General features: G+C 40.5%; 2 protein-coding genes across 4 annotated transcripts in view; both read right to left on the bottom strand.

Moving 5' to 3' along the window:
- Window positions 1-3137: 3137 nt before the first annotated feature.
- Window positions 3138-36450, bottom strand: LOC144454048 (uncharacterized). 3 transcript variants are annotated; one of them, XM_078150112.1, is made up of 5 exons: window positions 36345-36450; window positions 33999-34087; window positions 11017-11143; window positions 10581-10676; window positions 3138-6617 (listed from the first exon to the last, which is right to left on the bottom strand). In XM_078150112.1, the coding sequence occupies exons 1-5, from the start codon at window positions 36433-36435 to the stop codon at window positions 5395-5397; spliced, it is 1626 nt and encodes a 541-aa protein (XP_078006238.1). In that variant the 5' UTR covers window positions 36436-36450; the 3' UTR covers window positions 3138-5394. The 3 variants fall into 3 exon arrangements, with proteins under 3 accessions (XP_078006238.1, XP_020840632.1, XP_020840637.1); XM_020984973.2 differs by lacking the exons at window positions 33999-34087; window positions 36345-36450 and adding an exon at window positions 19706-19805; XM_020984978.2 differs by lacking the exons at window positions 33999-34087; window positions 36345-36450 and adding an exon at window positions 11627-14260.
- Window positions 36451-60017: 23567 nt separating this feature from the next.
- The window catches only part of LOC110207327 (cathepsin L2-like), a 7352-nt gene continuing 4480 nt past the window's right edge, over window positions 60018-62889 (bottom strand). The window contains exons 3-7 of the mRNA XM_020984929.2: window positions 62523-62678; window positions 61824-62108; window positions 61063-61228; window positions 60568-60700; window positions 60018-60117 (exon numbers count right to left, since the gene is read on the bottom strand). Coding sequence (XP_020840588.2) covers window positions 60018-60117; window positions 60568-60700; window positions 61063-61228; window positions 61824-62108; window positions 62523-62678 — 840 coding nt within the window. The remainder of the gene's footprint in view (window positions 60118-60567; window positions 60701-61062; window positions 61229-61823; window positions 62109-62522; window positions 62679-62889) is intronic.

Below are 62889 nucleotides of genomic sequence, written 5' to 3'. Positions count from 1 at the left end.
TATGAAGGTTCAGGTAAAACAGTATCACAAAATCTAACCTAAAAGTTGTAAAGTCCTTTCAGTCCTACTCAAGTGTAAGGCATTCCTTAAAGCTTCATGCTCTTTTGTATATAAGAGGCTCCTGGACACTGGTAGCCAGGCTGTTACCATAACAGGTAACCCCCCCCCCCTCCTTCCATGGGCCTAGCAGGGCCCCCTTGTCCATGGGAGACTTTTCAGGCAGGACTCCAAGGGAAAGGACATCAGGCTCTTGGGAGCTGATACCTATATGGGCCCTTTCAGCAACCTCTATGGTAGTTACTGTGGATAGGGTGTAATGGAAAGCTTTTGAACTGCCCAAGCCATCCCAAGTACTTAAATATCAAACGATACCTAAACCCACGTGGAGGTGGAATCATTTCCTCTCAAGTTATGAAAATGTAGACTAGAGTATTTTACTAAACCAGCCTCCTTTATGACAAACCTGAGTGTCCAGTAAGAAAGGGCAATCTAGGTGCAATCCACCTAGAAGCTTACAGTGAAGTACAGGGATCTGCTTAAGTTGTCATGCTCATTGCCATATCTGTCCTTTCCATGGTTCCAGTGGGTTTTTGATCTCACTAAGGCCTTTTTTCTCTATTCCTGTGTCTGAGACTATTCAGTAACTCTTTGCTTTTATCTTCACTATCCTTAAGTGCTATCTGAATTTTCCTCACTGCCAGATTCTGATGTGCAGAGTCCTGAAAGCCCCTACTTGCCAAGGATACTCACATACCCACTATATTGGTGTGATATTGACTGGGTCAGACAAACCCACAGTAGCAAGAGACCCTAGACAGGTGGCTTATATATGGGATTCCTCCCCTCCAGTGTTGCCTATAGTAGTGGAAGATCAAACCTAGGAAAAGCCATAGTTCAGCCTGCCCAGTCAAGTGTTTGGGAGTATAGTAGATAAGAACCTAGATGATTCTGGACACAATCTAGAGCACCATCCAGGGGGAGAATGTTTTTGAAAATTCATTTGGTTCTTCACCTGTCCTAAACTGGCAAATTGGCCCTCTTCTCCCATATCAAGGCAAGATATTTGCAACTATTAATAAACAGCTTGGTCATCATGCTCCTGACTACCAAGAGTCAAGTGTCCCGTTTTCAGGAAGCCAGTCATGATGATCAATGCCACTATAGAGAGAAAGGTTTTTTTAGTTCAACAGTTTCTTAGATCCAGATTCCAGGACTTGCCTGATAAGAATGCTTTTGGACATAGTTCTAGTTGACCCTCTCTGACCCTTCCTTACTCTGTCCCCCGTAGTTGTCTAAGCCTTGAGGCCTTTGCCCTCTCAGGCGACTCCATAAATCTTGAGAAATGGCTTAGGTTCCTCTCAAATGATAGGGCTTCCTGTCCCCATGGATGGTTCACACAACTCCTTCCCAGAAGGAGTATTGTTGGGAAATGCTAGGATTCCCAACAGAATGGGGGAGGTGAAATTGTCTCAATTGACTCATAATGATGATGAATTTCTATTTATTTGGAAGAAAGGGGGTCCCTTGACCAACTTAATGGTAATCCTTAATTCTTCAATGAAGGTGAAGGAAATTATTCAGCTCCCTCCAAAGAGGGAGGCCTCTAAAGGGTGAAAGTTTTGTTATTACCATCCCAATGGAGCTTTCTAGAAAGGAGAGGTCCTGAAAGGTAGGAGTCTTTGATGATCCAGTCCTGTTCCTTAAGGCTGTAGTACAGAAAAAGTCTTAGAATCACTGCTTGCATCTGTTCAGACTACATATAAGAGAGTAATGACCTCATAGCTACTTTATTACAGATGACTCTGATGTGTGATAATTGGTGACTGGGCTAGAAGTGTCACCATCTGTACCGTGGCCCTGATATCTCTGAAGCTGTTGCTGCTATTCATCATTAAATTTGGGACTTGTTTCTCTTAAAGGGGGAAAAGCAATGTCTGGGATTTCTACTCTTCAGTTTCTTCCATATTGGATCATTCCTGCAGGGGGTTCTTGGTATTTTTTCCTCTATCTTTCTGGTTTAGTCCCCTCCCCTCCCTATGCTGCCTATACTAGGCTTTTCCCATTCCAGAGATTAAGGTTGTCCAGTTAACAGTCCTGTATCCTTTTAAGAGATGAGGTCCCATAGAAGGCCTTTAGTTCCTTGTCATAAGAGGCATGGTAGAAGCAATATCTATCAGAGTGACTGCCACATAGGATAAACTGACCTTGAGAGGTGTTTGACCCAGGGGGCAAAGGCTGATGGGGCTTTCTGGTCACCTGTAGACTTGATGGATGTTGCAACCAAGTCACCACACCACGTCCTACTGACCAGATACATTTCTGTGTGGAGACAAGGGGGATTACATCTACCTGAGACAAATACTACTTCCCTGTTGGGTATCCTTTTCATGCTGTGGCTGTTGACCTACTTCATGTTCTCTGAGTACCTCATTTCATTCCAACCTTGAACCTGAAATATCAGACTCCACTGTCGATCCTGACAAGCTACATGGTATAAGAGATGTGCTTTCACAGCCTCTACCCACTTCTCCATGTTGTCCCTACATGGTTGTTCCCAACTAAGAGGATGTTTGGCGTCAGAAATGAGAGCACTTTAGGGCCTGCCCAATCCTACTTTCCTCACTTGGTAAGTGGGGGTGGGGGTGGGGAAAGTGCTAAGGTCAGTATCTCCTTGTGTTACTACACTTTGATTAGTTATAGGAAATTTCAACCTAGAGTTGATATCAGTGGTCTATAGCCATGGAAGAGTTTTGCTTCTTTGATTTCTGATGAAGATTTGCTTACCAAAACCACAAATCATCTTCTCCATTCACATTTTACATTTTCTGCCTAGAACACCCTTTAGCTAATGACCAAAATACTTAGATCCCCCTGAAAGTTTACGTTGTCATCTCATCCCCTAGTCTCTGCTTTTGTTCAATTTAAATGAAATAATCTATTTAGCTGAATCTTCCTAGTTGCAGTATCTTTAGGGTCCAGAACACTATGCATCTCTGGGCCTGGATTCTAATGTTGCTCAAAGCATAAAATCAGCTCTTGGGCTCTGTAGAGTAGACCATCCAGGCTTGTGGTTCTGCAAACCTCTCATTATTACACAGCATTACAGAAATAGCAAAAAATTTTCACTTTTCCAATAATCAGGAAAAATAAAATTAATTTTACACAATTACAGATTCAAATATAAATACAAACACAAATACATGGAATATATAGCAATTATACCAACACATACTTCTCTCCTCAAGTAACTGAGTAGTGTCTTACAAGCTACCATACTTCATGTGAAATCCTAAAAAATTCCTGGAAGCAAGGAAAAACAGAGGTTCTAATTGCAATCCACTATTCCAAGACAACATGCACGATTATGGAAACTGAGGAAGATATATTCATGTGGGGGAGGTAAAAGGATCATAGATTAGAGCTGAAAGGGGCCTCAGAGATCATTTAGTCTAACTCCTTTAAGGATGAGGAAGACAAGGCTCAGACACATGACTTGTTCAAGATCACCCAGGTAGTAAGCAGCAGATGAAGGATTTGAACTCCAAATCTACTGCTTTGCCCAATGCCCTACACTTTTTAAAATTTTCATTTTGTGGATTCAGAATCATGATGGTGGCCTCTGTATTTCAATACAATGTCAAAGTTTTGATGGTTTTGTTTTTTTTAAATGAATCTACAACATGCTAAGAGACCAAAGAATGAAAAATTCAGTTCCAGCAAGGGCTGGTTCATTGATTTGAAGGGCAGGTGTGTTCCACCTGGCATTAAAGTGCAAGGTGAAGCTGTTAGTGATGATGAAATGGTAGATCCAAAACAGCAGAGACACTGCATTATCAAACAGCAGAAAGCTCAACACAGTGATGTTTTAATTCCTGTGGTTTCCTCTATGGGGTAATTCACAGTAAGAAAATAAAAGTAACAAACAGATATCTCAATCAGTCTCTCAGAAAGCCATTTAGTGGCCCTACATCTCTCAAAAACTTTTTTTTTTTACCACAAGTGCCTATGAAAATCTTGTCAAAGGAAATCTGAATTTTGTGAATGGAGGTTTTCCTTCGTCTTCTTATTTGCTACAATTCAAAGTAAGTCAGGAGGCCAGATATGAATTTGATAAAATATATTCTCATCTATCATTAAATATAATTTTAGCTATGTTATTGAATTGCCCTGTCAAATCAAATTATATACTTTATAAAACTTGATATCATTTACTTATACTAATAAAATTTAATGACATATAGTTTTTGTTCTTATTTCTTTAAAAAGTTGATCACCAGGATGTTGACAGGAATGTGACACCTATTGTTCCTACATGAAAAACTGATGTGGCTTATGTTAAACTTAAAACATTTCCTTCCAGTAACATAACCTGTCATAACTATGAGTGCTACCTTTATGTATTCATTTCTTTTGCTCTCAAAGACTTTTTTTGGGGGGTGGGGGAGAGGGAGGAGGAATAAAGCAGTTAGGGTTAAGTGACTTGCCCAGGGTCACACAGCTAGTAAGTGTCTGAGGCCAAATTTGAACTCGGGTCCTCCTAACTCCAGGGCCAGTACTCTATCCATTGTGCCAGCTAGCTGCCCCCAAAGGCTATTTTCTGAAAAGCACTGATGCTAGTCAGGAGGTCTGTGTTCAAATCTAATCTAATGCTCCTTAGCTGTGTTACCTTGGGAAGTCACTTACCCTTCCTGGGCCTGTTCCCTCATCTGTAAAACAAAAGGGTTAGAAGACGTGATCTTTGAAGTCACTTCCAGCTCTGTAATTTTACCACAGTGGGTAATACTCCTTTTACTAACATACATAACCAACTTTCCATGCTTCAACAGACTGCTTCATGAAGTGCACTTGTCTAAAGATGATTTTGTTTTTAAAATAAATTGATTTCTGTAATCTTTAAGGAAAACTTGGAAATAAGTCCACTCCTTACTCACACCAATATAATTCTAGTGCTAAGGAGAGCAAGCCAATTCACTTAGTATATCTAATGAACAACTTCCTTAACCCTACTAAGACTTGCACATTACTTCTGGTGTTTTATCACCAAAAAACAATGCAAAAATGTGTAGGAGTCCCAAACCAAAAAATTAGGTAAAAAAATAAAAATAAAACTACCTAGCAATGTAAAATGCTTATAAACTTAGTCAGATTACTGTTAAATGAATCATTAAGCAAACTGGTTTTAAGAGGAACTGCTATTGGATGAGAACCCCTTGTAAAAACTGGGGAATATATTATGGGAGAAAAAGACACAGTGGGAAAAGAGATGGGGAAGAAGCAGCATATTTTTCATTTCAGTACACCAAACAAAATCATAGCTGGTGCTATTATGACCATAGGGTATTTGAATATGGGTTAAGTCCAAAAGAAACATTTTTATTTACTAAATTCCTAGGATTATTCTCCACTATGAAGTCTCAGATGTCTGACCAGGGCTGAACTGTGCCTGAAAGCATTCCCACATTGAACACATTTGTAAGGTTTCTCTCCTGTATGGATTCTCTGATGTCGAGTAAGATGTACATGCAGGCTGAAGACTTTTCCACATTCATTACATTCATAAGGTTTTTCACCAGTATGAGTTCTGTAATGTTGGGTAAGGTCTGAACTTCGAATGAAGGCTTTCCCACATTCACTACATTCATAGGGCTTCTCTCCAGTATGAATCCTCTGGTGTTTATTAAGAGATGACCTATCACAAAATGCTTTTCTGCATTCACTACATTCGTAGGGTTTCTCTCCAGTATGAATTCTCTGATGCTGAGTTAGATGTGTACTACATCTAAAGGCTTTCCCACATTCAATACATTTATAGGGTTTCTCTCCAGTATGAATTCTTTCATGTTGAGTACGGTCTGTACTCTGACTAAAAGTTTTCTCACATTCACTACATTTATAGGGTTTCTCTCCAGTATGAATTCTCTGATGTTGAGTAAGGTGTCCACGCAGTCTAAAGGCTCTCCCACATTCATTGCATTCATACGGTTTTTCCCCAGTGTGAATTCTTTTATGTCGAGTAAGACATATGCTTTGGCTGAAAGCTTTTCCACATTCGTTACATTTATAAGGTTTCTCTCCAGTATGAATTCTCTGATGTTGTATAAGGAGAGTAGCCTTACTGAAAGCTTTTTCACAGTCATTACATTTATAGGGTTTCTCCCCAGTATGGACTCTCCAATGTTGTGTAAGGAGTGCACTTTTACTGAAAATTTTCCTACATTCAGTACATTCATAAGACTTCGGTACACAGACTTGCTGATGGCTAATTAGGTCTGAATCACATTCAAAAGTTCTTCCATATATATCATATTCATGATATCTCTCTCTAGTGGGAACACTCTGTTCCATAATAAGAACTGAGTCCAGATTAAACTGATTACATTCAGGGGCTTTCTTCTCAGGTAGGATTTTATTCTGGATAACTCTTGTTTGTTTTAGATATCTCTCATGTATTTCTTGTGGGGCCCCAAGCTGATCTTCAGATCTTCTGGTTTCATTTGGCTTAGAGGGCCACATACTATGCTTTGGGAATCTTTCCACTGTTACCTTCTGGGATAATTTCTCTTCAGAAATGTCTTGCTTTGCAGTTGACTTCTTGGTTTCTGGTCTGATCTCCCAGTCTGAAAGAAAGAAAGAAAAATCTAACTGTGTACTGTTGCTTAGGCTATAAGAAAGGAAAGACTAAAGTGAGAAAAGGAGAACAAATATAGGAATAATGAATACAATGCTCTGACAAGTTTCAAATATGGCCCTGGTGTCTGGGGAAAGGATGGAAAAAGGGAGAAAGGGACAGTGATAAGGGGATAACCTTTCCTCCTCTGAGGATCATTCAATCTATATTTATTACCCAATGAAGATTCTGGTAACTATCATCTACCAACCCCCAGGACACTCTCCTTCCTTCTTCAATCAGTTCAGTGTCTGGCTCACAGTCTCTCCTCCATAACTCCTACCCAGATACTAGGGGACTTCAACATATATACTGATACTTCTTCAGGCATTGTAACTTCCAGTTCTTAAACTTACTGAATTTTCACCATCTTATCCATCACTTCAACTCAACTACACAGAGATGGTCATACCCTTGACTTTGCCATTACCCACAAGTGTTCTCCTTCCATGTACTCTGAAACTCCTTTATCTGATTATAATCTTTTATTATTACATCTTTCCTTCTGCCTCATGACTCCTAATCCTGTCTTTCATCCTCGCTCTGACTTCTAATCCATTTAAGCCTCATGTTCTTTCCCAGGTCATCACCTCTGCACAAGTTATACTCTCCTCCCTTCCCCATCTTGATCCAATGTGAACCAGTCCAACTGTATACTATCCTCTTCTTCTTAAGTTCCTTGCCCTCTTATCAGTCTTTTCCTGCCACACCCTAGCCTTGGATTACTCCCATTATTCTTCCCTTTGTTCTTATTCATGTGCTGTTGAATAAAAATTGAGAAAATCATGAAATTGTGCTTGACTGGGTCCAATACAAATTTATGTTTTATAATTTGACCTGGGTCCTTACCCTTCACTGCAGCAAGGCAAGCTTTTAACTATGTCCTTAAATCAATTCACTTCCACTCACTAGAGCAGCTTTTCCAAACCTTTTCATCTTTCCTCAAACCTGATATAGCTTCCCTTGAACTCACCCTATCAGCTGAGGAACTTGCCATGTTTCACTGAAAAAATAGGCCATTTGTCAAAAATCTCTCTTCTTGGGGTTGCTAGGTGGCGCAGTGGATAGAGCACTGACCCTGGAGTACAGAGGACCTGAGTTCAAATCTGACCTCAGACACTTGACATTTCTTAGCTGTGTGATCCTGGGCAAGTCACTTAACCCCGACTAACTCACCAAAACCCCCCCAAAATGCACATATCAAAACTTTACAATTTAAATACAATCCTCTTTTCTGTTCTTTGTGTATTAAAATGTTTGGAAAAAAAACCCCTCTCTTATCCTCTTTCATATCATATCACCAAGTTACCTTCCACCACTATCTCCTCCTTCACCCCCATTATACATGAAGAAGTAGTCCTTCCTTTGCCAAGGCAAACCTCTCTTCATTCACTAGTGATCCTATTCCTTCCCTTCGCTAGCAGATTGTCTTCTCTATCATCCTCCATCTCTTACTAATCCTCAATCTTTCTTTGATTACTAGCTGTTTTCTTGGTGCCTACAAATATCTGTCTCCATCCTTAAAAAACTCTGTTGATTTGTACATCCCTGATAGCTATTGTGTTCTATATTTCTTCACTCATTCATGGTCAAACATCCTTGAAAAGATTTCTATAATAGGTGTCTTTACTTCTTTTCCTCTCACTCTCTTCTTAATTCTGCAGTCTGGCTTCTGACCACACCATACAGCTGAAATTGCTCTTTCCAATGATCTCTTAATTGCCAAAACTAATGGACTTTTCTCAGCCCTCAGCCTTATTGATCTATCTGCTTGGTTTTTAAATCCCTTTATAACCTGGGCCTCTCCTACCTTTCCAGCTTTTTTACATCTTACTCCTTTCCACACACTCTGTGATCTTGACAGCAACCTTCTTGCTGTTCCTTGCACAAGATACCCTATATCCCAACTGTGTGCATTTTCACTATCCCCCATGCCTGGCATTTTTCCTCCTCTCTCTGTCTCCTGGTTTTCCTTGGCTTCCTTCAAGTCTCAACTAAAATCTCTTTCTTGAAGAAACTTTTCCCAGTCCCCTTTAAGCAAGTACCTTCCTCTGGGATTATCTCCAATTTATCCTGTATATATATCTTATTCCTATGTAGTTGTTTGCATATTTTCTCCCCATTTGGATTTTGAGCTCCTTGAACAGACTGTTTTTGCCCTTCTTTGTGTCCCCAGCACTTAGCACAGCACCTGGCACAATGAAAGTATTTTAAAAATGCTTATTGATTATGAATATAGGGATAATCAAAATACATTTTTTGGGGGAAGTGTCTGACCTGTGCCACTGGCTTTGTCCCATGGGAGCCTATGAAGCTATTTTTTTTCTGATTTTTTTTTATTAATTTATTTTGAATTATCAACAATCACTTCCATAAGCTTTTGGGTTTTTAATTTTTCTCCCCCTCCCTCCCCACCTTTCTCCCCTAAGGGGCATGCAATCTGATATAGGCCATACATATACATTCCTATTACACATATTTTCACATTAGTGATGTTGTAAATACAAATTAGAACCAAAGGGGGGAATCACCAGAAAGAGGAAACAAAACACAACAGGAAAAAAAAATAGCAAATAGTATGCTTCGATCTGCATTAAACTCCTATGAAGCTATTTTAACCAAGACATTTCTTGCCTGATATATGGCAATGCCTATCTTATAAATGGTCACCTATAAACTGTTATTCTAAGGTGTATTTTAGTATCATATGGACCACTATCTTCAATGGGATCTTGGGAAAGCTGGGAGTACTGGACATCTTTTCTGAAGCATTTTGCCTCCTTCTTCCTGAAGCACAAAATGCTAGAGCACAGACTGCTAGAGCAGTCTTGCTTAATCAATCAAGGAACCTCTGTGCACCTTAAAAAGAGACCTCATGGGGCAGCTAGGTGGCGCAGTGGATAGAGCACTGGCCCTGAAGTCAGGAGGACCTGAGTTCAAATCCAGCCTCAGACCAAACACTTGACACTTACTAGCTGTGTGACCCTGGGCAAGTCACTTAACCCCAATTGCCTAAAAAAATTAAAAAAAGTAAAAGAAAATAAAGAGAAACCTCATGGAGGCACAAACCCCCAAATGTCCAAGCTTTAAATTCTACCCTGAATGCTGGGGAGGCTTAACCCTGCAAATCATTTACCTGCCTAGCTCTGACTTTTAAAGTCTTCTTTCTCCTTGATCTCTCTTCAGCTTTTGACATTACTGACCTCCACTTTCTAATGGATTCTTTTTCCTCAGGTTCAGGGGTACCACATAATCCTGTTTTTTCTTCTACATCTGTAATCATCTCTCCTCTTTCTCATCTTCTCTATCTTGTTGGTGTGGGCATTCCACTCTTTGGCTCTCTTCTCTCCCTAAAATCTTTCCCTTGGCAATCTAATTATGATCTCACATCTCTATCTCTAATTCTGATCACCCTTTTTAGCTCAAGATCCACACTTCCACATGCCCAAAGGACATTCCCATCAGAACCAAAAAATGAACATATCCAAAAACTGAACTCATGTCATGCCCCTAAACTGCTCTTCCTAACTCGATTATTTCTGATTTCTCAACTGCTAATACTCTTATCCATTACCACTATGTATTAATTTTGTGTTTATTCTGCATAAATATATTCAGACATACCATCTTTCCCAATAGAATGTAAATGCCTTAAGGGTAAAAATAGTATAATTTTGTTTTCTTTGTATTCTCAGAGTTTGAACTCGATGTATTCTAAGATCTCTTTCAACTCTAAGATTACTTCAACATATTAGAGAATCAAATAAGCTCAAGGTATTTGAGGGAATTTATGCCAAAATGACCTCATTCTTATCCACATGCCTAGATGGCTTCAAAGAAAAATTACAAAAGCTAGACTACAATCCCTTTTATTCCTTAAAGTGATTCTTCTGCTTGGGTCTTTCTCACTTACCTGGGAAGGCACCTCTTGGGATTTCCCTGTCTATAATCCAAGGCTCTTCTCCTTGCTCCAACTGGGATATCAGATTTGGCTTATAAACTTGATGTCCTGCTCGGAGGGAAAAACAAAGAACTTAGATGTTTGTGCTAGGGGTAAAAATTATTCCTGCATTAGGTTCTATCTCCTTGTTCCTTGGAACTTCTGAAGGATGAGATAATACAGCAATATGAACAACAAACCTATCTATTTTATACTCTTAAGAAGTAAACTTTCACATAGAAAGAGGGAACAGGAACACCCTGTTTTTGTGCCTAAAGTGAATTGAGAATTTCTAATCACTCAGTTCCAAGTCTCTAAACAGATAAATGTTTTAGAGTGAGAAGTTTTCTACCATTTAATGAGTGGGGAAACAAAATAACCTTAAGTCACATAGGAATACCACACTTACCAACTGAGACCAGGTTTCTATAGTTCTCCAGCATTACATCCTTGTACAGATATCTCTGATCAGGGTCCAGTCGCCCCCATTCTTCCTGGGTGAAGTCCACAGCCACATCTTTGAAGGACAATGATTCCTGAAATGCCAAACACACTCCTGTTCAACCTGGCACCATTTATTGACATGGCCTTGGAGACAGTTGCTAGTGTCAGAAAAAGTGAACAGGACTATATGTTCTGATAATTTTCAAAGGTGCCTATATTCCAAGTAAATTATTTACTGATTTCATACTACGTGGACAGCACCATTCCTGACTAAATAGGAGGTTCAAAAGAGGAAAGATACATAGTCAATGTCATTGATGAGGAAACAGTTTTGTCAGAGAGGAAAGAAGACATGGCAAAATTGGAGTACGGTAAAGTGTTAAGTTATGAAAGTATAGAAAGTAAGTGCACATGATCCAGAATAAAAGGGGACCCGATTAGGTAAAGGAAACAAGTGAAGACTTCATGGAATTAATAGAACCCTAAAGTCTTAAAGGATCATGAAGGCTATCTGACAAACCTCCCATCCAATGGATGAATACTTATGCTCTATACAACCTCTCTGATCTACTGACCTTGTGAAATTATTTAATCTCAGTTTGAAGACATTAAAGAATAACTCCTTCATAAAGCTGCCCAATTCATTTTCATGCACAAGTGTTCAGGTTTTCTTGCTTCTATTGAGGTGCAACTTGCCTCTTTTAAATTCCTACCTGTTTCTAATTCTTCCATCTGAAACAAAAAGAATCAATCACATTCATAGTTTATGTTATAGTCCTTCCAACTGTTTAAAGATAGCTGCTATGTCTTTTCTAAATCTTTTTTTCCAGTCTAAACACTCCTAGCTCAGACACTCATTTCTCATATGACATTTCTTTGCTTTCCTTTAAATGTCATATATATGTGTCAATGGCCTCATCAAAATGTGGCATATAAAATATAGTACCCCACTGTAAATATAGTTTGGTCAAGCCATAAAAAAGCAGATCTCCCTTGTTCTGTATACTGTAGTTCTATTAATGAAGCCTGATGCTACAACTGCTATTTGGAGGAGAAGGGTAGCAATATCCTATTATGTCAAAAAAACTTAATACAGTCAGTTAGGATAGCCACTTAGGCAATAAGATATTGGAGATAATCAATGTACCCACTAAGTGGGGCAGGTATGTACTTTCAGACTGCAGAAGCTATAGTGCCACAAAGTCTTGGTTTGGACCATTACATTATGTATGTATCTTCCAAGATCAAGTCTTCAAGGCCTTCCAAGAATCTATATTGGCAGTAGTTGCCTTGCTCAAACAATCCCCAGGGGAGAGCCCATAGAATACTAGCAAGCAAAACTGCCCTACCAATCTTTTGCCATCTAAATATTAAATGCACAGAAGTGGTAGGGGTTATGTAACAGAAATATTCTTATTCATGGAAGTACTTTATCTGAGACACATACATACCATCTGGGATCCTTTTTTCTTCATGCTTAAGAAGGGCATTTGTATCCTTTTATTTATTGAGAATTATTGTCTACAGCTGTTATTCATTCCATATTTTAGGAAGGATCCAAGGCTAAAGTTTATACAAAGTTGGACTTCTGTGGGGAAGGTAGGGCATATAACCTTAATTGGATTAGGGCTTCATACAAGTAGAAGACAGTCATACACACGTGTGTGTGTGTGTGTGTGTGTATACACATACATATATATAAATATATGTGTGTATGTATATGCATGTATGTGTATATATACACATATGAATTATGGTCATTTTTGCAAGCCAAGTAATGCCATCTAGGTTCACCAACGCAACAATGATTTTCTAGCATTTAAGAATGACATGCTGGCAAACCTCTTAGCCTTACTCACAGCAACTATATTAGGTAGATAAGACTGTGGGTCTACAATATAGACAATATTTATCTTAAATATGCTATTGCTTTGGTGTTTATAACATTCAGATATTCAATTTGGCCAATGGGGGAGTTAAACCCAGGTATCCTCTCTTGCCTTTGGGATTAAAGAATCATAAATTTAGAGCTTCAAGGAACCACAAAGGCTATCTAATCTCCACATTTTATAAATGAAGAAACTGAGGCCTGTAAAAGTTAAGTGACATGCCTAAGGTCACCAAAGTAATAAGCATTAGAGAGGGTATTTGAACCCTGGTCCTCTAACTCTGATGTCAGTGCTTTTTCCACTGTACCACTTCGATTGCCTAGGGCATATCACTGGAGTTCACTCAGTTGACACTGGGGTTCTCCTAATAACAATATTTTATGATGGCAGGTTAAACTGTTCCAATAAATCAGTAAACCACAATGTTTCAAAAGATCATTCACTGAGTCCTGCTATGGCTCCAGGTGAACTTAAACCTCTCAATGTCTGGTGGATCAAAGCTGAATGCATTTCGAGAGACAAGTGAAATGGCATGTATCCTGCCTGCACAGAAATTATTCAGTGAAGGACTATCTGAGGAGAGACCATCAACCTTGTTCAAGAGCACCAACCCTGCAATGCCATCTGGGTGGCAGACTGCTTGTTCCACTGAAGCCCATCCTTGTAGCAGATACAGTAATACATTGTAGGGGATATACTTGTTTTACATAAGGGGGTATAAATTTTGGGGTCCCTCATAAATACTATTATCTGTGCCTACAGTATGTGGAGAAAAGCACAAGAAGCTCCATCTTTATTTTTTTTTTATCATGACACTGCAATGCTGCCCATGGGGGCCTCAGGGCACAGCATGATGCCTTATCAGCAGGTCACCTGATGGTCTAAAATTTTGCTGTATCAGCATTCATGGTGGCTGGAATAGGATCAGGTTGTTATAATGGTAGATAATCAGTGGCAGAAGACCAAAAGGTCCTTGTGAAGACCCTGCATGCTCTTGGCAGACTCAGGATTTTTCCTCATGACTCTAGTATCACAAGGGGCTAGACTTCAAATGGATTTACTACTACTTTAGCCAAATCTGTGGTCACACCGAGTTTGTGGTGGTTAATTAATTTCTCTCCATTGTGTCACAAGAAACTGTCTGAATCTTCCATCCACTCTACAGAAAGCCTGTAGTTTTTGAAGGATGTGGTTCAGGATACCAGTGCATATAATATAAAACTAAGAATCATGATACATTGATAAATTTGCAGATGCTTACAGAAGAAGGCAAGGCTATAGTTCTTATGATAATATATTGTCCATAAGGTAATGGATAGATGGAAAGAGCCTATCAGGACATCCAGAAATTTCTGCAATGTTATATTCTATACAACTGCAACATATCTGTGAACATTCTTTACTTTAGGCAGGGTATAACAAGAAAATGTGCTATACTCAGACTCTATTCTTCACCTCTCTTTGGTCAATGTGTCAAAGAATCATCAAAGAAATACTCAGGCTAGCTAAGAAAAGCGTCAACAACCTAGTGCTCAAGCAATACATCACTACAGTTAAAGGAATGAAGCAGGTGACTAGTGCAGAACCAAGTTTTAGTCTGGCTGTAACACATTCACTCTGATTCATTCTCTTCAATGCTTACATAGGTCCTCCGTGCTTAGCATATCGGGCAGATGTTCTCTTTTGAAGCTCATGACATCTGTCTGCCACTTTCTCTCCCAACCATTTCAAATTCATTTATTGACCTCTAGGCTAGTCTCTAACTTTCTTTGATGACTTCATGCCTGACTCAATCTTCTCCATCCATCCTCTGCCATCATAATCATCAATGACCTCAACAGCCTTTATTGATGACCTTCCCATGACTAAGAACACTCAATTCCTGGGACTACTCCACTCTTGAATTCTATCTCTCAACTTAATTTTAGCCACCCACCAAACTTGGTTATACTGTAAGTCTTATTCCCACTCAGTTGTGAACTGGTCTCACTGTTTTGGAAAACAATTCTAAAATGTGTAAGACAATTTACAAAATTTCATTCTTTTTGACTGAATGAACACACCACTGGGTTCATAACCCCAGGGAAGTTACTGACAGCAAGAAAAGGCATATCTTTAAAAAAAAATACTTATAAAGCAATATTTGAAATAGCAAAAGGTTGAAAACAAATTATGAGCCTAATGACTGGGGGATAGCTAAACAAATTGGGGTACAGGAATATAATTATTATGTTATAAGGAACAATAAATGTGAAGAACTCAAAGAGAATGTGTAAGAAAATGTGTATATGTGTGTGTGTGTGTGTGTATGTATCAGAGGCAAAAGGTTTGGCAATGACTACAACTAGGTAAACAAAGACAACAATAAACGACAAAAAACTTTAGGTCAAATAAAAGTGACAATATTTGTTTTAATCATAAAAGTATAAAGTTATATGTAGTATTGGCAACTTTGTCTGACTGTTTTCACGAATGTACTTTGTGGCTAGATCATATGTTTTTCTGGGTTTGCTTTCTCTGTTAAAAAAAAAAACACCAAACTACCCCACTTCCAGGATCTTGAAATCTACAATTTCCTTCCACACCTGTAAACTTTCTCTCACTGAATCTACTCTGTCTTCAAAATGGCTTCTGGTTTAGCTCCTTCTCCCTATTTTCTCAGTTTATTACCATGTCACATATAATACCTTTCACTAAGCATAGGAAATTGGGAGTAGGCTCATCTAATAAAATTCAAGTGGCTGTGCAGAACTAGCTTGTATACAACAACTTCCATCATTATTTACTTCCTCAATTCTAGTGCATGCTATGTGTGTGTGGGCTGTGGAGTACTACAAGCTATGGCTCAAGGGCTGGCAAAATATGGCTCATGGGCCAAATCTGGCCTGTTGACTGTTTTTGTATGGCTTTTGGGTTAAGAATGAACTTTCATTTTATCTAAAAATATTTTTACTCTTTAAAAATAAATTTAAAAAATCTACATTCCGAGTTCACAGGCCATACAAAAATAAGTGGTCCAGATCTGGCTGGTGGATCATAATTTGCTGACCCTTGAGGACCAAAACAAGTACTCTGTGAACCATTCCCTAATTACAAAAATGGCACTGGGGTGGAGGGGCGTGAGGCTACACCACCTTTCTACCTCAATCAGCCACAACCAGTCTTACTATCTCCAATGACTCTTACTATGTGATCTTTTACCACCATATACTGACTGGGTTGATCCAAGATACATCATCTCCCTTCCCCTTATTTGGTTTCTTTAAAAACCTTAAAAGTAAGGGGCAGCTAGATGGCGCAGTGGATAGAGCACTGGCCCTGGATTCAGGAGTACCTGAGTTCAAATCTGGCCTTAGACACATAACACTTACTAGCTGTGTGACTCTGGGCAAGTCACTTAACCCCATTACCTAACCAACCAACCAAACCTTAAAAGTAGTGATGACTCAATTAGTGGCTACCTCAATTCATCCATCTGTTTGTCAAAGGCTAAACACTGGTGGGAGCGCCACCTGGTCTGTCTTGTATCTCTGTACTCTTCGATGTCCTTTCCCTGCTATATTGACAATATTTATACTCTTAAGATCTATTCTCCTTCCTTCTGGGAGAAATGGAGCAACCACATTTCTGGTATGCTGGAGGTGGAAGTGGGAAATGATAAGTAGCTACAAAGACTCCCCCTTGCTTAGCACACTAGCCAGTTTCTGGTCTGTTATTCTTGAGAAACCCAAGCAGTGGGTCTGCATAAGAAAAGCCATTCATGACTTGTTTCAGTGCTTTCCTGTCTAACACCCTTTCAACATTCTTCCCTGGTCTCTTGGAGGGTTGAGATGTGCTAAAGTCTACTCCAATTACTCTATCTTCTTTGCATTAACCAATTAACAAACAATTAATGTGCCAGGCTTTGGGATATAAAGACAAAAACAAAACAGTTCCTGCCTTAAGGAGCTTACATTCTACAGAGGGAAACATAGGTACCCACATAAGAAGATGCAAGATAGATACAAAATATACAATTCTTGCAGGGAGGGAAGGAAATCATGCTCAGAGTTTTGCCAAAAAAGGTGTCTTTTGGCTCCTGCATTTTCTTCTCTCTGATCACTTTGCTTTTGGCCAGCACAATGCGGATCAGTTTTATCCCATCTTGGAATCTACTATAGGTCTTTGTACCTTACATCTCCTGTTCTCAGATAAGTGAATTGGATTTATTCTGGCCTTCTCCCCCAATCAGACCTCAGACTCCTACCCCTGGGACTCTGATTGATAAGCTCTCATCTTATCTAGCCCAGTTCCTAGCCCACTACTTCCCAATCATCTCCAAGCCATGCCACTAGTATTTACCCTCTTCTCTCTCATCTGCCTTTTCACATCTACCTCCCCTTTATGTGATATCTTCCATTATGAGAATAGAAGTTCCTTGAAGGCAGGGACTCTCTAGCTTCTTTGTTTGTGTATACCTAGCATTTAACACAGTACCTGGCACATGGAAGATACTTTTTCATTAATTCATTTACTCATGCTGCTATGGTAGAATCATGGGAGTGGTCACAGATTCACTTTATTCAGTCCAATCTAGGTTTTTAATCTCTAAATAAAGTGAAGGCAAAACTGACACACCGAAAACAGGGACCCAAACGTATCCAGCACAATTGTACACAGGGAGCTGAGGTCTTGGGTTTACCTTTAATAACCCAGTCCCCATTCTTTCCTGATTTTTCAAGTCCTTCTTTTTCTTATCTGGAACCCAGAATTGGCCATACAGCTAGACCAGATGATCAGGGCTCAACATCAGAATCACAGCTAATTCAATTCAAACAACAAATGTTAATCATCTTTTGTGTATAAGAACTGTACTAGATGCTAGGGTTACAAAGATGAAAAATGGGGATTACAATGGGGAGCTTACAAGCTAAGGAGGGTATATGACACATACACAAAATAAGTGGAAGGTGAGCAAGTCATTCAACCTCCCTGGACCTCAGTTTCCTCATCTGTGAAATTAGGGAGTTGATTTTATGATTTCTGAGGTCTCTTCCAGCTCTAGATCTACCATCCTGTAAGACAGAACATGACAGAGCATCAAAAAAACATCAGACAAAGGTCTCTAAGAAAATTTTAGGACAGAAAGATCACTTTGTACTATGGAGATCAAGGAAGGCTTTACAGAAGAGATGGCATCTGAGGTGCATCTTGAAGAAAAGGAAGAGATTAGGTGGGGAGTCTATTTAAAGTTTGCAGAATGGTCTACATGGATGCAAAGAGGTGAGAGAGCACAGAATGAGATCAGAAAAATACCTTGTCAGAGAAGAAAAATTACACAGTGAGATCTAGGATTAGTAAGATTATGTCTGCATGCGTGAAGGATGGACTGTCTACAGAATAATCAGAGGCCATTTAATTCAGCCTGCACCTGAACAAGAATCTCTCCTACCACACTGCTGCCAAGTATTTATCTAGGCTTTACTTGAGGAATTCAAGTGAGAAGGAACACAATGCCTTTCAAGGAAGTTAATTCCACTTCTGGAGAGCTCTAATCATCATCAGCAAACACAGGACAGGAACTTGGCTGAGCCTGCACACTGGAGATGAGCATCAGGGACTTGACCTAGACCTAGCAGGTATCCAAATCTACCTGTCACTGTTAGTATAAAGCCCAATACATGTGAGGGTTTGTATTGGCCACACAGCTAGACCAGGAGATGTATAAGAGTAAGGAAGAAGACAGTAGGCAAGGTTTGAAAAATCTTTGAGTGACTCAGCTATGGTAGTCTATGGTTTTCCCTTTTTTCTTTGTCAAATTTTGCGTGTAACCCTGACTGCTGTATATCTAGGAGGGCAGTCAGGAGCTCATGTGTTGCATCTTGATTTTACCTGGGGCCTTGAGAAAATAGGAGGGGTTTCTAGAACTAAAGCAACTGGGAGCATAAAGGACACTTAGGCAACAAATGCATGAGACAAAAAAATTACTATTGTTTTAAACATGGGGAACTAAATCACCTGCTTCAGTACCGTAGGCAGTGCCTAAGGATTAATTTATGTAACAAACATTCGTGAAGCACCACTATGTACCAGGGGCTTCTAGAACTTGGGCATACAAGGGACAAGAAGACAAAAACAAAACAGACTCAAACCTCAAGAAATTTATATTCTATTGAGGGGTGGGGGAACACACACACACACACACACACATTATGTAGAAATTATAGACAGAGTTTAGCTGAGACAAAGAATGGCATTTGGTTGTTTTGGTAGCACAGGAATAGGACTCTTGCTGTCACTGTAATAAAAAAAAGACTGTGATCAGAAAGAAACTCTAGCTCAGAGTTCTTGCCACCACTGTGATAAGAAGAGGACACTGCCTCCACCACACCAACTGCATAATTCGAGCTTGGGACATAAAATTCAAGCTCTGGAAGTTCACTGTCCTTCCTGATGCAGTTGGCAGCAGTACCTAATCAATGAACCCCTTGGATAAGTTTTATCTCAGCACCTAGAAGTAAGACTGTTTGTTAACACCACGAGCCTTGGTCCAATCACGATAGCAGATCTGAGCAGTTGGAAACCAGCATACAGTAGGTGCTCCTGTACTAGAAAATCAAATTAGGTTTGGTTAGACTACATTTACTTATCAATACAAAGGCCTTGCTGGGTCCTTGATGAGAATTAGTCAGGGCCCTTTATGATTATGGATGGCTGAATCAAGTAACATATGAGAAAGGATTACTATAGTCTTGGAAAAGTCACTCTGTGTTCCACATCTCTTACCTTAAACCTGCACATCCTCTAGAATTGCCACAATAGCAGAAGCGACCAGCCTCCATTCATGTTGGGTCACAGGAGGAATCTGAGTTAAGGGAGATCCTAGACTAAAAATGACAGAGAGGATACTGGTATTATCTGACAGTGTGGAAAGGTTATAGTCTCAAGGACCAGATATGGCAGTAGCTTGAGGACTTACATGTTTTGGTACTAGTCAAGCACTTTCACTAAGAGTCCCCAGAAAGGCCACAACCTCCTTTGTCTATGAGTGGAGAAGAGGTTGTTAGAGTAGTGAATAAGTTAACAAGAAGCCTGAAGTAGCAGAGCTCAGCTGGGGCTGTGCCCCAGAGAGAAGCATCATTCGGAAAGTACCGAGCACAGGGCAGCAGAGCTTAATCAGCATCATGGATACCACCCATATCCGATAGGTCTTTCAGCCAGTTTTACATTGTTGTCAGAGTTATAATCCAGAGAGAATGTGAATGGTGAAGATGTCTTACACACTTGTCTTTACAGTCATGGATCTTTCATAACTGAGATCAAACTTCCAACACTTGGGGAAGGCTTCAGAGCAGCATATATTTTCATGACAGACCAAACATAAAACCTGACTTTAGTTATGGTCAAGGTTGAGCCCTCTAGTTTTTTTCTTGGCTTGACCACCACAACCCTGACATGGGACAAGGGGAAAGAAGAGAGAATATGTGCCTTTGGGAGTCTTGGGTCTGGCTTACCTTCTCCCCCCAAATCCTGGCAGAGCTACTTCATGGATCAGTCTATCTGCCACAATGGGTAATTCACTTCAATTATGTGCCAAATGCCTAGCACTGAGGATATGAAGACAAACATAGTACCTGCCCTTAAAGAGCTTAGATCTTTTGTGGGGGTATATAGCATCTATGCAGAGAAGTAAAATAAAAGATAATCTGAAGAGACAGCAAGCACTAAAAATCAGTGGGGTTTAGGGAAGGCTTCACAGAGGAGCTGGAAGCTGAGCTCAGTCCTGAAGAAAAATAAGAGATGGAGAAGAGGAAGGGAGAAGTTCTTTCTAGGCATGGATGGTAGCGGTGGCTTCTACTGAGTTAGGCTATGTAATGTTGAGCTTAGGGAATACAATGCAGCAGTTTAGTTAAAACACAGAGTACCTGAATATGAAATATTGTTGGTAGTTTGGATGCAGACTGTGGAAGGCCATATAGGCTAGGCCGAGGAGCTCATATTAAACCTTAGAGGGGAAAGGGAATCACCACAGGATTTTAAGCAGGGGAGTGACATGGTCAGAACTATGCTTTAGGAAGGTTAATTGGCAGCTGTATGGAGGATGGTTCAGAGAGGAGCAGGAAAGGAAGGAAGCTAATTAGGAGGCCATTTCAGGAGCCCATGAGAGAGATTACTTAGGTCTGAATTTTAATGTTCTCTATGTGAGTGGAAAGAAGAATTCAAGGCATATTATGGAGAATCAACAAGACTTGAGAACTGATTGTATATGGTGAACGAAGGAGTAAAAAGTCGTGGAAGGCTAAAAGTTGACAGCATGGGCACCTGCAAATAAGAGTTCCTTCAACAGAAATAGAGGTTTGGAGGAGTGGTGGATTGAAGGGGTAAAATAATGAGCTTCATCTTGGACACACTGAATTTGAGATGCCTACAGAACTATTCAGGAAAAGACAAGGAGATGTTGGTGGAAGTGGGTTCAAGAAAGAGTTCAAGAAAAAGATTAAGGTTAGATATATAGATTTGAGAGTCATCTCTGTAGAGATGGTACCCACAGGAGTAAGTAAGATCTCCAAGAGAGTGCCTACAGAAAGAAAAAAGCTCAAGGCAGAGTCCTAAAAGTCATCACAATGAGGCAGGAGATGAATAATGGTCCAGTAAAGGCAACTAAAAAGAAGCAGTCAGGTAAGCAGGAGAATCAGGAGAGAATGGTATTCCAGAAAGTCCAAATAAAATGTGGACTTAGAGCCACTGGGTTAGGTAGTTAAGAGATTTTGGAGGACAGACCACTGAGGAAAGAGGTGCCATGAGTTCTTGGAAGTCAGTAACTAGATAAGTGCTTGTGACAAATTTTAGGGCTGGTATTTTGAGTAGGGTCAGATGGAAAGCACCTGGAGCTGCCAGAGCCATCCTGTGTAGTAAATCCCAAAGAATCCTGGATTCGAGGACAGGGGAAAGCTATTTCCTTAAGTTATGGGGATGAAAGAAGCCAGAATACTTCACTAAGCCAGCTATCCTTACAATAAACTCCCATGGCCAGTGAGGAGGCTGAATTGAACCTGATGACTTACAGTGGACTACAGGGAGTTGAACAAAATTGTCACAATAATCACTGAGGCCTCTCCTGACTTTTTAGATGTGGTGACCACCCAAGCCCCACAGGAGTGGACTGGTAGTCCAATTTGCTGCCTTTTTTTCTACTTTTGTGGCTGAGTAGTCAGGAACAGTTTATATTTACCTAGGAAGAACTCCAGTGGACCTTCACAATTGTTCCCCACAGCTCCTACCTGAAGTCTTCCTCTTGGTGTCATTCTGGTGGACAGAGACCTGAAGGAGACCCCACTTCCTGAGGACAATGACATTCACCATGACATCAATAATGTAACATTGGCCAGACCAGACAAGGTCATGGTGACAGAGGCCCTAGATTGGATGGTGGCCCAAACAAGGGATGAACTGTGAGAGACCAGCTCTAAGAAAATCCAAGGTCCAAGCTGCTCAGTCAAGTTTTGGGGAAATACAGTGCATGGGAGAGTCTAGATGGGCCTGGATGCAGTCCAGAACAAGCTACCGACATCTGCTAACACAACAGACATGGACAGTGGGTACCAGTGGAGAGAGATTTTAGCAGAGTGAGCAGCATCCCAGGCACTGATGGCAGCAAAGGCCCCAGTAGCAGGAGCAGTTTCAAAGGTTCCAGCATTAACAGCAGCAGTGCAGGGCAGCAGAGTAGGGTCATAAGTACCAGGAGTTGATAGTGTTACTGTCAATGTCCATGAATAGGTAGCAAACTCTACTAGAGACTGTGGCCACCCTAGTCCTAGCCCTGACACCCTATTCTGTTAGCTTACCCTGCCTATAAGGGTCTAACTTCTGCTGATCTGTTTTTCCTGGTTTACTAACAGTTCCATCCACTGTGAGTCGTGCATGCACAAATGGACCTCAGTAGCCATCAATCAATCCAATAACAAATGATAGCCTGAGGGACAGAGGTCTTGTCAAGTCCTCCCAGTGAGCTGAGATAGGGCAACACATGACTGGCATGTAAGAGAGCCTTTAGGAATAGCACAGATAAGGCATTTGGCTGTACTGATTCCTGGACAATGACCATGGGTCTGAAGCCTGGAGGGAACAGGCCTGGTTAATTAAAGGTACCAAAGGAATTTTGCCAATGTCTTCCATATATGAGGTGATTGTAGGACATGTTCAGCACCCATCAGAGTCACTAAATACCCTTTGTTGAACTGAACAATCAGGTCAAAAATGTCAAAGAAAAGATCAGTACAGATCAAGAAGGTAGTCCATTATCAATCTGGACATAGGGGCAATGATGCCAAATTGTGGTAAATATGGGACTGTATGATCTTTCTAAGGATAAGGCAGTAACGTCTGCCCAAAGGGCTTTATCACCATGACCCAAAATACTGGGTTGGATGTCCGACCTCCCAGAAGTTAGATCCAAGACAAACTGGCATTATCTTAGGAAGGTAGATGGCTTCCTCCAGAGATTTCTTGGATCTGGCTTCTAAGAAGACTTACCTGATAATGATGGGCTGCTTTTGAACATAATTCTGGTTCACAACTGGACCTTCCTTACTCCACCCCTGGAACAGAGTAGCAAGGCTCTCAAGATCCTTTCTCCCCCACTGCTTAAGGGGCTTCATACAACCTGAAAAAATGGCTGCAATGAACAGCTTTCTTTTCCCCTGTGATATTTTGACAATTCCCCGTAAAGGCTTGTTTCTCCAAGGTGGCTGGTGGCAGTGGATAAAACACTGGGTCTGGAGTCAGAAGACCTGAGATCAAATCTGGCCTTGGACACTTAGGTGTCTGACTCTGGGCAAGTCACTTAATGTCTGCCTGCCTCAGTTTCCTCAACTGTAAAATGGGGATAAACATAGCACCTTCCTCACAGGATTGTTGTGAGGATCAAATGAGGTAATATTTGTAAAGTACTCAGCACAGCATCTGGCACACAACAGGTACCTAACAAAATGCTTATTCCCCTTCCTTCTCCTGTTAAAAAGTTAGAACTGCTGGGAAGTACCTTGTTTTTTAATGGCATGGGGAAGATAAAACTGTCTCTACAGAATTATTATGAATGTGGAATAATTATAATGAGCCTGGAAGAAAAGGATTCCTTAGCTGATTAGCTAACAATTCTGAATTCCTGGATGAAGGTGAGAGAAAGTCCTTGACCAGCTCTCAGGACAGAAAGGGAAGCCCCTCAGCAGAGATCTCTGAAGTTGTAAAGATTTGGTGTCACCTCTCTTCCTAGGGATGGGGACGTACTGTCTGGTTGGCTTGAGAACAACGAATGGGTGGTGGTTCAGAGCACCAAGACAGGCTGCATGCAAGAGGGTGATGGCTTTTGAGCTACTTCACTACATAGACCTTGACCCACGATGAGGATCAGTGGCTCTGCTGGGAGTGTCATCATCTGTGCTGTGACCCTGATGTTCCTAGTGCTAGTCTTGCTCATACTCACTACTTTACCCACTGTGAACTACAGAGATCTGGCATCACTCATTATATGGACCGGATCATCAAGACCCTTCTGAATGGGGTAGATATAGCCTCAGATTTCTGATCTTTATTTTCTTCCATATTTGGTCACTTATTCAAGGGAAGACTGTTATATTGCTTGTTTTTATTTATGTTTTTTAAAAAATGTTACCTACACTAATCTCCAGTGCTGCCTACACCAAGCTTCTTATGACTCAGAAGTTACTGCTATCCAGTAATGGCCCTCAAGACAATTAAGTACTGGAAGGTCTAGGGGACCTTTAACATCTTGCCACAAAAGGGCAGGATATGGTCAGAATAATACCAATGGCGGTCCCTGCCACACAGGCTGGGCTAGTTTTCATCTAAAAGACAGGGAAACCACCTTCTAGGATTTACTAGTCCAGGGGACAAGGGCTCCAGATGTTAACGCAGCCTTTAGTCACCTAAACCCAGACCAGGAGAAGTTGGTGCCTCTCAGACTTAACAGATATCTCACTACTGTGTGAATCAACACACTCCTCTGATCAGATGCATTTCCCCATGGAGATAAAAGGGGCTGCATCTACCTGAACCAATGCTGTATCCTTGCTGAATATCTTTCTCATTCTGTTGTTAAGTAATCTTCCTTTCTGTTAAATGTTAGATGGTCTACAAGTATTTCATTTGTTAATGACACTAAGGGTTCCAAAACACAAAGAGAGGACAGAGGACAGAGAGAATAAAACTAGGGAATGGTAGGATTGAGTTGGATGGGGAATATTGGGAAAGGTAGCAGGAAGATGTTCACCCTTGCGAATGATTCTGAATCATGGTATTCAGGGAGCTGAAAATATAAATTTGCCATTGATAGGTACCAAGTGGTTAGGGCCTCTACTTTTCTGGATCCTATGATGATGGCATGTTGCTCTTAAGGTATTCCTAGGAACTGGGTTCTTAAGAGGAAGCATGATAGCATACAGAAGCAATTAGACTGAAACAGAAGCAATTAATGATGGAATAAATTATGGACCACTTTGCCAACCCTGATGAAGTTAAGTCACTAGGCCCAGATAAACAACATTCCCAGGTTATAAAGGAAATGACAGATGGATAATTGAGGGATAGTCAGTGAAAGTGCCAAAAGAGTAGATAAGCAAAAATACTGTTTGGCTTTTCAAAAAAGGGAAGGAAGCAGAGTCTGCTACCTCAGCGCAGGGAGCTTGAATTTAACTCCTGACAAAATTCCAGTACATTACTAAAGGGATAACTGTAAATATTTAAAAAGAAAATGGTGACTATAAAAAGTCAGTATGGTATAATTTGATCAAGAATAAGTCATTTCAAACTAAGCAAATTTCCTTTTGTAATTGTGTTTCTAAACTGGTAGATTAAGGGGATACTTTAGATTTAGTTTCCCTAAATTTCAATAAAGCATTTGACAAATTCTATTCATGTAGACAAGATAGAGAGCTACAGGCTATATAACTATAATTAGGTGGACTCAGAAGGGCTTGAATGGTTGGACCCAAAGCTTATTCATTAATGGGTTCATGTCAACTTGGAAAGTTTCTAGTGAAGTATCCCAGGGATTTGTTCGCAGCCCTGTTCTACTTACCTTTTTGTCTCAGTGACTTTTAAGGAGTCACAGAATGTTGTTACTTAGTCATTTTTGTCCTGTCTGACTCTTTGTGACCCCTTTTGGGGTTTTCTTGGTAAGGGTACTGAAGTTGTTTACCATTTCCTTTTTGACTCATTTTATGGATGAGGAAACTGAGACAAGCAGGGTTAAGTGACTTGCCCAGGGTCACATAGTTAGTGACTATCTGAATTCCAAATTGAACCTAGGTCTTCCTGACTCCAGATCCAGCACCCTATCTACTGGGTGACCTAGCACGCTTATTAAATTTGCATATGGGGGCAGCAAGGTGGCGCAGTGGATAGAGCACTGGCCCTGAAGTCAGGAGGACCTGAGTTCAAATCCGGCCTCAGACATTTGTCACTTACTAGTGGTGTGACCCTGGGCAAGTCACTTAACCCCACTGCCTAGCCAAAAAACAAACAAACAAAAGAAAACAAAAAATAAATTTGCATATGACACAAAGCCTGGAAGAATAGCTAATAGGCTACATGATAAAATCAGGCTCCAAAAACATCTCAACAAACTTGAATATTAGGCAAAATCTGTGACAAAATTTAACAGGGATCAGTATAAAGTCTGATACTTGTATTAAAAATGTCAACTTCACAATTACAAGATATGAGAGGCATGACATGATAATGGCTTTGTCTGAAAAATACCTTCGGAGTTTAATGGACTACAAGCTCAATATGAATCAACAGTGTGACACAGTACCAAAAAAGGCAGCGTGATCTTCAGCTGCATTGAAATGTGTCCTCCCCAGGACTAGGCAGATGATAGTTCTGCGGTCCTCTGCTCTGGCCACAACACATCTGGAATACTTTATTCAATTCTGGACAACACATAAGAGGAAGGGCCACTATTAAACTGGAGAGTGTTCAGAGAAAAGCAAACAGTGTGGTGGAGGGCCTCAAGATTTTGCTATACAGATAGTCCTTGCTTTATGTAAATGGACCACTCTGCAGACCTCTACATAAATTGATTTTTTCATAATGCCAATTTGCCTGCAGATGTGGGGAAGGGAGGACAGAGAAGGGAAAGCAGGAGGAGGAACATGGCCCAGGTCAGACACATGGGGGCCTGGGTGGAATTAAGAAGAAGGACACATGGGGAACAGATACATGGGGCCTGGACATGGACAAAGAAAGGAGAGGGACAGATATGTGGCACCCAAGCACAGATGGATGGCAGATAGAAACCCAGTCTGGACAGTTAGACAAATGGGTGTAGTGGAGCAAAGGTTTCCTCTCTCAGGGTGCAGGTCTCAAGTGCCCAATCCACAGCCGTGATCTCCCTGAGAGTTTTTCTCCTGCTTTCACTTGGAGGGTTTTTTTTTTTAATTTTTTTTGGGTGGGGAGGTGAGTGGGAGGCTGTGGAGCCTAAGGAGAGGGGGCAGGATCAAAGAGAGAGAGTGCAATACTGTACAGTAAATTACATAAATTTTTTTTAGAATATAGATTTCTTTCACAATTTTTTTATGTAAAGTCAAATTTTGTAATGCAAATTTATGTAAGGCAACAACTATCTGTATAAGGATCCATGGAAGACACTGGGTTTTTTCACTTGAAAATGAAAGGATTCAATGTGGGCATGACAGCTGTCTTCATATATTTATAGAGTTGCCACATATAAAAAGACTTATTTTTCTTGTGTCTAGAGGTCATAACCTGAAACAACAGGTAGAAGTTGCAAAAGTGTAAGAAAAATCTTACTAAGAATTGAAAAGCCCCAAAGTGGAATGTTAGGGGATAAAAGGATCCCTTTTACTAAAGGTTTTTCAGGAAAGGCTGGAAGACCATTTTTGAGGGATCTGTAAAGGAGATTCTTGTTAGATTAGATAAATATATAAAACCCATTCAAAAGTCTACATATCTAGCCACTATTTTCTTATGAGCCCAGGACTACACCACCAACTATTTGCCTAGACATCTCCACCTGGATGTCCATTAAGTATCTCAAAGTGGATATGTACAAAAGTGAACTCATTTCCTTTCCTCTAAACCTACCCTTCCTTTGTCCTAACTTCCTAATTTATGCAAAAGGCACCACTATTCTTGTAATCACCTAGATTCAGAACCTTCAACTCTTCACTCTCTCTCCTTCCCACATCCAAAAAGTTATTTAACTCCACAATTCCTTTTCTTCCTTTACTACCCCCTCCCCAAACACATTACTTACAAATGTCAAATACATATGCAAAAAAAATTTTTTTAAATGCCTAATGCTCTGGAGATGTCATCCTTCATTCAAGAATCTTCAGTGGTGGGGGGCGGAGCCAAGATGGCAGAGTGAAAGCAGTGACTTGCTTGAGCTCTCCTCCAAACCCCTCCAAATACTCATAAAAAACAGCTCTAAACAAATTCTGAAGCAGCAGAACCCATAAAAAGACAGAGTGGAACAAATTTCCAGCCCAAGATAACCTGGATGATTGATCAGAAAGGTATATCGGGTGGGGCTGGGAGTGCAGTGCAGTGTGCCGTGGGCGCGCGGCCACAGGGAACGTGGAGCAGGCCTCAGAGGACTGAATCCCTGGCAGCTGTGGAGGTTTCCAGGCTCCTCAATCCACCAATGCCAAAGACAACTTAGAAGGTCAGTGGGAAAAGTCTGTTTCTGTGCTGAGGAAGGAAGGTGGGGTTTCAGCTCTATTCCCCAAGAGTGTGGTGCTGGGGCGGGCAGCTGCTTCCTGAGCTTCCGGCCCACAGACTGAGGGGGAATCCAGTGGCTGATCAAAGAGGGATTGCAGGGATCTCTTTGCCAGTGCTGAGGCAGGAATCTCTTGCTTTGCCCATGTTTGGATCTGGGTCACAGTTCTGGGCAGCGGTGCTGGGGTGAGGAGGAGCACTGGCATGGTGAAGCTTGTAGTGGCTGTGGAGAGGAACCCCTCCTCACAGTTACAGGACAGAAAGGAATACTTGTGGTCACAGGCCAGGAAAGGAGTAAACACCTCGCCCCTTATCATACCACCTTGGAAGAACTGAAAATTTACAGGTCCCTACAAGTATCTCTGAAAACAGCTGTACAAACCCCAAGCTTGGGACAGTACATTCTCCACATTGGAAGCAGATTTGTACCTTAACAAAGAGTTTAAAACTCAAGTAATTGGCCGGGATCATGAGCAAGCAGCGCAAAAAGAGTCAGACTATATTATCTTACTTTGGTGAAAAGAAGACCAAAATATACAACCAGAAGAAGACAACAAAGTCAAAGCTCCTACATCCAAAGCCTCCAAGAAAAATATGAATTGGTCCCAGGCCTTGGAAAAGCTCAAAAACGATTTTGAGAAGCAAGTAAGGAAGTAGAGGAAAAACTGAGAGTGATGCTAAAGGAGACCCAAAAAAATACTGAAGAAAATAACACCTTAAAAAATAGCCTAACCCAAATGGCAAAAGAGGTCCAAAAAGCCAATGAGGAGAAAAATGCCCTAAAAAGCAAAATTGGCCAATGGAAAAGGAAGTCCAAAAGCTTACTGAAGAAAATACTTCCTTAAAAATTAGAATAGAGCAATTGGAAGATAGTGACTTTATGAGAAATCACGACACAGTAGAACAAATCCAAAAGAATGAAAAATTAGAAAACAATGTGAAATATCTCATTGGAAAAACAACTGACCTGGAAAATAGATCCAGGAGAGAGAATTTAAAAATTATTGGACTATCTGAAAGCCATGATCAAAAAAAGAGCCTAGACATCATCTTTCAAGAAATTATCAAGGAAAACTGCCCTGATATATAGAACCAGAGGGCAAAATAGAAATTGAAAGAATCCACAGATCTCCTCCTGAAAGAGATCCCCAAAGGAAAACTCCTAGGAATATTGTAGCCAAATTCCAGAGTTCCCAGGTCAAGGAGAAAATATTACAAGCTGCCAGAAGGAAACAGTTCAAGTACTGTGGAAACAAATCAGGATAACACAAGATTTAGCAGCTTCTACATTAAAGGACCGCAGGGCATGGAATATAATATTCTGGAGGGCAAAGGAGATAGGATTACAACCAAGAATCACCTACCCAGCAAAACTGAGTATAATCCTTCAGGGGAAAAAATGGTCATTCAGTGAAATAGAGGACTTTCAAGCATTCTGATGAAAAGACCAGAGCTGAATAGAAAATTTGACTTTCAAATACAGGACTCAAGTGGAACATGAAGAGGTAAACAGGAAAGAGAAATCATAAAAGACTTATTAAGATTGAACTGTTTACATTCCTGCATGGAAAGATGATTTATAACTCATGAGACCTTTGTCAGTATCAGGGTAGTTGGAGGAAAAAAATTATATGTATGTATATGTAGATAGATAGATAGAGGGCACAGGGTGAGTTGAAGATTAAGGGGTCATATCTGGAGAATAAAATTAAGGGATGAGAGAGGATTATACTAGGAGAAGAAGAAAGGGAGAGGTAGAATGGGGTAAATTATCTCACAAAAAAAAACAGAAAAGAAAAGTCTCTTACAGTGGAAGGGGAAATGGGGGAAGGTGAGAGGGAATGAGTGAATCTTATTCTCATAGGATTTGGCTTAAGGAGGGAATAACATACACATTCAATTGGGTATGGAAATCTGTCTTACCCTACAGGAAAATAGGGGGAAAGGGGACAAGAGAGCGGGATGATAGAGAGGAGGGCAGATTGGGAAAGGGGTTAATCAGAAGTAAATACTTCTGAGGAGGGACAGGGTCAAAAGAAAGAATAGAATAAATGGGAGGGCAGGATAGGATTAAGGGAAATAGAGTTAGTTTTTCACAACATGTCTACTATGGACGTGTTTTGCATAACTGCACATGTACAACTTATATTGAGTTGCCTGCCTTTTCAATGAGGGTGGGTGGGGAGGGAGGAAGAGAGAAAATTTGAAACCTAAAGTTTTAAAAACATATGTTTAAAAAAATGTTTTCACATGCTACTGGGAAATAAATATAGGAAATGGGATGCAGAAGTCTATCCTGCCCTACAGGAAAATAGAAGGGGAAGGGGATAAGAGAAGGGGAGAGAGATAGAAGAGAGGACAGAGTAGGGGAAGGGATAGTCAGAATGCATGCCATCTTGGGGTGGGGGGAAGGGGGAGATGGGGTGAAAATATGGAACTCAAAAACTTGTGGCAGTAAATGTTGAAAACTAAAAATAAATTTATATTAAGAAAAAAAAAAGAATCTTTAGTGGCTAACTACTAGGATAAACTAGAAAATTCTCTGACCTTTAAAGCCCTTCAAAATCTGACCCCAGCCTAGATTTTCAGATTTCATATTATTTTCCTTCATATACTCTATGTGTCAGGCAGACTGGTCTACTTACAGTTCCCCAAATGCTACATCATTGCCCACCTCCATGCCTTTGCAAACTTCTCCATTCCTAGAATGCTTTTTCCCTCACCACTCTTGGAATCCCAAACTCCTTTAAAGGCTAAGTCCATATGCCACCTCCTATGTGAGGCCTTTCCTGAACCATCCTCCCTCCCCCTACTTGTTAGTACTCTTCCTCACCACAAAATAACTTTTATTAACTTTGCACGTAATTTGTACTTAGCATTGTATATATGATCCTCTCCCTCTCCTCCCCTTAGACTATAAGCTCCTGAGGTTAGGAACCGTTCCATTTTGTCTTTGTATCGCCAGAATCTAGCATAATGCCTTTATACTGTATGTGCTTAATAAATTTGTACTGAATTAAACTGAACTATGACAGATGAAGCAGGCGTCCATTATTAGGACCCCTGCCCTGGCTTCCCCTTCCCTCCCCTGACTCCACCATCTGGACAATTGATAGTGCCTTCCCCTCCCATGTTAATTTGTCTATCTTTTATATATATATATATATATATATACACACACACATATATATATATATACACACACACATATATATATATACACACACACACACACACACACACACACACACACACATATACACACACATACACACATATATATATATATATATATATACATCTCCCATGATGGAAAGTAAGCCCTTGAAGGCAGAGTCTATTTAAGTTTGGTCTTTGTATCGCCATGCCTAGCATTTAATAAATACTTGTTGACTGACTCTATGTATGCTAGAAATAATTTCTAACAATTGCCTCTTTTGAACACAGGATCACAGAGTTAGAGCTGGAAGGGGCCTTAGTGGTCACTGAGGTCAACTTTCACATTTTACAAATGAGAAAGCTGCTGCTCAGATAGGTTAAATGTCTTAGCCAAGGTCACACAGGTAGGCTAGCATTTGAACCCAAGTCTTTTGATGCAAATTCAGTGCCTGTTCTACTGCATTACTCTCAAATGTAACAAAACCTTGTTATTCTCTAATATTTATTGTTGAATGCCTACAGGTCAGTGTTTCCTACAACTAATTTAGCTATGCAACATGTTTATGTTTGAAATATATTACTGAACTATAGGTACTGGTCTAGAGTTTTGAGAATATGGAATACTCCCAGGACAAAAGGGGATAGGAGCCATTTTGGAGCAGAGAGTAAATTAAGATTGTTTTTATGCAAAATGATTACAAGAATATGATACTTTCATATAATTCTATTATCCTATGTCCAAAATAAATGACTATAGGAATCTCTATTAATTCTTTGGTTTTAAATTCATTGCAAATGATTGTGAAAGTTTCATTGTCTTAATTCTGAACACCATTTTCATAAGGTGTAATTCATGTAATATAAACCACTGAGCAGCTTCACTAGGCTGTCTTGGAAAATACAATGAACTGTGAATCTTGCTTTCTTCTAAAGACCTAAGAAACTAGTTCCTCTTAGTGCTATGTGATTATCAAATAATGACACATAAAAGTGAAAGCTGTTCTTTGAGAGATAATCCTATTGGGTAAGTACCATGGTATTTGATTTACTGTGAACGAAAAAGCCATAAAAGCATCTATTGTATATTTAACCTTCCCAGGAAGAAATTACCCAGTTATTATTTTATTTTTGTCAAGAAAAGCATAAACTGGCAGTTTCAAAGAAAATAACAATCAACTCTAAATTCATGCTTAAGGAACTGGTGCCTCCAGGGCCAGCCATCCTACTGGACAATGAACTGCTACGGGATCCCAAGAAGAAACACAGAGCCTCAAACTTTTTTTTGGTGGGGAGTGAATTTTTTTTGTGTGTGTGTGAAAACCTCAGATGTGCCATGTTTAGATGACTATTTATGTACTTTAAACAGTCATGTTCATCTTTACTACCAAGATCATCATTCTGCCAGTTGTCCAAAAGGCCTGGAGTCAATTCTGACTCTCTCCCATCTTTTATCTCTTCTACTGAACCAATTACCCTTTTTTCTTCAAATGTGTCAAAATAGCTTGCTCCCCCTATCCAGTGCTTTTCTGTATCAAGAACAATTCAACTCCTCAGGCTGGCATTCAAGGTCCTCCACAATATGGCCCCCCATAACAGAGCCAATCTATTTCTCACTATTTCTATAATGTACCTTTCACTGAAGTCTCCTCAGTGATTCTTACAGATGATACTTCAACTCTACTCCTTTGCTTGTAATACCCTCTGCCATTCTCTGTAACTATCCAAATCTTATTCATTAAGGTCAGTTGCAATCTCACTTCTTTCAGAAAGTCTTTTCATCTTACTTTTTTTGAATCATAGACCTATCTTTATTACTTAACTTTTTCAGCTATGTTAAACATAAAAATTTTATTTGATGTTTGTGTCTTTCCAATGAGCTTTTAAGGATAAAGACTGTGCTTTCTATTTCTTTTGTTTTGTTCACAGGTTCAAACTCAGTTCTAAGAACATAGGACTGAATAGTTTGATGTTAGGCAAAGGAGGAGAAAGTCATTAGACAAACCGGGAAGACTTCCAGTCTACTGGGGTCAAGCAAGTGGGGCTCAAGTCCCTTAATAAGACTTGGTTAGGCAGAAAAGCTTGAGGACAAAGGAAAGAAAAATTTCCACACTTTGAGACTTGAGAGATAGCATTTCAGGAGAGAGAAAGCCCAACTCACCTGAGATCTGGCTGTCAGAAATGCAGAATTCATCTTCTCCTGCTCAGTGCTCTCTTGCTGGGGAAAGGCAAAGTCTTGAGAAGATAGACCTGGGGAAGAGAAAGAAGCCACGAGAGACCTCCTCCTATCTTGTGGGTCTCTTACAGGCTAGAAATCCTCACAAAAAAGTTGGTGTAATGCTATACCCTCACTTCCCAAAAACTTTGTGAAAGAATAGGAAAGTCAAATGAAGTTCAGGAACAACTCCATCTCCATCCTGAATCAAAAAGAAGGACCACTGACTTTGCTGTCTGGGTTCTACACTCTTTTTTGTGCTATTAAGCTCTAGGTGTTACACCTATTACTTATGGTTCCAATGAAAGATCACTCCCAAAGACAACCTGATCACTCAAGGTGCAGTTCTGAAAACTTTTATTAATGTGAGACCCACTCTGTGAATAGCATCATTGAAAGCCAAAGCATTCTGTTCCATACCTTACTATCTGTATTCACAATCTTAAAATTCCCATTCTTTCCTAACCTCCTTTAGGAGTGGGATTAAGTTAAGGGTTCAGTAGAATAAACCACCTTCAATTCCTTTCCAGAAACATGCCTTGGAGAAAGCAGAGTGAGAGTGCAGTGGTAGGTCCACTTCCACCCCAAAAAAATGGATATAGAAAACTTGTCTAGTAAAGGTGTACTAAGCAAATTTTCTAAGGGGAAAAGTAATTCCAGGTAAGAAAAAAAATTTAATATTTTCTACAGGGGTAAGGCTCTGGAAATCAGTTCCAGATGCAATTTCTTTCCTGGACCATTCATATCCCTTTCTTCTCTGTAATGCATCTATATCAATCCTTCGAAGCCACCCACTCCTCGATGTGTTCTCAATGTTCCAATTTCACTTCAGTCCTGTTTTACCCAGGTGGGATGGTCAGGAATTGTTCTGGCAACAGCCACAACAGGACATGCACTTTCTTCCAGGTTATGTTCTAATATTTTGGCTGAAAATTTCAGGTTAGTGGTCTCTCCACTTGGGATGGATTCCAGGTCCCTAGGGCCTGAAAGCTCAGAGGCAAGGTCACTTCACTTTGGTGCTGAGATCTCAGTAGGGAACCCTGTTTCTGGTGCCCAGGGCTGTCCACCTGTAGAATCTCTGGAGGACTGATGTGAACATAGAAAAGATGGAGTCAGCAGAAGGGACCTAGCAGACTTGGTAATAGGTTGAACCCTAAAGAGCAAAAAGTAGAGAACTATGCGAATAGGTATATGATGAAGCATAATTTTGTTCATTTAGCAAACTGGCAAGGGACACCTACTATGATCAAATCTTTGTACAAGTTGCTATAGAGAATACAAAAAAGAATAAAACAAGTTCTCTGATCTTCAGGAACTAAAGATCTAGTATACTGATGTTGTCCAGCATATGATGCCAAAGGGTCAAAGTCAAGAGCTCTTGAAATCAACTCATAGTCACTTAGATACAAGTGAATAGGATTCTTCTCTGACACACATATACTGGCTCCCCATTGCACAAAAATAAATAAACAGCTTAACTCTGGCATTAGAGACCCTTCACAAACTAGCTTCATTAAAACTTTCCAGCTGTAATTCATATGACATCCCACTGGAACAGGAATGACACACTACATTCCAACAATACCAATCCTTTTCTTAGACTGCCCTTTCCTTTCCTGAGCATTTGCTAATACTATAATCAAAATCTAGAACTTGACTGGACTCCTATCCCCCAACTCCGCCGAATGAATCTCCTCTTTTCCTTCAAGGCCCTGCAGGAGTGTGTCCCAGAGTCACCCCCACATCCAGTTGGAAGTAATCTCTCCTTCCTCAAATTTAACGTGGCATTTAGCCAGAACCTCTCTATTGCACCTATCAAATAATCCTTCAGGTTAAAAGCTTCGTGGATACATGTCTTTTCTTCCCCATAAAATTATATGATATGAGGAGGGAGAGAGACCTGTAATTGATTGGGGATCTTTGTACGCACAATGCCTATCACGGTGGCATAACAGAGTGGATGAATAGTTATTGCTGACAGTAAACCGAAGGAATCTGAAGTCCTATACACAAATGTAACCCAAACACACGAGATCTCTTGTCTCTCTATGTGTCACACACACACACACCCACACACACACACACACCCACACACACCCACACACCCCACCCCACCCTCCCGCTCCCCCCCCCGCCTTCTCTTCAGTCGTTAAGCCCGCCCCTTGGCCCGCCCCTCTCAGGGGAGGGAATGGCCCCGATCGCATGCTCGCCGCCAGGCCCCTGCTCTCCTCCCGGACCCGCCCAGTTCGGGTTCAGGGTGCTGCGAGGAACTGGGCCCGGGTCACTAAATACCTGGAATTGGGTCCGGGGCCTGGCCTGACCTCAGATAAAGAACTGGTTCGAGGCCAAAGAACCAATCATGGCGTCGAGGCTGCGCGCGCATTCTTCATGCCGCCTTAGAAGGGAGGTGGGAGAAGAGCCTGCGCCCTGGGAGCCTCAGGACTACCACACCCAGAATGCCACACTTCCGTTTTCCGGTGGTTTCCCGTGCAAAAGGTCTTGCGGGTTGTCGTCGTTAAGTCCTTTTCCTCCTCGGCATCTGGGATACCGGTTCAATCTGTCTACCGAGAGCACTTGGATGCCAAAAAACTAAACCCTGACGGTAGTGAGCAATCTTTCGACAGTCATAGGTCGTGGTCTTTGAAATTCCCTATCTCTTTCCCATCCTATCATTTATCTCGGCATGTTTCCCTTGACAGTGGCTACAGCCGGCCATTTCCGGTTCTCACTGTTTCTGGGTCTGTAGACCAAGAGGGTGGTTTGATTGTGTAGCCTGGAGCTGGAGTGGACAAGAGTTGAAAAGGTGGAGAGTGATCATAGGACTTTGAAATAATGGTAGAAGAGCGTTTCAACTGGGGTGGATGGGTGGGACAGAAGATTTCGTCCCACTTTTTAGCAGACGGAAACATCTCTGGCAGGCCTTCCTCAGTAACTATCAAAGAACTAGAGACTCTTTAAGGCTGGATGGGACCGCTAGGTGGCGCAGTGAATAGGGCACCAGGGCCTAGGTTCAAATACGGGCTCTGACATTAGAAGCAGTGTGATCCTGGGCAAACCATGTTTGCCTCAGTTTCCTCATATGAAAAATGAGCTGGAGAAAGAAATGGCAAACCACTCCAGCATCTTTGCAAGAAAACCCAAAAAGGGAATCACGAAGATTCTGAAAAACGACCGTGCACCACCACTAGTGGGAGCCCGGATCCTTTAGAATTTGAACAGGGAAAGAGGCGGGACCTGGGGAACGACACCCCGAGGAGAGACCAGAGAAGGGCGGGGCTGGCGTTGTAAGAAGGGAGGGTTGGCCAGGTGAGGGCCTTGAATCAGGATTTATTTAAAAACAGAAACCTGGATGTGTCTGAGCAAATAGTCTCTGTAAGGTGAAATTGATAAATCTTCTGAAGGCCCTTTAGGAACGTGGGGAGGACCCATGAAACAGACCTTATTTAGACTTTTCAAAGAGTTTTGCCAAGGCACCACCAGGACCCTAGCTATTTTTTTTAAGGGCAGTGATTTAGAGAGAAGATACTTTTTTGTCCTTTAGAGAATTGAGATAATTACAGAAAACAAAAAGTTGGAATCAGTAGAGGCTTTTTTGAAGGGAAAAGTGGAAATAAAAGGGCTCACCCAGGGCCTAGGGCAGAGACTTGAAATTTAACATTTTTATAAATGATCTGAATGAGGAAATGCATAGAGAAATTTTCAAGTCCTCATCTGAGATGCCAAATCCATGGAGGATAAATTTCAAAAGATTAACCTCCTGCAGCACCTTAAGGCACCTATCCCTGCCCTGAGCTCACATGTGGATCTCACCAGACAAGCTACCGTAGGTTGAAGGTAGTATGTGAGTCTGTACCTGTTTAAACCCATAGCTCCCAGACCTTTATGGATTTGCCTATTTTAGTGGCAGATCCCCTGTGTTAGTACAGACAGTTCTTTTTAATTCTTCTGGTTTCTACCCCAACCTTTGAATCTTGGAAAGGAGAGAGTAAAAACTGGGGGTTTGAGAGTGAATTGGATTTAAGTGAGGCAGAGCTGTGCAAGGTCGTCAGCCTCACTCTTTCCTCCAGAGTTATCGGAGTCCATTTTCTAAAGGGAGGCAGAAATGGTTCCATATAAGGAAAACCATAAATATGACAAACCAGTTTAGTAATGTAAGTAACAAAAAATCATATGATTTTAACAATAGATATTTAAAATGGTCTTGATGGGGGGCAGCTAGATGGCACAGTGGACAGAGCAACAGTCCTGAAGTCAGGAGGACCTGAGTTCAAATCTAGCCTCAGACCAAACACTTCACACTTACTAGTTGTGTGATCCTGGGCAAGTCACTTAACCCCAACTGCCTAAAAACAAAAGAAAACAATAAAATGGTCTTGATGAAATCTAACACTCACTTTTATGAATAACTAAATCATAGGAGTAAATGGACATTTACTTAATATAACAAATAGTATTTATCTAAATATAAAAGCAAACATATGTAATAGAGGCTTCTTCAATAAGATAAGGGTTAAGGCAAGAATACCTCTCCCCCTTTTTTTTTTACCACTAATGTTTACCATTGTGATGTGCAAGCTATAACAATAAGACAAGAAATCAAGGGACTAAGCATATGTAAAATTATCACTTATTTATTTTTGCTTTGGCAATCACAGTTAGGTGACTTGCTGGGATCACACAGCTGCAAAGTGTTAAATGTCTGAGGCTACATTTGAATTCTGGTCCTCTTGACTCCAAGACCAGAGGTCTGTCCACAGTGCCACCTAGCTGCCCCATATCACTTTTTGTAGATGATCTGATAGTATACTTAGAGAACCCTAGAGAGTTAATTAAATTAATTGAAACAATACTTTCAGCAGACTTGCAGGACATAAAATAAATCCATACAAATCATCAGTATTCTGACATATAACCAACAAAACCCAGCAAGAAGAGCTAAAAAGAGAAATTCTATTAAAAATAATTATGAAATAGATAAATTACTTGGAAGTTTATCTTCTAAATTTTTTATTTTTATTAAGGCAATTGGGGTTAAGTGACTTGCCCAGGGTCACACAGCTAGTGTCAAGTGTTTGGTCTGAGGCTGGATTTGAACTCAGGTCCTCCTGCCTTCAGGGCCAGTGCTCTATCCACTGCACCACCTGGCTGCCCTGGAAGTTTGTCTTCCAAGATTACCAGGGAGTATAAGAATTTAACTATAAAACATTTTTCAGTAATAAATGCAGAACTAAGTAATTAGAGAAACACTAACTGCTCATGGGTATGTTGAGGTTTAGGGGTTTAGAGATGCTGGGACCCCAAAATCATAACATGTGGGTCCTGCCCAAAAGAATTTGACCCAAGCCTTCTTTCAGCCAAAGGCTAGAGTCAGGAGAGTCAGGAGTCAAACAAGTTTGATTTCAAAGTGAGGGAAACAGTTTGCAAGCTAGGACACATGTGGCAGGGCCCTGCCCCTAGTGGGGGGATCCACTTTAGTGTGGCCAAACAGCAGTACTTATTCAATACTTATACTAATGGCTGTGCAATGAGCTGTAGTCCTGACAATGAGGGGTAACAGTAACAATGAGACAAGCTTCATGACCAGAACATAGGTATTTGTCTGAGCTTGTCTGGTGCTTGTTGGGGATCAGAGAACACCTGGTGCTGGTCAAAGCAATACAATAATAATGTAATTTTGCCAGAGGGTGAGTGCAAAGGATTGTTATGCCAAGCTCAGGGCACAAGCTTGCTTGCTGGGCCTTCAAGTGCAGTAGCTGACCTTGATGCCATATTCATCCTCATTGAAGGCATCTGACAACATTGCTGAAAACATCATGCTGAGAAGTATGGGAGTAAGCACATAGACTTACTTAACTCCGTTGGTGACTGGGAAAGCATGAAAGCATTGTCCATTATCCAGAACCTCATTGTCAGGGCAAGCATACCATCATGAAATTGACATATAATATTAATAAACTTCTCTGCCCAACCAAATTTTGACATCTTTCATAAGCATTCATGACTGACAGTATCAAATGCCTTGGTCAGATCAGTGAATATGTACAGACCTCTGTTCTGTTCCTAGCATTTCTCCTGAAGTTGTGACTTCAGTAAGCTGGCCTTCATTTGCCAGCCTTGGTTTCATTCAGGGCTGCTATTTAGATCTGATACCTGCTGAGTTCTCATGCAACAAAAGCTGTTTGTCTTTCAAGTCTACTGAATTTCTTGTTGTCCATAAGTGTGAGCACATTCCACGTACCAATGGTGAGTGGAATCATCTCCGCAAAAGTTTTTGCAGGCTCTTGTGAAAAACAGGGTCCTTTTACATAAGAAGCTCAGGGCAAGTTATTACATTTTAGTATAAAGATTAATATAGTCACACACTCTTATTATGATTATAGTTACGCTCCTTAGGTCAACTAACACAGGAATTTCCCTGGGATTACATCATAATTTCAGTTACACAGGTTTCTCTGGCTCTATATCTTCCACTATAAATCACACAGTTACTTCTTATCCTACTAAAATAATTATAGCTAATAAAGGATTAGCAAGGCAATATAAAGCAAGAAGAGAAAGAATCAAACAAAATCAAAAGAATGAAAAAAATAAAGGAAAATGTGAAATATTTTATTGAAAAAACAACTGACCTGGAAAATAGATCCTGGAGAGATAATTTAAGGGTTATTGGACTACCAGGAAGCCATGATCAAAAAATCATATTTCACATTGTTGGTGGAGTTGTGAAATGATCCAACCGTTTTGGAGAGCAATTTGGAACTATGCCCAAAGGGCTATAAAAATGTGCATACCCTTTGACCCAGCAATAGCACTTCTAGGGCTATATCCCAGAGAGATCATACAAATGGGAAAAGGACCCACATGTACAAAAATATTTATAGCAGCTCTTTTTGTGGTGGCAAAGAATTGGAAGTTGAGAGGATGCCCATCAGTTGGGGAATGGCTAAACACATTGTGGTATATGAATGTAATGGAATGTTATTGTGGTATAAGAAATGATGAATAGGCTGACTTCAGAAAAACCTGGAAAGACTTGTATGGTCTGATGCTGAGTGAAGTGAGCAGAACGAGGAGAACGTTGTACACAATAACAGCCACATTGTATGATGACTAATATTGATAGACTTAGCCCTTCTCAGCAATGCAAGGATCCAAGACATCTCCAAAGGCCTTGTGATGAAAAATGCTATCCACATCCAAAGAAAGAACTAAGTTTGAATACAGATCGAAGCATACTATTTACTATTTTTTTTCTTCTGTTGAGTTTTGTTTCCTCTTTCTGGTGGTTCCTCCTATTGGTTCTAATTTTTACTTACAATGTCACTAATGTGAAAATATGTTTAATGGGAATGTATATGTATAGCCTATATCAGATTGTGTGCCATTTTGGGGAGGGAGGTGGGGAGGGAGGGAGAGGGAGAAAAATTTTAACCTCAAAAGCTTATGGAAGTGAATGTTGATAAATCAAAATAAATTAATTAAATTTTAAAAATCATGTTTCAAGAAATTATCAAGACAAACTGCCCTGTTATCCTAGAACCAGAGAATAAAATAGACATTGAAAGAATGCACTAATCACTTCCCGAATAAGATCCCAAAATGAAAACTCCCAGGAATATTACAGCCAAATTCTAGACCTCCTAGGTCAAGGAGCCAGAAAGAGACACTATGAAGGTTGTGGAGCCACAGTCAGGATTACACAGGATTTAGCAGCTTCTACATTAAAGTATTGGAGGGCTTGGAATATGATATTTCGGAGGGCAAAGGAGCTAAGACTACAACAAAGAATCATCTACCCAGTGAAATTGAGCAAAATCCTTCAGGGGGAAAAATGGTCATTCAATGAAATAGGAAGACTTTCAAGCATTCCTGATGAAAAGACTAGAGCTGAACAAAAAAATCTGATTTTAAGAAACAAGACTCGAGAGAAGCATAAAAAGGTAAACAGGAAAGAGGAAACATAACAGTTTCAATAAAGCTAAACTATTTACATCCCAACACAAGAAAATGATACTTATAAATCTTAAGAACTATGTCAGTTAGGAGGAGTATACATAGACAGAGGGAAGGGCATAAGGTGATTTTTTTTTGTATTTTTTTTTCCTTTTTAGGCAATTAAGTGATTTGCCCAGCTAGTAAGTGTCAAGTGTTTGGTCTGAGGCCAGATTTGAACTCAGGTCCTCCTGACTTCAGGGCTGGTGCTCTATCCACCGAGCCACCTAGTTGCTTTAGTATAAGGTGATTTTGATGGGATGATATAAAAAAAATTAAGCAATGAGAGAGCAGATTACACTGGGAGCAGAGGGAAGGAAGAGGGTAGAATGTGGCAAACTGTCTCACATGAAGATTGTGAAAGACCTATTACAGTGGACAGAAAGATGGGGAGGATGGTGGGCGTCACCTGAACCTTACTGTCATCAGAATTGGCTCAAAGAGGGAATAATGTACACAATCAGTTGGCAATCGAAATTTGTCTTACCCTTTAGGGAAGTAGGAGGATAAAGGGTTAAGAAAGGGGGGGAACTGACAGAAGAAAGAGCAGATTGGGGGAGGTGGTGGTGGTCAGAAGCAAAACACTGGTGAGGAAGGAAAGGGTAAAATGAGAGAGGGAGGAAGAGAGAGAGAGAAAGAAAGACAGGAAGAAAAATAGGATGGAGGAAAGTACACAATTAGTAATCATAACTGAATTGGAATGGGATCAACTCACCCATAAAATGGAAGCAGATAGTAAAGTGGGTTAAAAACTAGAATCTTATAATATGTTGCTTACAAGAAACATATTTGAAGCAGAGAGACACAGAGTAAAGGGGCTGGAGCAGAATCTATTATGCTTCCCTGAAGAGAAAAAAGCAGGGGTAGCAATCATGATCTTAGAGAAAGCAAAAGCAAAAACAGATCTCATTAAAAGAGATAAGGAAGGAAACTACATAGGTACCATAGACAATGAAGTAATATCAGTACTAAACATACATGCACCAAATGCTATAGCATCCAGATTTCTAAAGAAGAAGTTAAATGAGTTACAGGAGGAAATAGACAACACTAATTGCTGTCTAGTGGAGACCTCAACCTTCCCCTCTCAGAACTAGATAAATCTAACCACAAAATAAACAAGAAAGAAGTTGAGGTAAATAAAATTTTAGAAAAGTTAGATATGATAGACCTCTGGAGAAAATGGAATGGGGAAAGAAAAGAATATACCTTTTTGTCAGTGATACATATAGCACCTACACAAAATTGGCCATGTATTAGGGCATAAAAACCTTACAATCAAATGGAGAAAGGCAGAAATATTAAGTGCATTCTTTTCAGATTATAATGCAATAAATAAAAATTACATTCAATAAAGGGTAGTGGAAAGATAGATTAAAAATTAATTGGAAATGAAATAATATAATCCTAAAGAATAAGTGGGTCAAAGAACAAATAAGAAAAACAATCAATAATTTCATTAAAGATAATGACAACAATGAGACAACATACCAAAATTTATGGGATACAGCCAAAGCAGTACTGAGGGGAAATTTTATCTCTCTAAACTTTTACTTCAGTAAAACAAAGGAAAAGCAGATGAATGAATTGGGCATGGAACTTAAAAAAACTAGAAAAAGAACAAATTAAAAATCTTCAATTAAACACCAAATTGGAAATCCTGAAAACCAAAAAGAGAAAGAAATGGCACTATAGAGAAGAAAGATGAAAAAAGCAGCAGTATTGTATCAAGACTACATAGAAAGAGATACATGCTGAAGGTGAAAAACATATGAAGACATTGATGTTGGAGGGTGATCTACCAAACAGGTGGAAAAAGATTTTGGCATTTTTAATGTCAAAAATATATGACTAAAATAATATCAATAGAGATCTGTCTGCCTGTATTACAATCTTTTAATTTTCATGAGCATAATCTAAATAAGCCTTAAAAACATTCTTGATGGGGAAATTAGTTAGGAAGAGAAAGGCTATTTTATGTATTATTCCATGATGTATGACACTTTTTCAAGCACACAACTGACTGAAAGATGCAGAGATCCCAACACTTATCAATTATGTGACATTGTAAATGCATATAAAATGTTGATAAATGAAATGTATATAAAATCAGAAATATCAAGGATATGATATTAAAAAAAAACTATTGATAGTATTTTACATTTATCCTAATTTAATTTGATTGTGTTAGAGAAGGCCTATTTTTCAGTTGCATGATTGATATGAGAGAGACAGATGAGACTCAGTAGGAATAGGGGTACTAAAAATCGTTTTATATGAGTAGGACTGAGGTACAAGCAATCTGTGAAGCAGAGACAATGGAACAAAGTGAGCATAAATCAGACATGAAGAAATTAAGAGATTTGAGCAGACAGAATAGATAGTGGTTGAAAAGAGGACAGTTACAGGGCATTGGGTTGTGAGTTATAGCCTGATCCAGAGTAGGAATCTTGGGTTGCTGGGGGCCATGCTGTATGATGGTGTTGAGATGTAGACAGGCCTTTGTTTAGAATTACCGATGGTATTTTGAACTTTTGGCTTCCACAGTGATAGAATTAAAAATCTTCTGTACTCTCTGGAGGCTTTAAGGAAGAAATCCTTAGGAAATGATTGTCTTTCCCTACTGGCAAGATGAGCCATTTTCATTCACAGGTACTGTTAAGGTACTTCTGGCAGGGAAGTGATGCCCTCATACCTTACATCTGTCACACGTCACACTTAACATTCAATGCATAAAAAATATGGTTCTCAAAATGACATTCATTTTCTTATTTACAACTTGAACATATTCAACTATAGTCTGAAACAAACATCTGAGGTAATGAGACAATTCCACTCAGATATGAAGGTACCTAGTTCTGAGTGGGCAGCTTGCCCCCAAGTTTTAGAGTCTCTGATCATGTCTGGGTTCTAGAAACATGATTCACTTTATTTCTTACATTTTAGCATAACCAGCCAACATTTGCATCCAACATGTCGTGGCAAAGAAATATCCCCAAACTATGAAGATTCACTATTATTGTGGGGAGACTTGATCCCAGGTATCAGGGTCTCTTATCAAAGCTGAATGCTTGATGAAGAGTATTTCTTCTTCTGTGGACCACAGACTCCAATTGCTGGTGGAGATGTCTTCACTGGGTTTCACCAGTGGGTAGGTGGCACTGGTAGCAATACCACAATGATTGTCCTGATCCTTTGCCAAGAGGGTGTATGTGGTCTTGGTCATGCCATTCCTCACCCTAACTGAAAAGCAACATAGAGCTCAGTTAGCAATGGGATCCTGTCTTCTTTAAGAAGAAAAATCTCCTTTATTCATCTTAGTCCAGAGATTGTGACAATGAACCCAAGGAGGTCCAAATAAAAGCTTAGGGTTTGGTGAAACAAGAATTCAATTCCCAGAAATTCCAAAACAGTCTTTCAGCAGTCTTGGTGAGGTGAAAAGACATTGTCTCCATGTCCAAATTTCCTAACTGTGGACAAGTTCCCCACCTGTGGGTATTCAGGTTGTGACTCTTTTTTGACCAGAAATGCTAATGGATAGAAGAGTCAACTATATCAAGGATATGCAGCCCCCCTCACCCCCAATGGAATGAAGTGAGATAAAAAAAATCTAAGTGATATTCCCAGTTACTATTGTCCTCCTAGCAAAACTACATAATCCATGCAAACTCCACTAAGTAGAGGGAAGGTACTCCTGCCCCCTAACCTGGATCCCTATCTGAGATGCTTCCTCTCTATACCAAATCCATTCTTTCAGTTCAGAATATACATATACATATATATGTACATACACACACACACACACACACACACACATGAAAATGTTACCTACATATTTTTAATGATCTGATACTTCTGTCTTCCTAAATTTTCTTCTTCATGTCCACAGCCCATAATCAGGATGGCACAGTCCAAACACTGGTTGCTACAACATTGTTCATAGTAAACTTCTAGAAAATGCAAGGTGGTGGTAAAAAAATAAAAGAAACCTGACTGAAGCAAAGGATGGCCTCCTGCTATTAACTGATCAACTGATCCAGATACTGCCTTCAACCACACCTTGCATGAGAGACAATTCTTCATAAGGAATGTCTACAATTCCAGTGATCTTAATAGATGCACACTCAGGTCTATTGGAGTACTGGGGCTGTTTCTGGAATAGACAGAATTAGATATGGAGATCTCAATGAATCTTTATGAAATGACATCAGTCACCTGAGGAGACCTCAAAAGACACCTTTTAAAAGGGAAATGACAGTTCATCTTTTAATTCCACAGTATTGTAGTCTTGCTTTCATAATTTGGTTATGGTAAAAATGCAGTTGGAAGTTCGTCCCTGGGTTCACTGAACTGATGTCTATTAAGTAAAGCTACAATGTGAGACTGAACCTGCCATCTACACAGAGCTTCCTAAACATATTGGTCCCTTCAGTCCAATCAGCTATTAGAGAAATTTTTTTTAATGCCTTAACCAAAGCTCCATAATCTTTTGGAGGATGGTGGATGCACAATCTCAGTTAAATTTTCACCTCTTCATTTTTTTAAGAGGAAGTCACTGTGTTGGAGTATAGTCAATCCTCCCTAAATGATCCCTCTTTAGAGAGAATAATCAAATGACCAGAGTCCTGGATGAACTTCCTTATTATTTTCATGACCCACTTCCCTCAAACCCATTTAATACCCAGAGAGAGATCTTGGGCAATGGAGACTTTTTGCCAATCTTTGCACCACGAGCCAGCCTAATGTCAAGAACAGCAATAGAATTTCTTCATTTACCTTGGCCAGGTAAAGGTAGAACTCCTCAGAGGAAATGCCTCCATTCATCATATTATAATGGAAAGCAAAATTGATGAATCCCCCAGCACATTTGGAATTCCCTTAATTCTGCTAACCATCTATCAGGTTCTATTCACTCAAGTCCACAAGCTTGCCTATTTTCCAAGATTGCTGACCTTTCAGAGACCCAATTGTGTTGAATCCCTAGCAGGAGCCACATTTACCCTGAAAAATAAGGCAGTGACTAATTGATCTTTGCTTCTTTCACAGTTGCCAGAGCAAGTAGGATAGACTGAGAACTCTGTTGCATAAGCAAAAAAATTCATGGGAAACTAGCAGAGTTCTAGAGAGGTCCCTAAAAAGAGACTCTTTTATTACTGGCCCTGGATTATGATACCTTCAGTTCCTGTTACTGTTCTCAAGTCCTGTCTGGTTATTTACTGTGATCCTGCTCCCAACGGTCAGCCAATTTCAGACTGCCCAGCTTCTTTCAGGCAAGAATAGATCCAATTTGTCCACTTGTGGTGACGCTTGAAAGAAATATCTTCAGTTAATTCAAGACTCCAAAGAGATGGGAAGTCAGGGACAATACCTGGGTTTTAATAGGAGTTGATTCCTACAGTCTTTGGAACTTGGGACGTTCAAATATGTTGTTCTCTCAAACACTAAATGGGAGAAATATGTCTCCCAGGTTCTGGTCTTCACTGTTTGCATATGTTCCTCATCAATCTGAAAGGATAATAAATTATCTTATGTTGATCATAGAACCACTGTTCCTTCTTCAGTGAAAAATAACCCCATATACTTTCCAAGTTCATGAAGGCATCTGTCTCCATATTATATAAGAAATTATGATGGTCAGTTATTGTCTGATTTTTCTCCAGTATTCTCTAATATTTCTCATTGGTCTGAAAGAGTTTTTAGGTATTATATGTTGAGCAAAGAATCAACCAGTGTTCCTTCTTCAGTGAAAGGTTATTGTGTTTACCACACTCTTACAAAGTCCCGAAAAGCATTCACCCCATCTTGTTGTTGTGCTTCCCTTCGTTATGTATTATGATTGTGATCATTAATGATTTTTAGGTTCTTCTCCCACAGCAGCCTCCTCCAAGGCTCTTCCTACTATGGGAAAGTTTAGAACTACAAGCAGTAATGATAAGAGATGGGTGGCCATGAGCTCCCTTTGCCCTAATATTCTGATTGCCCAAGCACAGTGTTTAAATTCTGAAAGCATGGCCATGTGTCATGGGGGACATAAATTGCCTCTTTAACGCAAAGTCAAAATTGAGCCCCTTCAGGTGGTTCCTATGTTCCTGAGACATATGGTTCTAAGATGTAGAATTGGCAACTTTAACCCAGGAGAGATCTTAGGGATCATCTAATCCAATCCACACCTAAGCAGTAGCTTCCCCTAAAATATTCCTGAGGAGCTGTGTTTCTTCTTGAAGACCTTGGTCAATTCAGATGTGCATTGGCAGCCTAAGCCACTTTGGTACCGCTCAAATTGGTAAGTACTTTCTCTTTTTTATGGAATCAAGATCTACACATTCCAAATTTTGCTTTGAAAGGTGACCAGCAGAAATGTAAGACAAGTTGATTGCTTTCCCACATGGATATATACCAGAAGGCACCTATAGTAGCCACACATGTTATTCTTATGACTTCAATCTTCCAAATAGCTTTAGAGGGTGTTCACTGTGAGGTAGCCATCCTCTGGTCAAAATTAAATGTATTACTCAATATCTTTTCTCCAATGTGTCACCAAAAATTGAACTCAATACTGTAGTAGAGGTCTCACCAGAGCATAGAGCCTCCCTCATTTTTGGGTTGTGGATACTTCCACCAACTAGAGGATTCCCCCAGAAGAGAAGACTTTCTGTACTTCAGAGTAGTTCCACCCGTATGTGTATGTCTACCATTCCCAGTCATTCTCCAGGACTATATGTAGATCTCTCACATATGAACCAATTTTGAATGCTCAACAAAGGGAAATAAGTCCAAGAAAAAGCCTCATTAGAGATGCTTTCAGTTCTGGTTAGGTAGCTGATGGCCTCACTTCATAGATGAAGTCTAGATCAAAATCATTAATATACATTTGACATGGATGGGATAGAATCCACACACCATATACTGCTACTGACCTTCCTTTATATTTTCACAGTGCTCTAAAATAGAGATGCCTCCTTCTCAAAGACAAATGGCAACAACCTATATCTATTTCTCACTCCTGTCTACTACTTCTGTTACCCAGAGAGCAGTAAGCTACGCCTACAACAATCTAGTCTTTGACTCACTTAAGTGCAAAGTAAATGAGACTGTGGAGTTTGATGAATGTGGGAAAGATATGGAGAATGTGGAAAAGGGAGGCTAGTGATCCCTGAGATTTCTGGCACCTTTGCTCCCACAACCTAATCTCATTCCAATCTTTTCATTTTTATTTATTTCAGAATCTAAATACTTATATCACCTGATTTGACCCTAGCCTCAAAGTCTCAGGAAGCTCTAAGGATCATATATAATTTCCCATATTATCTTAAGGTCCCAGATATCTTAAAATCCCATTCAAGACTGGGCAATTACAAGCATACCTCAGAGATATTGTGAAGTTGGTTCCAGACTGCCACAATAAAGTAAATATCACAATAAAGTGAGTCATGCATTTTTTAGCTTCCCAGGGCATGTAAAAGTTATATTTAGGGGGCAGCTAGATGGTGCAGTAGATGGAGCCCCAGCCCTGGATTCAGGAAGATCTGAGTTCAAATCTGACCTCAGACACTTGGCACTTACTAGCTGTGTGACTCTGGGAAAGTCACTTCACCCCATTGCTTTGTAAGAAAAAAAGTTATGTTTATACTATATTGTAGTTTATTAAGTATGCAGTAGTATTATGTCTAAAAATATAAATGCCTTAGTTAAGAAATTCTGTATTGCTAAAAAATATTAACCATCATCTGAGCCTTCAGTGAGTTAAAGTCTTTTTATAGGTAGAGGTCTTACCTCAATGTTGATGACTGCTGACTGATCAGGATTATGAAAATACTCTTGAGACTAATGTGTCTGTTTTCCCCAAGTTACTATAGAGATGTAGTGGGCATAGAGTAAGACTTTTTCCCAAAAGGAACCAATCAGGAGCCCGAAGTGAGCCAAAAATGTTGCTCACTCCCAGATGCCTTTGCTGGTGTTTGCTGGCTGACCTTGCTGAGCTGTGTACCTCAAACTGCCTTAAACCAGTCTTGTGGTCAACCTTTGCTGCAAAACATCCTGCTTCTGTGTCCCACCTGTTCCTGAAAAGGACTGTCCATTCTCCGCTATTATTCCTTCCCTTTGTGATTTTCAAGCATGAATTGCCTTTGTCCCTCCTAAGCTGTGGGCTCCATTTGCCTTTGGATTTTGGGGCTTGACATGCATGTCTACCTTTCCCTTTTAATAAATAATTTTGCTCAACTCAACTAGAACACCTCTATATTGGAGAGGTGGGTTTTTTCACATTGACAGGGTGGTGGCTATTGAAGGTTGGGATGAATGTGGCAATTTCTTAAAATAGGACCACAATGAAGTTTGCTGCATAGACTGATTCTTACTTTCACTTGAACACTTAGAGCCCATTTTGTAGTGTTATTAATTGGCCTAATGTCAACATTGTTGTATGTCAAGGAATAGGGAAGCCCAGGAAAGGGAGAGAGACAGTGGAATGGACCATAGGTAGACCATTCAGAACATACACAACATTTATTGATTTAAGTTCACCATCTTATATGGGCATGGCTCATGGTACCCCAAAACAATTACAATCATAACAGCAAAGATCACTGACCACAGATCACCATAACAGATATAGTGATGAAAAAGTTTGAAATACTGCAAGAATTACCAAAATGTGACACAGAGAAGGATGTAAGCACATGCTTTTGGAAAAATGGCACACAAATAGACTTGCTTGATGAAAGGTTGTCAAACCTTTGATTTGTTAAAAACACAGTATCTGTGAAGGGCAATAAAGCCAAGCGCAAAAAAACAAGATGTGCTTGTACATCATAAATTTCACATCCACTGTACCACTTTCTCAGGTTCCACCCCTATCTCATTACCCACTTGCCAAGATATCTGCCAAATTTCTTTTGTTCCCCAACTCTACCTACTCTTTTAAACTTCAGCCTCATAGCTATGAAAAGGAAGCTCAAAAAAGATCCATAACTTACCTGGAGAAGGAAGTATCTGGAAGAGGGCTGAGGAAGGGCCCTCAATGTATTTGTGGATTCTGGTCATCTCGGGTCCCTCACATTCTATGCAGAAACCTGCTTTGGGCTTAGCTCCACATTAATTCTATGTGCTAGGCATCCATGATTTGAGTAAATAAAGACGTAGGTGTGATCATAGGGAGTAATTTGGAACAGACCAAAGTGGTCTGAATGGAAACCTGAAAGACAGGCTAAGTAGGGACATAAGTAGTGTATACAATCATGAATATCATAGGTAAGTTATTTTCTTTTAAAAGAGACTATAGGCTGAGAATCTCAGGCTCAAAAGGCTGAGAACCTCTCATGCCCGCTCGTCTTTATGGGTGTCACCTGGCCCTAAGTGTTTTATCACTAATAAACTTTTCCTCTGGCTGAAGAAGATTTGAGTTGAATTCTTTCAGGCAGGTCCCAGTACTGCGATCTTGGGGTTCCAGCAGCTCCCCAAAACCTCTAGACCTCTTCATATGGTTCCCTGACTGGCAAATAACTGCCAAATCTCAAACTCTTCTTCAGCCATGACTGGTAAGCCTCCCCCTCCCCAATTCCTCCTGATGTTCTCAGGCTTTTCAGTCCAGTGCCTCTGCTTGAGCACTTGGACCTGGATTTCCAAGCAGCTAGCCAGGCTTGCCTTGGAAGTTTTTTTTGGGCCTGACCTCTCAGGTTCCTTTAGGTCAGAAGCTACCAGGCTGTCTCAAACTCTGCCTGATGCTCCCAGGCTTTTCAGTCCAGTGCCTCTGCCTTCCTTAGCATAGAGGATGGACTCCCTATCAGGAAGCATAGGTTCAAACTTCTCAGTTCTCTCAGCGCTAGGGAATTGGGAAATTGTTGGATGTATATTTTTTTTCTTTCTTTTGCTTTTTTTTTCTTTTCCCTGAGCCCACAATAGGTCAATCCTTTTCATTTCCCAAGAATTCGCCTTTGGGCTGTCTTCTACTAAATTGGAAAAATCTTAGCTTCTGTAAAGAACTTAAAAAGAAAAAGCTGGCGCATTTTTGTAACAGTGTTTGGCCTCAGTATCACCTGGAAAATTGTGAGGCATGGCCCCTTTTTGGGACATTACATGTAAAGACCCTCTCAGAGTTAGAAAAATATTGTCGCAGAGAAAGAAAATGGGTAGAGATTTCTTACTTAATGGCTTTGGTTGAGCTTTCTAGAGCTCCCATTCTCAGAAAGGATTGTAAGATGATGGTAGCTAGAGCCGCCCCACTAGTGGTGAGTGGGGATCAAATAGACCTTTTGGACAATCCTCTTATGGCTCCTAGGGTTATGGCATCCCCCTCTTCCCAACCTCAGTCGGCACCACCTCCCCAGCACCTATCTCCACCCCATTGTCTTCTGGCCTCTCCGGCTGTTCCTCATTCTCTCCAGACCCTCCCTTCTGCTCCTCTGGTCCCTCCATTTCCTCCCCAGGCCCCTGCTCTAGAGGCTACTTCTACTCAGGCCTTGAGCACGGGCCTCGCCCCAGTGTCTACTTCCAGAGAGACCCCAGCTCAAGCTCCACATGAGGTTCTCAACTTGGTGCCTCCTCCCCAGACCTCTACTTCGGACAGGACCCCTCCTCAGGCTCCAGACAAGGGTATTGCTGTGGCGTCTTTTCTCCTGATCCCTCCCCCTCCTCCGGTGTCAGGTAATCTTCCCCCTTGCCAGCCATATTCCTCGGCCTTGCCAGTTCAGCCTGCACTTTCCAGTCCCTCACTCATGAGAAGTGGGACTTCCTACCTCCCTCCCCGACAAGCCCCTGCTCCCGAAGGGCCTTCAGGGCTTTTTCCTTTAAGGGAAGTACCTGTCTCTCCTAATGGGACACTTAGGGTGTATGTTCCATTCTCCATTTCAGACCTCACCCAGATTAAGGAAAGGCTGGGTTGATACTCTGAAGATGCAACTAAATTTACTGAGGGCTTCAGGGATGTGTCCCTACAATTTGAACTTTCTTGGGGTGATTTGCATGTCCTCTTCTCCACCTGTTGTACCACTGAGGAGAGGAAGAGAATCTGGGAACAAGCCCAAAACTTTGGAGATCGTTTGCTAGCAATGACCCCACAAAATACCCCCCAGGAACAGCTGCTGTTCCTGCTAGTGATCTGGGGTGGGATTATCAGAAGAGTGAGGATAGGGGAAAGAGAGACTACATGATAATTTGCCTCTTAGAAGGCCTAAAAACGGCCTTTCAAAAGCAGGTAAATTGTCAAAAGATTAAGGGAATTACTCAGGGAGAAAAGGAAAACCCTGCCCTTTTCCAAGATAGGTAGTAGAAGGCATTAAAAAGTATACGAATTTAGATCCTGACTCTACAGAAGGGGCATCAATCCTTAGCATGTGTTTCATTAGCCAATCTGCCCCAGATATTAGGAGGAAACTACAGAAATTGGCAATGGGACCCCAAACACCTCAGGCTCAGTTATTGGAGATTGCCTTTGGAGTCTTTAACAACAGGGACCTAGTTGCAGCAGAGGAGAAAGAATGCAGGCAGAGGGCTAGAGACAAAGAACATGCTCGATTCTTGGCTGCTGCCATGGTCAGGAAAAGACCCAAGGGTGTTCCTGGCGACTTGGGCGGTGGGAAAACCTGCTTTCAATGCCACCATGAGGGTCACTGGTCCAAGGAGTGGCCCTCCAGGGTGCCCCCTTGGAGGAAGCCCCCAAGATGGACACCTCCAGGACCTTGCCCAAGATGTGACCAGGAGGGACATTGGAGGAAAGATTGTCCCTGAGGTAGGAGAAGTGATAGAGCAGCCCCCCAGTACCCTGTCCTCCAGTCTTCTCAAGACTGGGGAGGACAAAGGAACCTGGGTCTGGGCAATGCTCCCACTTTCTCCATCTCTCTTGCCAAGCCCTGGGCAGAAATCGAGGCTGAAGGTAAGGTTACCCACTTTATCATGGCTATGTTCTTTGCTTTTAACCAATTACTCTGGCCCTATTCACCCCTTGACCCATCCAATCATGGGCATTTGAGAGGTAACTGAGGGATGTCTCCAGACATACCCCTCCCCCTGCCTATTTGAGAATCTGTTGTTTAAACACTCCTCTCTTGTGTTCTTCTCTTGCCCTGCCCCCTCGTTGGGAAGGAACCTGATGGTGAAGTTAGGGAGCCAATTTTCTCTAGTTAAACTTCCCATCTCCCTTTTCCCTCTGTGTGCCAGACCTCCCCATGTTCCCCTGGAAGTGTGGGAGACAATTTGGGATACTTTTGCCACCCCAGTTGTTCACCTCCAAGACCCTAAAGTATTTTCCCTTTGCCGTATTTGTAGCCCCACCCAAAGAGGCTTCTTTGTCCACTGCCTCAGGAATTCTTAATTTCTTGGGAACTCAAGGCTATAGGGTCTCTTTGAACAAAGTCCAGATAGCATGCCAGTCTGCAAAGTTTCTGGGCCACCAGCTCCAGGTCCCAGCCACTAAGAAACAATTTCAAACTATTCTAGGCATGGATAGATTTTGTAGAATCTGGATCTCTAATAATAGATTGATTGTTAAGCCCCTTTATGACTGTCCTCTGGGCCCTGACTCACTCCCTCAAGAGTGGGGCTCAGACCAGGCTTTTGTGATTTTAAAATCTAAATTCACCTCCACATCCCTAACTTGGTCCTTAGGAGCTGCTGGAAGGCCTGCAAGCTTCCTGGCAGTGGCTACTCATTTCCACAAAGCCCCCCTTCCCAATATGACTTTCTCAGAAGTTTATGCCACTCCATTTATGCTTGCCACTTCTCTGTGGGCCACTCTGTCTGTATCAACACCTTGCTTTTCCACAGGGGAATATTCCCATACTTGGGAGACAAGCTGCAAGACCACTAGACAAGTTAACACCCCTGTGGAGGGAGGGCTTGAAAGAGTTTCTGCTAATCTTTTGACCTGCACCACAGTCTGTGCAGATACCACTAGTGACAAGAATTTGGGGGAAAAGGTGAAACGAAGTTCCAACACATGGCAAGACCCCAGAACTACTGTTTTGGTCACTCAATGTTTGACACCCTACAAAGACTTCAGGGTGTGCACCCTTGGATTTTTAGCACCGACCTCCATTTTCAATGCCAAGCAGCCCACAATCTCTAACTTAAAGGCAAAACATGGATTTTGGGGAAATGTCCTCTGGTCTCTTAAGGGAGCACACTATCTTATGTCCTGGTATAACTTACAGCATGAACATATTCTCTCTAACCTTACAGAAACTATTCACCAGTTGGCAAATGTGGCAGCTTATGGTCTCTGGGAAATCCAGCAATCTTTGGATTCCTTAGCAAAAGTAGTTCTAGATAACAGAACAGCCCTAGACTACTTGCTTGCCTGAAGTGGGAATGTATGTGCTTTAGCAAACACATTTTGTTGCATGTATAACAATTCCAGGCAGATAGAGTTCTGTACTGCTCATATTTTGGAGAAAGCTAGTTGGATGCAAGAAATTCACAATAACTTTAGTGCTCCAAAATCTTTTTCATGGGAGTCCTGGCTTCTTTCTATACTAGTTCCTATTCTCATTCCACCACTGATCATATTTTTGTGTTTGTTTCATCCATTTTTACTAAATATCCTTGCCAGATTTTCCTTTCTTCTAGGGTTGGAGCCATCAACTTCCAGATGACTGCTCAGGCTATATACCAACCCGAGGATTCTAGCCTGCTGAACCTGGCATCAGCCAGGTTTTCACATTTGACCCCTCAAACAGGACCCAAGGAGGCAGGGACAGCTCTATGCCCCTTGCCAGCAGGAAGCAATTTCAGAAGTCAAGACCTTCGCCCCTTTCCCCAAAATAATTTAGGTCAAATTTGTTTGAGGGGGGAATTATGGGGTGTGGCCCAAGCCAAGGTCTTTGCCCCTTGCCCCAAAGGGAATCTGACTCCCCTTTTGTCTACAGGCCCCAGCCCCTCATCTCCCTTTGAAAGCCTTAGCCTACCTTTTAATCTCATTCAGATACCTTTCTGTTCCTTCATTATCTATTCCCATTTGTCTGTTCAATCTCTTAGACATTCCAATCTCTGGGAATTCTCACCCAGACCCTTTTCCCAGACCATTTTCCCAGACCCTTCCCTGGTCACCTAAAGTATATAAGACCTGCCCTGGCCCTCACTGGGGCCTGAGAATCTCAGGCTCAAAAGGCTGAGAACCTCTCATGCCCCCTTGTCTTTACAGGCGTCAGCTGGCCCTAAGTGTTTTATCACTAATAAACTTTTCCTCTGGCTGAAAAAAAAGAAAGAGACTATACTTGGGATTTTATATTCATCTTTACTTAATCACTTCTTGTTAGAGGGCCCACTAAATACTTGCATAGTTGGGAGAAGTGAGATTTTTGTAAGAAATTATGCATTAATTCAGGAGAATGTGAAAAATTCAATTGAGTCCATTTCTATAAAATGCCTTCAAATCCTGCCTACAGTCATGATCAAATTATCTCTGCATGAACTCTTAAAGCCTTGTTCACCCATCTTCAGCACTTGGGTTTCTCTGAAGGGAGCACTTGTATTTAGTAGATGAACATTACTGGCAAAGTGAGGTTTTACATTAATACTCTTTCTCTTCCCTCTTCACAAAATCTCACCTTTATCTTAGACTTTTCTGACTCTTTTTTACTTATCAGCTGTCCTCTGTCCTCCCACTTCAACCTTAGTTCAGGCCTTCATATTTTATCTCCTAGACTACTCTCAACCACTGATTGAGACTCTTTGAATTCTGGTTTCACTTTAATATTTAGTAACTGTATTATTTTCCCACAAGAGTTTTATCTGAGATCCTCAACTGAGATCAATCACTCAATCAATTAACAAGCATTTATTAAGTACCACTTTGTATTAGGCGCAGGGCTAAGTGGGTGGGAAAAAGGTGAAAATAAAAGCCTTTGCCTTCAAAGAGCTTTTGTTTCAATGAGGGTAGATATGAGAGGTTGTTCACAATGAGTTTAGAGGCAAATTCACAAGAATATTCCGTTCAGATCTTTAATATAAAAGTGTCAATGCTAAGCTTCTGGAGTACTGGGACTGCCACTTTCCCCAACCCTACCCAGTTGTTGATACATAAGTAGTAGCTTAAATGTATATTAATTGATATTTGTTTTATTTGCAATTATCAGATTAGCAAATTTGCTAATTTGCTAATTGTTATTTATAGGTTTTACTTATATTCCCCTTAGTCCTAATGGCTTTAGTCTGTTCAGAATCCCTGACACCTCTAGGCATAATTTTTTTCCCCCAGACCAGTGATTTTTTAAAAAATAAATTATTATTGATATAGATTACTTTTAATTCACTCGTTTCTACCTGTATCCTTCCTCTTTTTGCTCCCAGAAAGCCATAAAATAAAGAATTTTTAAAAAATAGGAAGAATAAAGGTAGCAAAACTGACCCATACATTGAAAAAAATCCTTTAAAATATATTTAATTTTTCACATTCATGGATATCTCGGCTCTGCAAAAGAGTGGGGTGTCTTTTCACATCTTCTTTGCAGTCAAGTTTGTTCTGTGTCACTTTTAAACATCAATTTTTGAGTGCTCTGTGGCTGCTGTTCTATTTGCATTATAGTCATTGTGTATAATTTTCTGTTTACTTGACTTTGTTCATGTAAGTCTTTCAGTATAATTCTCTGTATTCATCATTTCCTGTAGCATGTATCACAATTTATTTAGACATTCTCCACTTGATGACAAATACTTTGTTTCCAATTCTTTGCTACCAAAAGGCCCATTTTACATTATAGGAGGCCTTTTGGTAAGTAGCCTTGGTATATACGACTAGTTGTGAGCCAAATGGTATGGGAAGTTTCAGCATTTTTTTTTGCATAATTCAAATTATTTTCTAAAATGATTGTGCTAATTCTGAACCTTTGCTTTTTTTTGGGGGGGGGACAACTGGGGTTAAGTGACTTGCCCAGGGTCACACAGCTAGTAAGTGTCAAGTGCTTGGTCAGAGGCTGGATTTGAACCCAGGTCCTCCTGACTTCAGGGTCAATGCTCTATCCACTGTGCCACCTTGCTGCTCCTGGACCTTTGCTTTCTACGAGTAGATTTTGTTTTCTTAAAAATGTTGTATCCCTATCCTTAAGGAGAGGCTTATCCAGATTTCCAGTTATGTTGGTGAAAGGTAGGATCACACTAAACCACAACATTTGATTTCAAGATTCTCTTGATATAGGAAAAGATGCCTTGGAATATCCCTAATTCATTTATTTACTCAACCAACACTTATTGGTTTGTTTCTGGTGTTAAGGGAAATATAACCAATAACTTTATTATTGGTTTCTATTCTTTGGAAATTTTTATTTTCAATAAGCATTAAATGAGCATTTCCATTTATATAATAGAACAGAAAAGGCAGATTATACCAGAAAATGTGAATCTTTATTGAATTTCCTTTTTACCTTATCATTCTACTGAAACTACTCTTTCTAAAGTTTGTAATGATTTTAGTTGCCAAATGCAATGACCTTTTCTCAATCTTCATTAACTTTTTTGCTAACCAAAAAACTATTCTCTCTCATATGCCTGCTGAATTTGAAACAAAGAAGTCTTGTGAAAACATGCAGGCAAGGAAAAATGTCCACATTTGCAGTTTCAGGAAGTGTATGTTCTTATTCTGCACCTTGAGTCCATCTCCTCTGCTCATAAGAAACAGATGAGGCACTGAATAGAATAAAGACAGGAAAAGAGCTGGATTATCTAAAGCATACACGGAGTAAATCTGATGCAAGTGAGAATTTGATGGCATTTAAGTGACTGATTCATGAGTTATCTGTTGGATAGGAAGATACCAAAGCAAGGAAAAGTTTTGGAGCCCTTTTAATACCTAACAGGCAAACATGAACTTCAAGCAGTCCCTTTTTCCCACAGGATAGATGATATACTGTAATACACAAGGAGCAAAGCGGACTTCAATTTCTAAAAATTTCTTGAAAATTTGTATGAGAAAAAACTCCACAAATATTGAGGGCATTCATGATCAGGGTGTTAGTAGACAAGTCCTTTAATGCTATATTCCATAGTGGACAACATCTCCACCAGGACACATTTACCTGAAAGATGTAAAGGATATAAGAAAGCAATGCTTGCCAATCACCAAACATATAGTAGGAGGTATAGAAATATTTAAGGAAGGATGTCAGCATGATTATAGGTAAGATAAAAAAAACAGGACTTAGCATCATTTAACTTTATAATGTTAGAGAAAGTCCATTGTTCACTTGCAAAATTGTGATGAGAGAGATAATTGGACAGAAAGGGTGGTAAATGCCATTTATGTGAGAGAAGACTGAGGTGCCATCAGTGGCAAAAGTAGAAATGGGAGTGGCAAGTAGGAATATTCTTGACAGAGAGGAAACTGGGGAATTTTAAGTTGATAGAAGTGGAGTGGTTGAAATAGAGGGTTGGTAGTAGTGGGATTTGGGTTATTCCCACCTGTGAAGTAGGACTCTTGCCTTGGTGATACAAGCTTGTATTGGAGTCCTAGTAATTAGTCTGGATCTCAGTGATGCTAATCTTCTGATTTCCATTTAGAAATATAGAGAATATTATGGTCCCCTCTTGGCTTCCAGCAGTGAGAGGCAAAATTCTCTATACCCTAAGTATGTTTTAGAGAAGAAATATCCTTAATAAACTGTCCTTTTTTCCTACAGGTTGGATGAGATCCTCCAATTCACAATGAACATACTGGCATACTTAGAAGAGAAGTAATGCCCTCTCTTTCCAAGATGTACACTAATAATTCTCATATGCCAGATATCAACATATCTATCAATGTATAGAAAAAGAAAAATCCTCAGTCCTCCTCAAAATATTCACTTTATTATTTATAATTTTAACATAGTCAGCTAACATCTCAGTCCCACATTTGTGGCAAAGCAATATCCCCCCAGTTAAGAAAGTGCATTGTTATGAGGGCAAGGTTTTCTCCCAAGTATCAGGGTCTGGTATCACTGTTGAATGAGAGGATTTCTTTCTCTATGGCTCCAAACTCCAAGTATAGGGAATGCTGTCTCCCTTGGGTTACAGAATAGGATAGACGGCACAGGTAGCAATACCACAGTGGTTGTTCCTGTCCTTTGCAATACGCATGTAGCCTTTTTCACCCCATGCCACACCCCAGCTGAAAGGGAACAGAGCTGGATTAGTGGTACATAGAGAACTGTGCGGGGAGTGAGTCTTCAAAATGGTAGTGGATCATTTTCATTCTTTGTCTTCATTCCTGGGGGTATGAACAATGAGTCTAGGAGCTTATATAGAACACTAGGATTTGGGAAAATCCCAAGGCACATGGAAGGTGAGAGACTGGCTTAATGTCCAACCTGTCACTAATGTAGGAGGAAACCAAAATTTAGTATGAAGACTCAGACTCAATTCCTTGTTGGTCAATAAAATAAATGGAAAAAGCCAGCTCTGTCAAAGAGATATGAAGTTCTCCCTCACATGGACTGGGTTGTGATGAAAAATTCAAAGGACGACGCCTGTCTTCTAAATGTAGAGAAACCCCACTGAGTAAGAAGAGCCTGTTAGCTACCCCAACAAGTAATTTCTACACCTTTGTCGTCTTCCATACCTATTTTTAAGAATCCAGAATTTCTTCTCTTCATTTTGGTTTTCTTCTGTCGACTGGTTTTCATGTCCATATCCAACCAACACTAAAGCATGGTTTGTGTAACGTGGTTTGCATTTTGAGTCAACGAAAATTCCTAGAAAATGTGAGGTTGTGGTAAAGATAAAAGCTCTTTGGGGCAGCTAGGTGGCTCAGTGGAAAGAGCACCAGGCCTGTTGTTAGGAACACCTAAGTTGAAACAGACACTTTCTAGCTGTGTGACCCTGAACAAGTCACTTAAATCTGTTTGCTTCAATTTCCTTATTTGTAATATGGGAGTGATTAAATATTTCCCAGGCTTTTTGTGAGGATCAAATGAAAGATAGTTATGTGTCTGAGGCCGCATTTGAACTCAGATCCTCTTGAATCCAGGGCTGGTGCTGTATCCACTGCACCCCCAACTGCCCCTGGGCATCCATTTTGACACCATATCTGACTGGCTCCATGTTGGCCCCTTACCTCCTCTATAGTAAATAAAGGGCTTCCGTGCATTCACTGACACGGACACTGGCCCCACAGTTGCCACGGTCTTCCTCAGAATTTCTTCATTTCCAAAGGGGAGGACTACATGTTTTTTGATTTTAACAACTGCACATTCCTTGTTATAAGAGCACTTCTTATTTTTCTGAAAGAGACAGTTAATTGGAGGAAGTCAGCAGACATTTGGAATGGAAAAGACATTAACTAGGAATCTGATGAAACCTCAGTGTCTAGTCAAACTTTTATAGGCGGTTGATTATGGTCATTGTTAGAACCTCTACATCAAGTCTCAGGAAGCTCTGTTCCTAGCTGTCATCTCCTTGGAGAAGCACAAGCATAACACTTAATTTATTAGAGGGATTTCCTCTTTTTGTTTTTGTGAGGCAGTTGGGGTTAAATAACTTGCCCAGGGTCACACAGCTAGTAAGTGTCAAGTGTCTCAGGCTAGATTTGAACTCAGGTCCTCATGACACAAAGGCCAGAGCTTTATCCACTGTGCCATCTAGCTGCCCCTAAGGGATTTCCTAATTTACTTGTCCATTCACTTCAGACTTGTAAGGATTTTTTTCTTTTAAATGCCATACTCACAATCTCTGTCAAATTCTCTCCAGGTGTTTTTTTTTTATTGTTGTTGCAGTCATGTGCTATATGAATGTGCTTAAGTACAGAAAATATTCCCTCCAGAAATCCTTTACTCAGTGCACTAGGTCTTATCCACAAGGTGTAGGACCTGAGCTTACGTTTCCCCAGTCTTGGCAAAATTGGCCAGCCCACTCAAGGCTGGCAATGCAGGGTGTAGCTTCATTTACCTTGGCCACATAAGGGTAGCATTTCTCAGAGACTAAGCCCTTATTTCTTTTGATATAAACGAAAGCACCAATGGCACTTCCCCCGTTACAGCCTTGGAATCTGGAACAGTCAATCAGGTTCTGTTTACTCAGTTCTACAAGTTTGCCTGTTTTCCGGAGGAGCTGGCCTTCTAGAGATCCAGTTGCACTAAATGCCCAGCAGGAGCCGCACCTCCTCTGAAAGAGAAGACAACAACTAAATTATTTTTGTACTCAAAACTGCTGCAGTGCCTAGTTGGTGCAAGACTCTGAACGTGTAACAGGATAGATCGGTATCTGTTGGAAGAAGAAATGAATTCATGGGAAGCAAGAAGAGTTCAGGTAAGGTCCCAGCAAAGGGACTCTTGGTGTTTCTATCCCCCCGAGTTGGATGCCTGTGATTCATGTTTCATGCCTGATCATTTATTGTGATGGTGGCATGGTCAATACCCTGTGCCCAGTGGTCAGTCAGTTGACGTCTCAATGTTTCCTTGCCCAGATTTTTGCAAGAGTGATTGTCACAAATGTGCATAGGTAGCATAGGTGGTAACACTTGAGGGAAATAACCTCTGTAAATGCAAACCTCAAATAATATTAGATGAGGGATAATACCTGATTTCTAACAGGGGTCATGTAGCCAAGCCTTCTCCAGTCGATTGATTTGGGAGGATCAGAAAAATTTGAAAAAATCGTGGCTGTGGTGGTATCTCTCCTTATCCTTGGTGGTGACATCTTGGGGTTCAGCATTTCCTTGAATTCTTCATCAGTCTGAAATAATAGCAAGCTATCTTATGTGGGGCACAGAATCAATATTCCTTGTTTAGTAAAAGACTTTGATGAGTTTGATGATACAGCTTCCCTGGCCAACTTTTCCAGTACTGACAACACCTTCACTCATTCCCCTCAGCTACTGGTTGAAATGGAGTTAGAATACTCCTTACTCCCTATTGCCACTTCTCCATTCCCCTTTTTTCACTAG

The sequence above is a fragment of the Phascolarctos cinereus genome, unplaced genomic scaffold, assembly GCF_003287225.1.
Source record: "Phascolarctos cinereus isolate Bilbo 61053 unplaced genomic scaffold, phaCin_HiC Scaffold_2;HRSCAF=192, whole genome shotgun sequence".
In the NCBI taxonomy this organism is placed as follows: Eukaryota; Metazoa; Chordata; class Mammalia; order Diprotodontia; family Phascolarctidae; genus Phascolarctos; species Phascolarctos cinereus.
The sequence above is the reverse complement of the archived record's forward strand: the minus strand, read 5'-3'. Positions and strand labels throughout refer to the sequence as shown.

Coding starts and splice junctions, on each gene's coding strand:
- LOC144454048 (XM_078150112.1), bottom strand. CDS start 36,435: ATGCGCGCGCAGCCTCGACGCCATGATTGGTTCTTTGGCCTCGAACCA. Junction 11,144..33,998: donor TTCTGACAGCCAGATCTCAG/GTGAGTTGGGCT, acceptor TTGGCATTTCAG/GAATCATTGTCCTTCAAAGA. Junction 10,677..11,016: donor TAGAAACCTGGTCTCAGTTG/GTAAGTGTGGTA, acceptor CCCTCCGAGCAG/GACATCAAGTTTATAAGCCA.